The sequence below is a fragment of the Cygnus atratus genome, chromosome 2 (genome assembly GCF_013377495.2).
Source record: "Cygnus atratus isolate AKBS03 ecotype Queensland, Australia chromosome 2, CAtr_DNAZoo_HiC_assembly, whole genome shotgun sequence".
NCBI lineage: Eukaryota > Metazoa > Chordata > Aves > Anseriformes > Anatidae > Cygnus > Cygnus atratus.
The window spans coordinates 120516896-120588984 of NC_066363.1; the positions used below are offsets into that span (position 1 = coordinate 120516896).

The following is a 72089-nucleotide window of genomic DNA, read 5'->3' on the forward strand; positions in this document are numbered from 1 at the left end:
AGAAACGGCACTCCATTCTTGGGACAGTAATTAAAGGTTAGGGAGTTTCTTTTTTAAAAAAAGACCTATTCAAATTATGAACATAATACCTGGTGCTATAGTATACTAGATAATAAAAGAAATAACAGTCTGGGCTGAAATTTAAAATGAGCCTTAGGAAAAAAATTCTGAGTCTTAAACCTAACTGTGTATCAGTAACTAATTAAAAAGGGTGCTCTCTCTGTGTGCCCCCAGACTCTCTCCTTGGCAGTCATTGGCACCTCATGGCACATTGTCCTTGCTTATATCTTACAGGCACTTCTTTGAGTTGTGGATCCTGGGGCATCTACTGATATCGTGACTACATTTATACTATTAAGTGTACAGACACAAGCTGCTGTATAATGGCACTGATTTATCCTAGATGAATGTATGGTCCATAAAGTCACCAGCATTTGACACATGAATGGAGAGCATAGGAAATGGATGTGGTTCCACTTGTGACTTAGGCAGATATATTTCTTTATGTAAAACATTACCCAATAGAGAGCAGGGAACTCTTGCAGTGTAAAAAGACTGGGAAATAGCCTACATTTGCCACTGAAGAATTTGTCCTGCATTAAGAAAAGCCTTCATAGCATATTGGTGAAGCACAGATGTGGTTTAACTCTGGCAGGCAGCTCAGTGCCACACAGCTGCTCACTCACTTCTCCCCAGGTGTGATGGGGGAGAGAATCAGAGGTAAAAGTCTGAGAACTCATGGGCTGAGATAAAGACAGTTTACAAGGTAAAACGAAAGCCATACACAAGCAAAGCCAAACCAGGAATCTGTTCTCTGCTTCCCATCAGCAGGCAGGTGTTCAGCCACTTCCAGGAGGTCAGGGATCATCAGGTGGAGTGTTTTCTTGGGAAGACAAACACCATCACTCCAAATATTCCCCCCTTCTTTACCCCAGATTTTATTGCCAAGCATGATGCCCCATGGTATGGGACATCCCTTTGGCCAGCCTGGGCCAGCTGCCCTGGCTGTGTCCCCTCCCAGCTCCTGGTGCACCCCCAGCCTCCTCGCTGGCAGGGCAGCACCAGGAGCTGGAAAGGACTTGGCTCTGTGTAGGCACTGCTCTGCAACAGGTAAAACATCGGTCTGTTATCAACATTATTTTCATCACAAATCCAAAACACAGCATCATACAAGTGTCTATGAAGAAAATTAACTCAATCCCAGCCAAAACTGTTTTCTGGTTGATGTAGGGGAAGCAAAAGTTGCTATTTCTCATTTAACTACTGATATGAAAAGCCCAAATGAAGCTATTGAACATGGTAAAACATCTGGCTTATTTGAAAAAGGCTATCCATGGTTGTCCTTCCCTGCAATGCTCTGATCAGTAAGAATGCTTAGTCCTAGGACCAAATCATAGTCTGGTCATGAGGACATCAAACCAAAACATTGGTTCACACTGTTTGTGAGCATTGTTTGTTGCAACATTTTACCTCTAGTTTTCCAAGGTTCTTGGTACTATTACATTTAATAAAAGGGGATTCCAAGCTGAATAGAATGACATGTCATATTCAAGTGGAAGAAAAAAAATATGTATATATAAACTTATCCTCTAATGAGGCATTATGTTTTCTTGTGTACAGGCTTCCTGTCCTTTTTGCATGCTTATCTCCTAAGAGTATCTGTGGAAGTAGGCTCACATGTGGAAGTTGGAAGGCTGAAGTGGTTCACCTTCATGTTTTCTACTTCTTTTACTCCTGGGGAGGCTGATTACACCTCCCAGCTGGTTCTGTAAGGGGCTGTCTGAAGGAAATTTACTCAGGTTGTGATTTGTTTTGCTTCGCTGACCTTAACATTGGAAAACACAGGACCTTCTGCTGAGGCATGCCAGAGGCAGGGTGGCACCTCTCACAGAGAGTGGGTGGGCAGGTGGAATAAGCTGCCACATTGCCAGGCATGCTTTATTCTGTGCTGTATTCAAGAAGCTAAACTAACCTCACTCAGTACTGCTTCCTTAGTTGCACAAACTGAGTTGCACATTGACTTCAGAAAAACTTTTGCAGGCAAGGTCTATAGGGCAGTTCATCTGAGACAGGCTGAATCTGCACACTGGAGCTTTGGATGTTTGAGAAATATGAATATTAGTACTGACAGAGACCAAAGGACAATTGAGAGCTGAAACAGCGTGCTGTCTGACAGACAGCAATTAGCTGAAAATGGAACTTCTCTGCTTCACTTCTCTTCATTTATTCTCTCAATACAGATCATACATTTTTCATGAGAAGCAAATGTGTATGCAGATAAGTGTCTGCAGAGAGCAACTGGGATGCAAGAACTCATTTTGAACTCTGCTATGAGAGTACCCTTTTGAAACTACTGACTATAATACAATATTGTAATGGTTTAGAAGTAATAGAATGGAATCAATACTGTGTTCTGCTTCTCTTAAGATACACCATCCTCTTGACTCAAACGAAAACACAGACCAAGAACAGTCAAAGACATTTCTCTTTTACTCTCATCCCTAGACTGATACTTTTAAAATTAAAACAGCTTAACATCTTACCATATTTTGTATTACATTTTGTTTCATATTTCTGCAACAGAACAATGAAGAGGAGTAAAATCTGCAAGTGGCTTTGAATGTCAAGGTTGAGCTCAAAAGCTTTATTCACTGCCATCCCTCAGGTCATCTCCTGCTCATTTCTAGAAATTGTACCCCCATGTTAGCCCAGAAATAAGTGCAATTTGCAGTGTAATACGGAGTATTTGTATCACTTGGATTCATTTAAGAGCTGCAAACATGGAAGACAAAAACTGTCAACCTCCATACACAAAACACAGGTAAATCTACTCTGAACTGAAACAATATAATAAGTCTACTTAAACTTTAAAATAATGTTCGTAAACACTGCTTTGTATCTTGACAGCTCTTTTTAAAAAAGGAAGGCATAAAGCTTGTATCTAAAATTCTCCCACAATTTTGAGAAAAATTGACGGTTCCTGCCAGGTATCCCACTGCACAGACAGGAATTAAAGTGGTCATTTTTCCAGTTTTCAGTGCACAAAGTCCACTCCTAAGAAGAGCAGGTTTATTGTTAAATTCATTGGTGGAGAGAGGAGGAAAGCAGGGAAAGGAAAACCATTATCTTGGTGTTGGTACTGGTCAGGGTGACCTTCAGCATAATTTGGGGAAACCTAGTGCAACGTCTGAATCTTCCCTTATGCTTGACCACCAACAGTCTTGCAAGTATTTCCTTCCAACAGGACTTATATTGGAGATCAAAATGGGCCTCAAATCCATCCAATTTAACCAGTTTCAGTGGAACTCCATCTCAGCATTATCTCACTACAGAACCACTGTATCAGTAACAGGCCTGATAGAAAACGGTTTGAGTTGTCGTCCCCAAGCCTCCCAGATTTTTCCAATTACTATGCTTTTTCACATTATAAAGGTGCTTTAAATGCAGGACAGCATGTGAACCACTTTCCCAGGCTGTTTTAGTCAGAGGGCTTGCTACTGCTAATGCATCTCCACAAAGACTTAATAAAATCAGTGACAAGAAATGGAAACACATAATGTCATTAATAGAGACTAACAAGCCTGTTATTCTTAACTAATCATATTTTAGGATTGTTTGTGCAAGGATACATACACAGAGGGCCAAATAAGACAAGCCATTAAAACATGACAGGATTATTAATTGTTAGAGCAGGCTGAAATCTCTTTAATTTTCCAAATGACTTTTAGAGCATAGGAGAAGCGAAATGGAAGAGAACAAAAGCAGTTTACAGGAACTGTGTAACATGTGAATGAGTGTGGAAACTTTCCAAGAGTTTGAGAAGTTAGTCCTAGCAAAATCACTATTCACTAGGTATCATTATTATTATTGCTCTTGGACAAAATTTTGCCTCCGCTTTATTCTTTGTTCATAAAAGGAGCTACTGTTGCGTTGGTGTTTATTTGCTCCTGCTCATGATTTTCCCTACTGGAGGCTTTTATATGAAACATAATCTTCAGTATTCCAAGAAAATTCATCCATTCTGGTCTCTAAATGATATTCATTCACTTAGTGCAAAATAAGATGAGAGAAGGAGCACAATTTTATATTCTAGTTTTGCTTCTTTATAATTGCAGACATTCGAAATCTTCTGTATTCAATAATCGCAGATAGCCATGTTTTGTTTTGCTGTTCCCAAATAATGAGGACAATGTTTCTTCTTCTAATAAACTTATGGAAGATGTGTGTCCATTTGAACAACCCCAGCCTCCAAGGGCCCTATAGACTACACCGGAGCAGTTACTTTGGAAGTAACTTCCAGGAAGCTTAGTGCAGCAAAAGATATGACATCCAAAGTAGTAGGATGCAAAGTAGCTCTAGCCATGCCCAACATGGGTGTTGTGAATCCACTGGAGGACATCCTGACATACCAGAAATGTGTCAGGTGACTGGTGGTCTGGAGAGACCTTTCTGTGCCATGCTGCAAGATGATGGTAGCAAAAAAGTGCCCTAGTAGTAGGGTCACTGTGTGAGTGATCTTTCCTTGGGTAAGGTCACCATTTTTGATCTGGAAATTTGGTCTGGATAGAATCAGAACTTTAACCATTTGTTTGGTTACATCCTGCACATCCTGCAGTTTCACAGTTTCCCTGCAGTTTTGCAGGGAGCAGAGTGCCTGACTAAGCTGATGGATCTAAAGAAGTCCCAGGACAATGTCCCAGTCCCTCTAGGTCCAGCACATTTTGGGTATGTCAGGTGTGTATATTTAAATAAGTTGTTTTGCACATGCATGGTTAGTCAAATACATCTACATGACCTGACCTCACTGCATACATGTCACAAAGCATATACTCTGCATATCTGCCACAAGGCATATACTCATGTATTTCTGTCAGATGGACCCTGGACAGAAATAGGAGAGTCCTACATTTAAGTTTCTAATTTGTGCATCTTTATCTTCAGCATTATATATATATATATATGTATACATATGCATATATGTATATATGTATGTATATGCATACAGTTATGTGCACATATATGCAAATATTTACATCTATTCATACATATGGGCCTTTTCGATACCAATTCTTACATTTTGCTAGAACTTGAGATGCTTTGCACATGACCATTATTCTTTAGCAAGTGCCAATGCCCCCAGGCACTTCGATCCTCTAAAAATCTCAAAGATTTCACCCAGGAAAAGCAAGGCCGGCTCCTGAAGAAGAATTGTAATAAAGCTAAATGTAAAATGGGAAAAGTACTATTGGCCGAATCTTAACCTTCACTTCTAAGCAATTCTTTGGACTATGCATCTGTGCAAGCTAGCTGGGAATAATTGGATTCAAAATAGACTCAATTCTATAGAATAGTCTGTGCAAAGGAATAAATGAGCAGGAAGACTAGACAGTTGCTGTAATATTTAAATTATAAAAAACACAGACCTAAGACATTACTAGAGAAATAGAATGTGTACTTTTTTTTTTTTTTTTCTTCACTGTTTTGAGTTTTACAACCTTTTACACTTCTGAGCTGTTCTTTCATCCGGGACTGACTAAACTGATGATTAGTTCCTTCTCGCCCAAAAGCTATGTATTCAGCACCCATTCAGAGTGAAGAAAATTTTAATCAACCAGGACTTTCCAAAATCAACCAGAGAGCATAAAAGATAATTTGTAAGTGGTACTGAGACTGAATCAGATCTCTGAATGCTCATTTTGACATTGCAATTTGCACTTTTTAAAAATTGTATTGTATAGTGACCATTTTTTATTTTTTTTTCTTAATCAGTGTTTTTTAAAGACAATACAATGGCTTTCTTTCTCCTTGTGAAGTTTTCACTTTGCCAGAACAATTTAAAATAAGCTGCACACATTTCACAGTAAGGACATTTGCAAATTAAGGATGAAATTCTGCCCTTCCCCTTTTTTCACCATGTTTTCTTTCAAAATTTCTATAGAAAATAGGAGAGATGATTCAATGACTAAGGTTAAATAATCCAATAAATCTCCTTCTAGCTATTAAATATATATTATATATTATGCATTTTGCATCAGGCATGTTTTATCTTCAGACTGAGTTTTTTCTGCTTTCTGTTTTAACATATTCCTGCTACATAGAATTAGGCCACGAGCATTTAATGCATGAAACGTAATCCATATAACACGTATTTAAAGTACTGTAGACTTAAACAGAAACTTTCTTTAAAGCTCAAAATCCAAAAAAAAAAAAAAAAACAACAACAAAAATAGAAGAAATGAAAGGATTCAGAATGCTCTCTCAACATTTGCTGTGAGTAGCAATAATTAATCAAGATGAAGAATGATTGCAGTGGATCAGTTAGGGAACAAAAGCAGGTTTGTTCTAGGGGATTTGTATTTTTTTTCTTCAAATGGCTCCTTAATCAGAGTCACGTGGCTACATGATTATTTTTAGCAGAAGAGGGTGGTGCTCTCAGTGACACTTGAAGGTGGTGCTCTTACTGACACTTGAAGGTAAAGCTTACATTATTAATATCACTCAACCACACTTTTTCCCCCAGTGTGTATTCCCCCCACTACCATGTCCTGTCCCATCCCTCCCCACACCCCCCGAGTTGAAAACCATTAGTAAAAGCATAATTACCAGAGTTCAGGACTCTGGTTCAATCTTCCACCCCTGGGATTACAGAGGTTGAAGGCATGACAGAACCACAAACTGTTCCCATGGTAACTTTTTTGGCATTGAGGCTTCAGGCAAATGACAATACTGGTGAATGTTTAAAGAGCAGGACTTGAAATATCTGTTTGAAATAGTTCTTAATTCCTAGTGTTGCTTGAAGGAGAAAGAGAACAATAATAAAATATTGATATTAATAATAATAATGTTCTGACTCATACACGTTGTTAACTCAATTTTTAAGTGACTCGACATTGGTGTAATTGCATGTCAGGATTCATTTTGGACTGGCCACTGTAATTGCATCTGATTTGGTAAAGCTAGAGGGGTTCTTTTTCAGGGGTAGTTTTGTTTTGTCTTGTTTTCCTTTTGTTACTTATTTTACAGTCACTGAGTTGATGCTTTATATCTGGGGACTGAAGTTTCCATAGGATATTTTGCCAGCCTTCATCAGCCTGATACAGAGGAAGAGGGTGTTATTTTGCCCATAGGTGCACGTCCCAAAACGTGGTGCTAGATATCCTCACTTGTGTCCAACCTCCAGTCCAGTCCTGCTGGCTACAGTTTATGCAGCAGAGGCTCCCCAGCAAAGCTGGAATCTGATTCTGGGCACCAAGACTGGAGGAGTGAGCAGGACTTTCTCCAGCCTCTATTCTCCAGGTGACAGGGGAAGTCCTGTTAAAGAGTATCCTCAGCTAAACCACAGCAGTAGGTCTTTGAGGGAGAGGTAGGCAGAAGGGTTTCTTCCCTATTTTCTTAGAAGTCCTCCACAGTTGGACACGGGCCCTATGCCTTTAGAGGTCAGAAAGAAAAACTTCCCCCATCCTGCTGCTCTTGGGCAGTCCTGCTGGGCAGCCTGGGGTGAGCACCCAGCGCAGAGCCCTTTCTGCTGGTCACAGGCACAAGGGCAGTACGTGGGCAGCTTTTTCCTTGGCTTGTTCTTTACAAAGTTAATCCGTTTGAACTTTGCGCTACTTACTGCTTAGCCTTATTAAAGAAACTTCACTGGCATGTTACCTGTCCTCTGTGACTACTGCTAATTACTTTTTGGTTCATAAAGTACCTTACTCCAGAAGTATAAAAGAACACTTTTCCCCAATAATGCTAAGTGCTGTTCATAAAAAATAAAACAATAAAAGTAAAAACTGGCTTTCCCTCTCTTAATAAGACCCCAAATACAGAAAGATGAGCAAATTAAAACTAGCAATACTTCAGAAATGAAAATGTTCATTTAAAAAAAGAGCACAGAATGGAGAAAAGATAAGCTAAATTGCTGGGAACCGGGAGTTGCACAACTCCGTGCTCCTATAACAAAAGTTTCATCACAACTGAGCAAAAGGTGACAAAATCTGAAATCTAAACAGCACCAGTTCTCTCTGAAAATTTAGTGCAGCAGAGAAAATAATGATAATTCTGTACAGTTCTTCAAAAAAAGGAAAATACTTAGTATTTTATTGAACATACATTTTTCTTTCTCCCAACACTGGTCTCCACTGGTGGCAGAGAAGCGATCATGACCAGCTGAAATGCTATTTGTGAGACAGGCTGTCTGGCACAGTGGGCAGATACGAGTGTGTGTTGTCAGACACTGGGGCTGCTGATAGCACTGCTTAAGGAAGGGCTGTGGGGAGCTGACAGTCTGTTAAAACAGTGCTTTCAGGAGTGCCCTCAGTTACGTGTCCTAAACAGTTCTCTTATCCTAAACTGTTCTGTCCTTCTGAGTTTGAGAGCTTTACTCAGTAAATGTGGAAAAAAAGGTGATTCTTACAGATAAACAGCATGCTGGCCTCTCTGGGAAATAGTGCTATTACTAGACTGGTTTTGCTTAACATTAAACAAAATCTGTGCTAACAAAGGAGCAGAAACGTAATTACTGCTTAACCTCCTGAAATTGTTTCATAAATAAAAAGTGAGTGCTGAAATGCTGAAGGTTTGCAGTGCTGTGAGGTGCAACACAAGTAGGTACAGTGATGCAACACTGCTGGAACATACGAGCAGGCTTCCAAATACATTGGCATCTTGACCAGCATATACACAGATTTGTCTATCTAAAATCACTGCATTAACCCAGCCTATGGGTAGAGGTCACAAATAATAATGAATCAAACAGCTATACTAATTAGTAATACTTTTATGCAGTAAACAAATTCATAAAAAACATTTTCATTCTAGCACTAGAGCCATTTATTTATTTGCTTGTTTATTTATTTATTTATTTTCCTCATAATAGTGGTAAAGTCACCATTCTGATGTGTCTAACCTGAAGAGGCCTAACAACATTATTTATGGCAGGTACATGAGATGTCAAGGATTTTGTTTTCCAGCTCACAACCTGCAATTTCACATGGCATGGGATATCTGCATTGCTATGTTGTAAGGCACAGTTGTCACCCTTAACTAGGAACAAACCCACCTGAGATCTGGATGCTCTGTCACTGACTGTTAGAAATGGATGATGAGAAAGAGAAACAGTAACTCAATAACTGTGACACACAGAAATAAAAAGTTTTCCTCACCTTGAATTAGAATCATAAGAAATCCAAGCAGAGTCAAAACAAATATCATCTGTACTGAACATTTTCAGGAAATCCTTAATGCACACTGATTTATGCTATTCGTTGGGATCACAGTTATTTAAAACTCTTGTCTTTGTAGCAATTACACTTTAGGAAGTGCACAGGATTTCCAGTATTGTACAATGAGCTGATTTTATGTTCTGTTTTGACACAGATGTTCTACATACAGCTTGCCTAAGCAAAAGTAGTAAGAAAAAGTAAAACAATCTAAATAAAATAGTGAAGTTAAAGTGTTTGGAAACTTTTATAACAAAAGCTGTCCTTTTATAACAAAATATAACAAACAGACAAAACACCCACAAAAAAAAAAAAAAAAAACATGAAGCAAAAGCTTTATCACACTCTTACTTAATTCTTCTCTTAAAACAATCTTCACTATAATTGTTTTCTGGGTACAAATCAAAACTAAGTTTGTCTTTCTGAAGGTCTGTGGGACTTTGTAATCATTTTTCAAATTCTTGTACAATGTTCTGCATTAGAGCTTGGGAAGGAAGCAATCAAGGAGAGCCGAAGTGATGTGAGATTGGCTTCACTCCAGCTGAGTGGACAATTGCATCAGCAGAGCAATCTTGGCTAATTGAAGAAAAAGATGAGAGGTTGGTCAAGCAGCAAGAAAGAAGACATCGCAAACCCAAAATGTTAATCCCAAAAGCACTGCCCTATGCCTGACTCCACAGAAAGTGGGAAGATGGAAAAGACATGCAGGGAAGTTCATGGCACCTTGAAAATTATGACAGAAAGGGAGCAAAAGTAAAAAGGAGGCTACTGTTCCTGCTTATGCCATGAATCCCCCCACCTTCACACACACAGAAGTGGGCAGCTGTTGGTATAAAGCTGAATGAAAGCATGATGAAAGAGGAGATTGCCAGGATTGTGGATACCTGTAGCTCTGTTTTGCCCCAGGTGAGCACTTTCTGCACCTTGCAGGGCATCAATGCTACAGTGCAGCCTGCCAGAGAAATACACATCATCTGGGAAATGCCCTGGAAAAAGGTGTGAACGTGGACTAAAAGTACTCATTACAGCTGTTGAAAGAGAGACAGTTAATGCTAACAAAAAGGCTAACTTTTGCTGAATGATGCAGTGAGGAATCACTCTTAAACTACTGTGGGGATTACAGGAACAGATCCTGCTTCTTGTGTGTGGGATGGAAGTCCTCAGCCCTTCTCAGATCTCCTGCTCAGGTCTACCCCCTGACCCTGCCCCGCACCATGGCTAGGAGGAGAATCCAGCTCCAAAGCAGTACATGGGCAGGGGGCTCCAGGCCTGGAGTATAGTCCATCTGCTGGCTCATTATTGCAGATGATATGTTCTAAGTCTTCTCTTTCTTTAAAGATGAATTTCTTGCTCCTAAAGGCTCTCCTCAATTTGGTGTGAGCCAGGGAGAAGCAACAAATTATCGCCCTACCCAGACCAACAATCCTGATTTCTGCGTTAGCTTTCACCGGGAAGCAAATTATTAAACAAAAGTCTCAAGGGAGGCTTTTGCTGCCTATTGGCAAACCCCTAAGTAGTGTACGTGAATCACAGGACAGTGTGCATCAGAGGACATGTTAGCATCCATGCAAAAAAATCGCTTCCACTCCCTTCAGTGGGGACAGTTTTCCACTTGAGATTTTCTTTGCGCTGCAACACTGACTGTGTTATGTTTATCAGAGAGCACATTATGGTCCCCACAGAGGCAGCAGGGCTATTCTTAGCTTTCTGTGTTGGTACACTTGTAACGCTAAAAGAATAAAACTGTTAATCTGATGGCGTCAGTAAATCTGATGGCGTTAGTAGGACCTAGTTTCCAAATTAAGCTTCTTCGTAGCAGAGACTGCTTGAAATAACTTCTGCACTTTTTATTTCTACTATTCTCCCGTCTTGCTTTATATGTATTTCTATTCACTTCGCCTTTGCTTAAGGCAAAACAGCTCCTTGCAAACACTTTGCAGCCCTTCAGACTGTTAACATCTCAGGTGGTTCTCAGTATCTCTAGATACTAGAAAGCAAAAGAAAGAAGCCTGTGCATATTTTCTGCACAACACTGCTACATCCTCCTTTGCACATGACCTAAGCCACAATAACTTGCAGGCTCTCCTAATAACTGAAAGGTTTTTTTAATAAGATGTTCTGTATGGAGAGAGCTCGTGCTCGGTCATGCTCACCTCTGTAGATGTCTGTTCCAGAAGATACAAGTCTGATTATAGAAAACATCATGCAATGTGTAAGTCTGTTCATACAAAGACTTACATGAAGAAATGCTCCTTAAATATTAATGGTGCTTCTGTTCCACTGACATTAAACTTCTGCATTCTTCCTCATCAGCCATTTCAGTGAAAAAGCACCTGCTTAACAGATAATTTCTGTCTTCTGAAATAGCATTCTTAATTTCAAGTTGTAATCCTGATATCCCAGCAGAAGGCTAAGGAAACTCTCCCAAAGACGAGCAGTACATTACAAACCAAAAGCAGAACCGATCTAGGAGCAACCTGTTTCCAGGTAGGGTGTCCTCATTTATAGCGAATATTAAGGAAAGAGAAATACAGAAAGCTTAATGTTTAGAATAGAGGTAAGTAAGCTTTCTATTTTCTTTCTCTAAATTGAAAAATTTATGCAGGAAATTTTCCAGAATTTCAGCTTTTACTGACAATGTTTTAACTCCATCAGTGAGCCAGGGCTGTTGCTTTGCTGACATGGATTTACAGTGATACTCTACTTCCCCTCTGTGGCAAAGTTTGATAGCTCACTAGCCATGCAGCAATAAAGCAAGGAATGAAGAGGGAGGTTTGCATTTCTGCTCATTAAACAATATCAATGAGAAAAAGAAAATAAAATAGTAACTGTTATTATAAACATTTTCAATGGTATTCATCATTTCTTTACAGACATTGGTTTTTATTCCCAGCTTCCACCTGTTTCAGAACTCTTTCAGTCATCATATGTTGCACTCTCATAACATGTTTTTGAAAGGCTTCCTGTTAATGTACTTCCAGGATGCAGCCCAGTAGCTGTGTGGAAGAGGAAGAACCATGTGGAGGAGGGTTTGTGCTGTGGGTGAGGGCTTTCAGCATCCCCCACCGTGTACCCATGTGTGCACAACCAGAAGACAGAAAAAAAAAACAAAAAAAACACTGATAACTAAAAATACTTCAGTTAAACACAACTCCAAACATATGCACTGACAATCACTGTCTGCTTATTTTATGTTGTTGCGAGAAGAATTAAAATTTAAGTAACTGATGCATTTGTATAATCTCTACTTCTTTCAAATCTCAAAAATGATATTTTAATTTTGTTGCTCTTTTCTGGCTCTGAATTGTAAAAATACTTGCAATTCTTTTCAGGGGGCCGATTCTATGTAATGCATTAGATCAAATTTCTCTTATTAATCTGAAAGTATGTCCCCAGCAAATGCATATGACCATAGCCTGAAAATTAATTATTATTGTATCTAAGGAAACATAATATATTTGTACTTCTAATAATACAACTAAGTACGTAATTAAAAATGGAGAAACATCAGTTTTAAATATATAGACCAGTGACTAGCTGAAATTTTGTTACCTTCATTACAGTGATCTACAGAAAGATTTTGTCACTGTGCAGGCCTTCTCTTAATGTCTTACTCTTCTACATCTTCCGTTTTCACTTTTTTTTTTTAATCTTATTTGCACTAGACACGGTATTTACAAAAGAAGATGTGCTGTTCCAGCTGTTGTTGCTCACAGTTTTCATTTCTTGCTCTTGTAGGCACAGATGTAAAGCAGATGGAAAAGAACACGATGCAGTTACAGCATCTTGGCAGGTGGAACAATATCCTGAACACTGGCCTAGGAGTGGCCAGTCAGAAATGTGCTTTGCAATTGCAACACATGAGGCAGTTCAGTTATACCTTGTTAAAGAAATGCTTCTGAAATCACTACCTTGCATGAAAGGGGAGAAAAGGCACAATTTTTGACACTGCATGGTGGCAAATGGGATTGAGATAGTATGGTGGACATCTTTGTATGCTTTAATCAGAAATGAGCAAAGCTGGAAATTAGAAATAATCTTTTTTAGTGATGTCTGAACTGAAAGCCAGTCATTTGTTGTGTTTCCTGGTAGTTGTACAGAAAGAAAGTACCTTCTCAGACTGATGTGTATATAATGAGTTTGTTGAATCTCTCTCATTGCAACCCATTTTGTTTATGTTCTGACTTCTCTGTGAAAGTCAGAACCCAACATTTCATCAGTACCCAGGTTCATATCATATCTTAAAGCCGAAGATGAGAGACAGGCAGCCAAAGCTCCTTTCTCTGGTCCTGCCAGACTCATGCTGCCAGATCACAATCCAAAATGTCAAACAGTATAATGACATCTTCAGGGAACAGCCTGGGATTTTTCCAGAGCAGCGCTGTGTGCGGGCTGCAGAAACCTCCTTACCCAAGCATCTTCCTTAAGTCTTTTTATAAGGCTAGTCATGAAGCTATAAAGATGATCTACGGTTGTTTCCTAACTGTTAGTATATTGAACTCTTCTGGCAAGAAAGATGAAGCTGAAACGTTTTCCAAGATTGATATAACATAGGGGCCAGAAGAGCAATACCTTTCTTCTTCACTTCAATAGAAATAGAAAAAGAATATGATCTTTATAATTGGATTTCAGGAGCCATGAGCACAAAGCATCAGTGGGTCAGAGCCGAGCAGGCAGTGTGGTGGCAGGCAAGAGCAATTCAGCTGCTGCCTTCTTGCATCTTCCCTCCGAGTGATTGCCTAGCCCTGACCTGAACCATTTCACTATTTTTTGTCAGGTGAGTTGTTGTGTTGCCTTAGGGAGCCTAAACAGCTCTGCACAGGGTCAGGGGAGTGCCTGAGGCAGCAAGAAGGCAGTGAAAGGTTGGGGCTGGTGGGGCACTGAGCCCAATCCACTGCAGAGCAGCTCCTGGTGCCAAGGTTAGGGTAAGGGATGGAGGGAAGGTGATGTGAAGAGGAGAGGTCTGAAGCCATCCTTTCCTCTAAGTGGCTAGGAGAAGACATGAGGCCATTTGGGGGTATTTCTGAGGGCTGAAAAACCTGAAGGTTTTCTCCATCACATCTGCCTCACAGAAACAGAAAGAAAAAAAAAAATGCCCCAGTGGAAGTTAGCCTTGCAGCCTCTCCACTGCAGGGACAAATATCACTTTCCTTCTTAGGGCTGTGCCTGAACAACTGGAGGTATTCTGCTGGGGACATATGGTCCACATAGCACAGAAAGGTCTATTAGATTCCATCTTTTTCTGCTAAGAAACAGGTGAATCTAGAAATAGTGTCAGTTTTGCTGTTTTGCCGCTTTTCTCACTTTTTTTTTTTTCTGGCTTGTCTTAACTTTGTTAATCTGTGGAAGTAACAATTATCTAGAGACTATAAAGGGCCTATTTTTGTAAAAGGCTGAAATTTACGTATACTGCTCCTATTTATTTTCATTTTAACTACGAGGTACTGTTATAACAAGTGACAAGAAATTTGTGTTTAAAAGATAACAAAGAACTACAAGGTGAATAGTAATACGGTGAGAAATCCCTTTAAAAATCCTGGATTTCAGGTCTGCTATGAAGAATTCATTCAGACCTCCTTTGGGTGTGCATTAAGCTACAAGTGTCTAGATTTGGCCACTTGTCTAACCACATCTTGAAAACCACCAAACCTGGAGACTCCACAACCTCTACCAGCACATACTATCCTTAGAGCGAGTAAATTTTTGCAAATGCCCAGCTTAAAACTCCTCCCAAGCTGCAATTTATTCCCACTGCCCGCTGTTAAACCACCTGCCACTGCCAAAAGTGTGACCCTGGTATCTCTGTAGCTACACTCCAACCTGCTGCTGTATTAGGCCCCTTAGCCTCCTCTTCTTCATGCTAAATAAGCCTGACTTCCTCGAGTTTCATGGGTACACTATACACTCCAGGACCCTGACCTTCTTAGCTGCCTCCTCCTGGAGACTCTCCAGTTTCTCCACAGCTCTCTTGCAGGAAGGTGGGGGGAAACCATGGGCATGGTCTTTAGGTATGGTCTCACTGTCATCTGCTTGTCCTTGATCTGCTAGCCATAATCCATAATACACCTACATGCGTTTTACCTTTTTTTTTCTTTTTTTTTTTTCAATGAGATAGTGTCATTGGCTTTTGTTATGGTGTCCATGATAAACATGCTTTTCTGTGAAAAGGATCGTTAATTCAACTCAAAAAAAAAAAAAAGGAATATCATTTTTTGACATGTCTATTTAGCATTTATTCAAGGACCACGTGATACATTAGCACGCTCAAAAACAGTGATTTGCAACAGTAAAAATGTAAGTGAAGTTGAACTTCATTCCAAGGGTACAGCAACGAGCATATTAAGATCAACAGAGGTATAAATTCATGTTCAATTTTCAAGTTGCCATTATGCTGGACTCTGAAATTATTTTTCTTAATGTAATTCACAATTTTCTAAATCCAAATGCAGGCAGGGGAGGATCAACTACTCTCTGAACCCCTAAGCCAGGTCAGTCCCAGTCTCCAGGCATATATCCGCAAAGAGCTGCTAATTCCCTGCAATTTAGTCCCTTCTGTGCAAAGTGGAGGACACACAGTACTCCTGGATAAATGCACTCCTGCCTCTGCTTCTACTGTCTATGGCACAGGAAGAAAGACCTGAGGCTGTTCAAGTTCACCTAACCTCTCCCTGTTAATCCTCTCCCTGCTTTCTACTTTCTGCTTACTAGGATGCAGATTTCTTTCTGCTTCACGAGAAGAAAAAAGGAAGTGGCAATTTGGAAAAGTTTTGATTTTTAGATCAGATACAAGTCATTTAAGGCCTCGCAAAAAGAGAAATTGGAAGCAGATTTTTTTTTTCTTCGCATTTCCTTTCACTGTCACTTGAATTGTTTTATAGTCTTGCTTCCTTTCCTTTTTGTGTGCACAGTACTTGGAATCCTCAAGGGCTCTATGACAAAACAGAAAAGCAGCATTGTCTCTGAAGTTTCAGATGGCTAAGAGCTTTATTGATAAAATGCTCAGAAATGTACTTATTGCCCACACAAAGAAGTGAAACTCCTTAATTACTCTTGCTAAAAACACAGTCATACTTTGAGACAAAATCTGGATCATGATTTAGTTTTTCTTTAAATTCCCAGACTGAGTTTTCTTTTAAGGTACTTCTGAGGAAATCCACCCTGGAAGGGTCTTCAAAGGGCTCAAGTATTTACAGTTCTCATTAAACACTTCCACTGGAGCAATGACCTGAGCATCAGTCTAGATTTAAAGCCATCCCTGTTATAAAATTCTTTGGAGAGTCTTCAAGACATGAGAAAAGCCTTAGACAAAACTAATGTCACTTGCTTGAACAGCAAGGGTTTCCGCCAAGGGATGTGAAGAGGAAACATGCTCTGAGCCCATCTTGTGTCTTGCTTACACTGAGGATGACTTTATTTTCTACCTATTTAATTAATTAATTAATTCAATTTCTATATAATAAAGCTACAGCCTGTGTCTACTACTCATTTATTTATTTATTTATTTATTTTAGGAAAAAAATGGCTGTATTGAGGCAGTGGGAAACGGGTGTAGCCCATCATTCCAAGTGCTTCAGACTTGAGATGCTCCATCCACTATCCTGAGGGCACCATAATGAATGACATAGGAGAAGCTTGAGCCTCTCTGTCCATACTGTCTGGGCAGAAAATTTCCAACACCATGACACTGAGTCTGTATATTTCAGGTAATTTATTGGAAAGGTGCTTGTTTTAAAGGACTACCAGAATGAAACACTTAAAACAAGAAGCTTATGATCATGTTGATCTCAGATAGGTAGTTCTTTGTCCATTTTCATTCTGTACTTGTTGAAGGCAGAAGTGTTAGCAAAAGGAATAGAATATGATATTGTAATATTGTTCAGACCCTTACCTTTGAGAAGGTGAAAAAAAAAATCTCAATGGCTGGAAAAGAGAAGTCTACTATTGTCAAGATTTTTAATACCTAATATAGAGAAATTTAGTTTTTTTCCAAGAAGAGAAAAACATTTCTAGAGATGCTGCAAAGACTGCACTGCTGATCCTCAAAATCTTTAATTTATATTATTTTTCCCATTCTTTCCCTACAAAGGCAGCACAAACTAGGACAGTGCAGACAAATAAAGAGGAACTCCCTTAAAATAGATAACACTGTTAAAGATAACACTGAAATAAACTTTCAGTTTTGAAAGTTAACATTGAAATGTTAATTGTTTGTTATCATGTAAGCAAACCCTTTGTGCTTTGTCTATTATGTATTAACCAAATGACAGTGAAATGTTGGTGTGTACAGGAATGAACTTTGCATTTTGAAATAATTCCTGTGTTACTGAATGTTAGTTCAAGTGAAAAGAAAACTAGACCAAATGAAAATATAAGTGGCTTGGTTAAGCCATGCTAATTTTTCTGTTTTGGCTTAAAAATCAAAGTTTTATGAAATGCTAGTGACGGAATTTTCTTCTTGGTTATCAATCTGTCATCATCATAAATTTCATCACATTTTGATAAGGAATTTGCAATCTAAATATTTGACCTGAGTCTATATAATCTTAATTTTATTTCCAATAACATCCTCTTTCCTCCCTCTCCTCTTTCCAGTGTCCTGGACATGTGACTTGAGATGGACTCAAGCCACAGAAATTCAAACCACATTCCCACAAGGAATAGGAGCGAAAGAATATAGGAATTATTCATGCACTTTTTCTCCCTCAACTGCAATTTTCATAGGAACGCTGAATCTCAGATGTGGAGTTTCAGAAATGGGCAGTTACTGTTCTCATTTTCCTTTTTCATGTGATTCAGCAGATATGGCCTCAGGAAAATTGCCTCTCTCTTAACTACAGAAATCACGCCAAACTGAACGCAGCAACAGGCACGGTCATAACAGACTCCTCATTGGGAAGATTATTTTCCGTTTTTTTGTCCTAATGCAATTTTCATAGGTGGAAGTATAAGACGTGGAAACAGAAATCCAGAGAGTGTTACTCAGCGAGGACTTCTCTCTGATGATCCCAATCACTGCCTAGAACGAAAAAATTCTGTTGCACACACGCGCACATCCCAGCCCAGTCATAAGACAAACGCACAATAAAGCTGTGCGTAGTCCTGATTCAGGCAGTCAGTGTTGCAAAAGCTGCCTGTGACTAACATGAATCAAGAAAAACTCAGTGCTTGCTGTCAGTGATTCAAAGCATCACAATTTCTACTGAAGAGAGCTGGCCAAACAAAAAGTGACTCTTTTTTTAAACATTTTTTTTAAACATTGCACAAGCTTTCTTGTTTGAATTGTTTCATCTCCTACAATGGCTAAGCTAAGAAACTTAACTTTTATATTATTTTTAAGTATTAAATATAGAGCTATATATAAATAACAGAAGGAATTACTTGCACACACACGCACAGAAATGACAATTTCCACATTAGCATTATATTTAGGTGCAAATATAGACCCATAAATCTATTTCTCTCACTGTCTGTGATTTCTTTCTTTAAGATTAGGATTTATTTATTTATTTTATTTTTTATTATTTTTTCTCCTCTGGCTCTATATTGCTCTTAGATATTCTGGAATCTGCATCATACCTGTGGAAGGCAAGGACCTATTTATTTTAGCTTTCACCACAGGTGCAAAATCCCTTCAGCTGACAACTGAAGTTTAGGTTATAGCTCTTTCTTCTTGAGTCAAGTTTGACTGAATGAGTCTGCAGAGCTGGAGAGCAGCACAAAGTTATTTTATGTTTATGTGCAGGAGAGTGTAAGACACTGACTTTTTCTCAGTTCCACCAGCAGAATGGTGACAGTCACTAGAAGTCCATGTGGTACAAAGAAAAGGTAATGTGAAGGAAGCAATAATACTGCATTTTTTCTGTTGTTAGTATAGTACTGGTAAACAGTAGCAGAGAAAAGCACTGTAAGCTTCTTGTAAAAGGAAGGAAGAGAAAAGGACTTTGTTTCTCCATGTGCAAAATGAACAAAAAGGACAACAAATGCCAATGACAAAAATAAAAATATTCAAATAATTTCAGTAGCAAACAGCTGAGAAAATAGTGAGCAAATTGTTGTTGCTGGTACAGAAGCAAGAAAGCCTAGATAAGTGTGATGGAGGTGATTCAAGAGCATGCTGCTGAGAGGCATAACATTTCCAGATAAAGAAGTATACAATAGTTCTCATGTGCAAGGAAGGCCAAAACAGAAGCCTGCTGTTAGCTAGCTGGAAGGAAGTCCAAATGCTTTCAAAACATATAAGGCAATTTATATTAGTTGGAGAACCAAGTCTTGGTATTTTAATGATTGTAAGATGGGGTGTTGCAATTGCTTAAGCAACAGAACAGGCTTTTGTTTGTTAATATAAATAAGTAAAAATGTGCATGCGGTGAGGGAACATCTCACTTTTAAGAAACAAGCCAACAAAAAGTGTGTGGGGAGGTACAGAGTTAGAGAAGGTCAAGTCATGCTGATGATGGATGGGAATAAAGAGATTATTTGCATGAGACTGAAATGTAGGAGAAGTTGAGCTTATGGAAGCACAGGAGCTGCCCCTCTAACAGTATCAGACAATTACCATTAAGTTGAAGTGGCAAGCGGAGTGGCTGTGTACTTAAAATCACACAAAGCTTGGATGTACCCTTGTCACAATTGAACTTATTGTTATGATTTGCAGGAGCAAAACTGATAGGAAATAAGCAAGCACAGAGACATCCTCCCTCACGTGAAGTTCACACTGTGACTTTCAAGCTCTAGTTACAGACATCTGTGAATTTGGGGGATAAATTTATGGAGTTTGGAAGGAAGAAAGTATATTGCCAGTAGCTTAAACCCACTGTACAAAAAATTGCACTTTTACTACAATATCAAATAAGTCATCAAAATCAAATAAAAAATACAAGAAAAAGCATGCATGAGAAATAACAACAAGCTGTCAAACTGAACGGCAATAACTCATCGCCGCCCTCTGGATCTGACCCCAGTACTCTACGGGTGTCCTCTTAACTGAAAACATATGCCCCGACTGAGCAAAGCCAGTGAAAGACCTTCCCTGGTTTAAACAACAGGAACAAACAAGGGGTGTGTAAATTCAGAGTTCCCAGTATCTTTCTGGTACTTCAGGGCATTCATGAAAAGATTGAGCCCTCTACTGGCCGCTGCATTTCTTTCCCCAAGTCAAGTATTACAGATCCTATTTCTAGCAGTCTTCTAATGAGTGAAGAAATGCTTTGGCAAATTTACCAAACCAATTATGCTGCAAATGTCGGTGCTAAAAGTTATTATGGCACATCTTTTTTGGTCAAAATCTATTAAAATGAGATTTAATACGGGTTCCAAAAGTCATCATTACACCTGCATAAAATTATTGTTGTAAGAAAAGGACTTATAAGAAGAGTAAGCAAACTTGTGAAAATTCAGTCCTGTAGGAAATATCACATACAGGAGAGAGATAACCTTCCTTCTACCATTAAAAAAAAAAAAAATGTTGCTTCAAATACCTGTAACATGTACTAAGGTTTTAGAAAATTACGGAAAGCAGGTTAAAACATTGGTTTTTCCCTTAGTACAGAATTTACAAGTATTTAATCTCTTAATATAAAAAATAATAAAATGTATTTTATAAAATAAAATTTTATTTTATAAATTAAAAAATATTTATTTTATAAAATTATAATGTTATGATTATTATAAAATAAAAAATATTTATTTTAGTTGCACCATGTCCCCAGTCCCCATGCAGAAATATTTTACACTGAGCTATTTTTTCTCAGTATGTACAAGGACACCAAACCCCACTCATTGTTATCCTGTAAGACATTAAGTTTAATTATTGTAGGACTACAACTGAATTAATGTTTGGAGCTTGAGAGTGTGACTGAAAAGCCTTCAGACACTAAATGAGCATGCGGGATGTCTGTGTACCAACTAAGAGAAGACTACCTGGACGGTCTCACTGTCACACAAAGAAAGAACGGAGCAACTGGCTTTTAGGTACACGTCCAACATGACAGCGCTCAGGGCCTGGCAGAAGCACTGCTGGCAACCCAGCCCCGTACCACACCACAACGGTAACTCAGGGGGAGAAACCCCAGCCTGAGAGCCCCCTGCAAACACCAACTGTTAACACCGTGGCTCAGCTTTTGCAGCTTCCTTCCTTCTGTGCTTTTGCCCTTCATGCGGCTTAACACAACCCACAGCAAAGAGCAATTTTTATTTCCCCCCATCAGTCAATCTACTTGAAAAAATGGTATTTTGGGCACAGCAAATCTCCCAAACTAGGCATGGGAATCAGCTAGTCCAGCAATCAGTCACACAAAACAGCAACTAGAAACATGCCTTGTCTTCCTTAGACAAGCCTGCTGCTTGGGCTGTGCAGGCTGCTGCTGAGACTGCACGCGGGAGAATACACTGACAGATGAAAGTCTCCAACCCCCTCCACCCATGCCCACCTCCCAGTTTGCAGGATGGGAAGTTCTGGGTTGTTCTTTCCCCAAAATGCTTGAGAGCCCCACGGCAGACACTTTTCTCCAAACTACTGCCAGATACTCCACTAATCACTTGGTTAGATCACATACAATCAACAAGGACTTCTAAAACACCCACGTACAGCTCCTGTGCCACACTTAGTCTACATCCATACAAGTCAATTGCAGTCGAGAAATGATCCTGGCCTCCAGAGCTCAGCAGTCTGAACTATTACATGATCCTCAGCGTGTTTTTGGCCTAAGCAAACCAGCTCCATCCCTCAAAATTTCCCTTGCACGGTTCAGTAGTCTGTGTGATCCCAGGACACTTCTCAGCCAGCAGTCCACATGTAGCACCTCTGCCTTGGAGTCTGAAACCATTTAGTAGTATGTGTAATTGGTGTTAGTGCCAGGGCATAATTTTTGGAATGCTAAAACATAGCTTTTGTGAGCGCTAACAGGATCGTGCGGGTACAGGTGCTGCCTGGCAATTTTGTTTCTGAAAAAGATGAAAATCAGCAAAGAGAATCAGGATCAGTGTCGCTAGGATGATACCTGCCATCATTCTCCATCCATTCTTGTACATAGTGGTAGGGGTAGCAACCACCTTCTCTGACGCTGCACTCAACTACAGCCCAAAATGTCACACTGATGTGATTAGAACATCTTCCAACTTATTCCACAGTTTCATTTACAAAGAATGGTGCACGATCAGAAAAAGGGCTACTAATGGTAGCAGAGTCTGGCAGGAAAACAGAAAGTCACAGAAACAAAAGACAGGCAGAATGAATTAAGATGGTTCGGAAGACTTTGAGATGAAGTTGGAAGGAAATCTTCAGATCCAAGGAACACGGCGAATTTCCATGAACTTTTCCATCATATAAATCCTTCAACTTTCAGAATAAAACACATATGAAAACACAAGCCACGGAGATCTCTAATCATACTCACCATAACATGGCTGAACCTGTCAATAAGGATAATCCCTCAGGCAGAAAGCCATGCACACAGGATGGACATAGCACAGCTGAAGCTGTCTGACATATTACCAGGAAAAGAATCTGGTGCACAAAGAAACAAGAAACAACCAACAGAAAGAAAATATATAGGAAAACACCCTCACAGTCCAATATTTTCAGAGAGTTTTATTTATAGAATTGTCATTTTGATTTAAGCACACAATTGGAAAATGGTAACACAACTTGGTGGGATAACAGGAAAAATGCCAGTGTTGCTCATCCTTTGGGTGGGGAAACACAGCAACAACCGATGGCTGAAAACAGTGTTATTGGGTGGGGAAACACAGCAACAACCGATGGCTGAAAACAGTGTTATCTGAAAGGGGGCTCCATCAGCTGCAGACCATTAAAAAAAGAAGGAGAAAAAAAAAAAAAGAAAAAAAAGATAGCTGTGGTAAGGCCTTGGCCAAGGCTTAGGTCTTGGTCCCAAACGTTACCAGCTTCAGGATGAAATATGCTGGATAGTTTGTTGCTGTGGTCCTCTCCTTCAGGGAGTTTCCACCTCTGATCTCTCATCTTTCTTGTCTGCATGGACTAAGAAAGGTGCAAGGATCAAGAAGGCACAGACAAACGAGGAACAGCAGAGGGGAAAAGTGGCTGCCCCTTGACATCTGAAAACCACAAAGCAGAAGGCCTCATGCCCCTGGGTATGACCTGTGAAAGGCATTGGCGGCTTGTGGGGTGAGAAGACTGGCAGCAGCTGCTAGCACTTGGTTATTAAGCTATTATACTACGAGCATTTTGGCAACGTTGAATTCATAATTTTGTCAGTGGACCTCGGTCTGCACAACAGAGCCCTGAAATAAGGCTTGGTCTGACTGGCCTGAAAGGAAGCCATTCAGTCTTCCCCTGTGTTACAGGCACTTCCCCCCTCCATCCTGCCAGAGCCTACAATCACAGGCATTTATCTGTGGGTAAATTTCAACTGTATGATTATCTAACCTCTGAAAGGGAAATGAAACTAGCAATGCAATTTAAAGCCAGAAACGGAAAATAAGTCTTCTCTATTACAATTTCTCCAGCACAGCCACATCTAGGGAAACATAACCCAGATGGGGCCCAGCACAGGTCAGTCCCTCCTCACTGCACTGTTCTGGGGATGCAGGACGCTTGTTTTATATGGTTAAACCAGGTTACAACAGCATTGCACCACTGCTGTGCGATTCCAACAGATAAGAAGATGCCACAAAGATGTCAGGATTTGTTTATAAACAAAAACAGATATGAACTCCAGTGCTGACTCCTCTTCATATCTATCTCCAATAACTGGCCATTTCCAAAAAATATACAACTCTTCCCACACCTGAAGCCAACTAGTCTATTCTTAATGACTGTAAGGTAAAAGCAAATATATGAAACAACATCACTAGGTGATTTCTTAGCTCCAACTACATGGTTCATTCATCATCTATGCTCATATTTTCATTACTATTATGTGCTTTATAGTTCAGAACAAACAGTGCTTCCATAAATCTACCTGTAAAAGTCTGGCAAATAGGTTAAACTCAATACCAGTTGAGTACAATATTCAACCCTTTTATTTCTGTGTCCATGTATTTATAAAACATTCAATGAATGCAAGTCAGGACTTTTGGTACAGTACTAGGTATCATCTATGCTACCATCCACTCTTTTTAGCAGAATGAAGAAGAGAAAATACACACCGCTTTAGAATAATTTCAGTGACAGTTACCATAATCATAATATCCACCCAAAGAAAAAAAAAAAGCCACCATCTGAAAACCAATGCTAACACAATACATTCTCTTACTTCCCTTGATTGGACCTCAAATGTCAGCATGAAGTTTTTAAATTAAAATTTAAAACAAAAAGACACTTTTGTAGGACCCACCTATGCTGTGCAATTGTTTTAAGTAGCATCCCAAAAATGCCACATCAGCTTTATGTGGAAAATGCTAGCAGGTGCAGAACAATGCCCTCGCCAGGCAGCGAGACATTGTTACAGCCTGATCTCCTACCGCTCAGAGAATAAGCTTCTCTCGCATCCACAGCGGTGAAACCAAACAAGCATTCGAGCCAGAACGGCAAAATGTTTTAGAATGGAGCGTAGACATGGTCAAAGAAATAAGATGCATGGGTTGTCAATACTGTACACAGAAATATCAAAGTGCACTGGCACACGTGCACTAAGCAAGCACTTCTGAACACCTGCTGGTCTGTGCAAGAGTTGCATTTATATTAGAAATCGATACTGACCGGGGCCTGACCGTACTCCCTGCAGCAGCTCCTCTGTCAGCCAGGCTGGGAGCTGCAAGCAGCACCGCCTGGCTGGGGGGCAGCTGCCAGAGCTCAGGCTGTGCCAGAAGCACTTCCCCCTCTCACCTTTCCTTCGTTGTCACAAAAAGTGAGATTGGGCCAAAAAGGGGCCCAAAGCAGAAAGGTATCAAACACTATGATCCGATGCAGCAAAGCGATTTAGGATATAAACAGGTCGGAATAAGCATATGTCGTCCTAATGAAAAACTGGTATTTTAGCCAGCATATGGGAACAAGAAAAGGAAAGCTAGGGCTCTTCTTTGTACCTTCCTTTATCTTCCAAACGTCTTTGCCTTCATAATTTAGGCAAACATTTTTGTTTACTGCTGTGTACCTTCAATGAAAATCCCACTAAGCCCTTTTGGTGTACGTAACATTATCTCATTTTTCATTTCTCATGCAGAACCTAAGTCTGATCACAGCTTATGCAGGAAGTGATTGACCTGCAACCAAAATAAAAGCAGTCATATTTTCACAAGCTAAGTTTAAACATGCTTTCAACTTGAATTGAAACCAGCCACCTCCCAGAGACTTTGACTGTCTATTTAAATATTGTGCAGCCAAGCTCTGTGACACACAAGTTTTAATAGCCAGCTATGGCTATTTCTCATGCTTATATTTTAATCCATGTTCTTTAACTACTAAACAGCAGAGATGCTTTTTTATTAGGCTTCAAGCCACTTGTATCAGACTGAAGAGAAAATAATTATAAGAAAAAAAAAAAAGCTGCAGTCTTCTTGCAAAATATTAGTAAAGCCTTGATAAATATCTGGATTTTTGTTATTTGCTGAGGTTTGGAAGCTCAACAAATTTTTAGAAATAGGTCAGCCCCTTTTTTAAAGGCTACATTCACTTACTTGTCATACCATATAGCAGGGTCATTAAACTTAAAAATGGAAGTTAAGTTGTTTTGTATATTATCTACATGCGTAGAAGGTATTCTCAAATAGCAGCAATTGCATCAATGTTGGGGAAAAAAATGGAAAAAAAAAAGCTTACCCGTACCAAAGGCTAGTAGGACTAAGCTTCAGTCTACTTTGCCAGTAAGTTTACAAAATTAAAATCTGTATCAGTAATTATGCAACATCTGAGGAGGTCTTTTGGAAATGTGAACATGAGATAGAAGAGCATTAAAAGAGGTATTATGACATTCTCCACTATTAACATTTAACATAAGGAAGAAAACCTCTTTTAATGAGAACAGTATGATGAAAGAAGTTAAAATGAAAAAAATAATTTATTTTAAATAGCCTATGTTCCTACTGAATAAACTTCAAACAAACATTTGAAGAATCGAGAAGAGGTGGGAAGCTTATCTACTGATAATTAAAATAACAGGTATGTTTTAACTTTCTGAAATCCCTTCAGAGGGGCACAAAGAACAACAACACAGGTGGTTATGCTTCTGCAGACAGAAGTCTAACTATTTTACAGGTACAACGATTTGTCATTTGGTATCAAAGGGCCCATGTTCTGTTCTACGTAAAGTGGACTGACAAAGAGCATTTTTCAGTAAGGTTTTGTGGACTCTGGTGTACTTGAAGGGCCACTTGTTCTTCAAACTTGCTTAAACAGATTCAGTTTAAGAGAAATGGTCTATGTATGTGTAAATTTCCATGAATCAAGTAACCACAAGCTATTTGGGATAACTCAAGAGCTTTCTGCAGAAAAGAACGCCCCTTAACCTACGAAAGCAGAAAGTTAGTTCTGGGGTTTTAGAAAAAAATGCTAGTTTATATTTCATGTTGTAAATGGAAACAATCAATCAACTTACTATTTCCGTCAAACTCATTTCATGACTCTATCCGATGGGGAAAACCAAAACAAACAGGTACTGAAGAGGTTGCTTCTATAAGTACAAATGCCAAATGATGAACAAGTCCTGCATTAGAGGAAGATCTAGCATGCATCTTCAACACTGTACGGAGAAATCATCAAGGACAAGAATTAACTGTTAAAAACTATACAAGGAAACATTGCCTTCTTTTAAAAAGGTATACGGAAATAATTACACTGACTAATAAAACACCGATATTCACAACTCATCTGAATTAAACTGGTTTACATCTTCAGGAAAAAAAAAAAGTCAAAATAGTACAGAACATTTTTGTTTCCTCTTAAAAAGCAGAAAGAGTGCCACTCTGTCCAAGATAAACTGTTGCTGTATATAAGTATGTGTCAACTTTCTTGTGAATTCTGTTGAGGGGATACAGAACACAGGGCCATCTTTCCTCCTGATTTTTTTAGTTATCAAATGCCTATATAAATCAATCTTTGTTTCTACCTAATTCATTACAGAATTGCTAAAACTACAGTAAGATGTAAAAGATTTCAAGAAATTCCTCTGAGAACTACTGAGGTTATTTTATGAAACAATTTGGATCTTTCTTTAATTCACCTATGTTCACAAATATATATTGTATATGCACCTTGAATATAAGAACTGAATGAAAACAGTCAAAAAAAAGACATGGAAACTGAGGTGTGAGGCAGTCAGTGCCCTTCCTACTTCTGATTATTATTACTGTGTTGTTGTTTTTATTTGTTTTTGTTTTTTTAAATACCACCACTGAAGAAACCCAATGCAAATGCAGTCCCCAAACCCACACCAAACTGCTTTGCTGCACATCTTTCCCAGCAGGTTTTCACACTTGCTTCTTCAGTCAGACCATCTGGAGGCTTACAAAAGCATGACTTGTATTTCTCCATCAGTCAAGTTTGTGTGACGTTTCTTCCAGATCTGGAAGTTTTTCAATCAGTGCTCTATGGTTCACGTTGATACTGGCTATAAGTCCCCCCTCATTGCCATCTGAGCCAGTGTAACTGATTTCTTCACCACTCAGGGTAGTCATATGGCCACCCAATGCTCTCAACACCGCATTTCCAGCACAGATGTCCCACTTCTTAATATAGGTGACATGGATATACACATCAGCTTCTTCTTGATTCTTTTCAGCTACGTCAAGGAGGGCCAGCACTTTATAACCTACAAGAATTGGTTGGAATAAGAAAGTTAAACGAAGTTTCCCAATTCCGTCACAAAGGATAAATCTAGTAGTGTTAATAATATACACATGCAAGCTACAGGAAAGTGATGTCATGAACTGTATCATGCCAGTCCAGTATAATGGTGGAAGCACCAATAACCTGCCTGCCATCCGACCCGTAGAGAAAATCAAAACAAAACAAAACCACACCCCCAAGATTCTTTTCAGACAGCCATTACCAATGTGTTACAAAGTCTTGTTCTTTTAACGAGTCTCTAGATGAGTCTATAAACCTGAACATAGTTTTGCTGTTATGTTCACTTACTTATTTCCCAATCTCTACATTATGCTGAAGCCTACCATCTTTCTGCCTTTTTATTACAATAGAAGATGCATACACCGGTCTATTACAACAACTTAGCTCAGGGCCATTTTCTTCTATCATACATTATGCAGTACAAAGTCACTGCTCCAAACAGCATTCTTTATTTTATGGATTTTTTCTTCCGTTTTTCAACTGTTCAACCAATACTCTTGTTTTGTTAAGCTATATCTTTTTCTTCTCATACAGTCAAGACCAGGAAAAGATCTAATATAATCAGTTACATTTTCATCTCCTCTACCAAAAGAGAATTCATTTAGATTCATTATCAAGAACCTGTGCAAGATAATCTTCTCTAGCTTTTCACATTAAAGACAAAAAAAGATACATTTCTGTAAAATCTGAGTACTGCACGGCTTTTGCAAGACTTACAAACAGCTATTGCTTCACACTGGTGTCTCACATATTTGCATTCTGCCAGTGAAATGCAAGAGGATATTGCATAATCAAACAAAACATAACTAAAACCTCTTTGGACTGAATATGGGACAGGTAACAGTGGACTTCAGTGACAATATTTTTCTATTTTGACATACATGCAAGAAATAGTACCAATCTTCAATGGCTTTTTCTTAAAATATTGTTTAATTAATGTACTACTAGTTAATTAAGAACAAACCGTTTATCTTCCGTGATTCTGTTTTTGGTCACACATCCCTCCCCTCTTCCTTACACACAGGCATCAGTATCTTCATTGAATGCACATCAGTGTGTTCAATGGGACCAAAGTAACATTGCTCATCCAGGATTAGATTCACATATTAACTTGTGAATAGCCTAAAACTTGAATGAGGTTTGCATTTACATGTCTACATTCAGGAGAAACTGTGTCCCTATTGCCTAGTGCTTGCTTTTGGGAACATGAAGAACAGAAGGTAAGAGGAGAAAGAGGGAATGTCACAGTTGTACCACAGCTGTACCACCAAAGCACTAAAATGGATAGGATGTTTAAAGAACCAAACCTGCTCCACCAGCGGGGATTATCACAGTCTTATTTCCAAAAGTCTGTCGTGCAACCTGCTTCACTCTTCCTGCGTGGGAGCGGGATACAATAATCCTTGGAGTTTTCTCATTGTAGGAGGAACGAGCTTTTACATTTGACCCGCCATCCACCATTGCCCAGGCTAGAAGAGAAAAACAAATTCTGCTAAGCTTTACACTTAACAGAGATTGCCTTTTGTAGAGATAAAAGGATACCTACCTGAAAAAATGAAAGTGATCCCTCCCTCTGACTGCATTTCCCTCCATAACAGTGAAAGTTAGGGCTGACCCAAGGAACAGGCACATGTCCATGTGTGCACAGGAGCACAGGGGAAAAAGAAACAGCTCCTCCCCACACATGCACAAATCTAAGTGTGTATGACATTACTTCATGCCTGAAAATGCCTGCGACATAATTCCAAAATCAGAATAAGAATGAAAAATCCCAAGTAATATTTAAAACTCGCAATTGGAAAGCCACTAAAGTTAAGAAGATGACTCTGCATCAGACCAATCCAATATTTCTTCAAACAACACTTTCATAAAAAAAAAAAAAGCCCCACTGCCCTTCAAAGGAGAAAATGGAGGAGCATAAACGTTACCTTAAGTCTTTTTGCTCAGAAGGATAATAATGAAGAAGGAAGTGAAAATATCTGATAGTGTGTTCTGGAGCACTGGATTTAGAATACGCAGCCTCCCACTTGCTTCATCGTGAGGTTCAAAGCCAAGGTTGGAAGTTGGCATCCCCTAACCACTAATTTGACATTTACTTAGCAGGCTAACCAGCAATTTTATCTCAGTAGAGGGCCAGATTGTATGGCAACAGACTGAGCTATGTGTGTTAACAATAGTGACTGCCTTTTACTGCTTTATATTGGTGTGGTACTACTAGGAACAATCCTACTCACAACATATTGGTACTTCCAGCTTGGAAAATGAATACTCTTCACATGGAATGACAGAATTAATTGCATTTCATCTAATGCCATGTCTGAACATGTCACATTTTACTGCTGTTAAAGGAGTTAAGTTCTCAAAATTATGGTGCTGAAAAACGGCACTGAAATATAGTCTTAGCTTCTGTGCCAGAATTACTGCATAATTTTACAACTCTAGAGGTCAGTATTGCCTAAGGGAAAAACTAAAAGAAATTCTTGTTTTTAGTGTATAGTATAGAAGATGTGAACACTAAAACTACCTTGAAACATTCAGAAGTACACACACAGAGTGCCAAACTTTTAGCCATTCTCACTGATACATCATTAGTACTAAAAATTTAATTAGGCCAGGGTTGTGCGTTAAAAGCATGTCAGATATTCAGTAAGGCTATGTTAGTCTTGTCTGATACGTACAAACAGTTGCCATTTGCCATATCCCCATTGAATAAACACCAGTTCCTAGCTGTAATTTTATGGATCCAAGTTCCGGTGCTGCATGAACCAAGTAGACTACAGACTAACAGCACACATAAGAGCAATCAGTATGCATAGGCTTCACTTTCTTTGGTTTACTCTAAGTGCTCCTAATGAATGGAGCTTAATTGTTAAGCATATTTTCAGTTACTTTGTTTGTTTTAAAGGCATTATTTTTTACGTTAAACACAGGCAGCATTTTCCTTTGTGGTTTTACAGCACAGAACACATTGACGGCTCTAATTCTGAGGTCTGCAGCAGTGTTCTTTTGCACCCTGGTACTATTTTCCTCGTTTGTATCTACAGACATTCTCTCAAACATTACATTTTAATTAACACTATGATTGAAGAAGTCAGAAATACATGAAGGCATAAAGGTACCTGTATATGCTGAGAACGGCTTATGTATCACTCCTATTACTGGTTTACCATTTACAGCCACACAAACCATCGTTGTGACATACTGCCGAAGATCCTCTGTGGGCAAAATGAGAGAGGGAGCAGGTTCACAGAAAGATGTTAAGAACAAAAAAAGAAAGCAGACCTAACATTACAGAAACATTGCTCTTTGAAGACTAGCCTACTTTCTAACTCTTACAATTATGTAACTTTGTTGTATCTTCAAATAACCTTGCAGTTATCAAAAGATTTTGAAGGCTTTCAAGCTTTCCAGAAATTTTTCTTGTTCAGCAGATGTACCCATGCTCCTACCAGAGTTAATGCTAACAATTGTTTCTCCTACAAGATGTACATTCATGGAAATCTGTGTCCTTAAATTCTCCCTTCCATGCCCTTTACCCTATCCTCTATTGGTTCAAAGCTGAAAAATTCAAACACTGAAGAACATTCACCTGAAAAGGTGATGGTATCAATGAAATATTCACAAAAAAATCCCCATCTAGTTGTGTTTGTTCTGCAGTATTTATCAGCTAGAATTTTAGTTGCGTTGCCCTAAGCTGCTTATTCAACATCTTAAAACATATGAAGAAGAGGGAGACTCAATTATGTATTTTTTAAACTGTAACAGAAACCTTTTTATCTCAAGATAAGATTAAAATATTAATTTATCCTTCCCTTTACAGAAAGAAACAAGAAAAAAAGAGATATTTAGTGTTGCCACAGGAATAATTGAAATAAAGGAATGTAAAGAAATGTGCAATTCCAACAGAATCCATATACAACAGTTACCATTCATTTTAGCAATTATCGGAGTTGGCACACACAAAAGTAAATGCTACAGTCTGACAGCTATTGGTATTTCATTACACAATTTGTTCAATTATACCCACTAGCTGTAATATAGCACACTTGAACAAGAGATGCCACTTTAAATACTTACTATTTTGTCTCCAGTATAAAAGGCAGACATCAGAATTACACACATGATTTGTCAACAAGAATCAGCTACCTGTGTATTCTTGTGTAGCATCTAATGGATCGATCCAGACAGTAACACTTTCTGCTGGAACCTCTTTAGGTTGTATTTTTTGTTTTATCTCTTCAGGTATACTGCGATCCCAAGAGACTGTCTCCTGATCAGCTGTATCAACACGTTCTTCAGAGTTTATCTATGATAAGACAAAGGCAGGCACATTAGTTTATCATATGCAGCAGCTGTGGCACTGGGAAAATTACAGGTGTGTTCATGCATTTTCTTTCTCCCTTGACCTCAAGCTAAACCAGCATGAACCGTTTTAGGAACGAACATTTTTCAGGAAGTGAAAAGCTACCAACAGCATGCACCAAACAATGAAAAACAAAAATTCAAAATTTTGCTGTGAACTACACCACAGCTGGACACCATTTCTCTGTCTGCAACTCTTTCTACGGAACAATCTCATTGTAGGAATTGCATTTTTTAATCAGAATTTCAATGCAGTTGCTTCAAAGACTACAAACAGAACGTTCAATTCTGGACACTTGTACAGTGCAGAGCTATAGTTGGGATCAAATATCACACCTAGATCAGTAAATGCAGATTCAAATGCACAGACACTCTAGCAATAAATATTTTGCAGACTGTGGTATGACTTCAGGGAGTAAGAATTCTAGGTTGCATTCCTGCTTCCGAAATTGAGTTATGACTAGCAATTTAAGCAGCTCACCTGGATGTAACCTTTACACAACTGTCAGATGTATGTTATTTTTTAAACAAGTTAATAATGTTCCTTATGGGTCAACCTACCCTAAAGACAGATAAGAAACATTTAAAAACAGCAGTCAAATGTCATATTTAACCTCACTGTCACTTGTTGCCTAGCTTCATGATTTTTCTTACTGATCAGAATATTTCACAGAATCACAGAATGAAAGCACTCATGGGCAGGGACATCTTTCACCAGATCAGGCTGCTGAAAGCCCTGTCCAACCAAACTCTGAACACTGCCAGGGACAGGACATCCACAGCTTTAACTTGGAAACCGGTGCCAGTACCTAAACACTCTAATCGCAGAAGTTTTATTCCTTCTATCTCATCTAAATCTACCCTCTTTTAGTTTAAAACCATTACCCCTTGTCTTACTACTACATGCCCTAGTAAAAAGTCTTCCTTTGTCTTTCTTATAAGCACCTTTTATATGTTGAAAGGCAGCTGTAAGGTCTCCACAAAGCCTTCTCTTCTGCAGGCTGAGCATCCCCAATCAGCCTGTCTTCATAGGAGAGGTGCTCCAGCTCTCTGATCATCTTTGTGGCCCTCCTCTGGACCTGCTCTAACAGCCCCACAACCTTCTTGTGCTGGGGCCCCAGAGCTGAATGCAGCTCTCCAGGTGGGGTCTCGCAAGAGCAGAGCAGAGGGGCACAATCACCTCCCTCACCCTGCTGGCCATGCTTCTTTTGATGTAGCCCAGGATACAGCTGGCTTTTTAGGCTGCAAGCACACTGAACTTTTAGGACATTTTGGAAATTATAAACATAAGGTTTTTTTACTCTTGCTAACTTTAAAGGTGGGTTTAATCTAACACAACTCTAAAGGGATCCTATATTAACTAGTTCTGATGTCCAGTCAAGGCAAAATGACAGGCATGTATGGGATGCAAAGTGTCTACACACCTAAAACCACCTATTCCCCCTTACTTACTAGACTCTGTCTGCAGACTATTAGCTTAGATACAGATATTGACTGCTAGAGCAGATAAATATGCTATGACTAAACTTATTACAGATGTTGTAGGCAAGTGACATTGAAAAGTAAGGAAAATAAAGAAACAATCAGGTTATGTTTGAATGTAACAGACTTTGTACCAGCAGGATTTTTACTTAATTCACATCATGACAAGAAAAGACATCACACCTCAACTATAACAGATTATTAGCAAAGGGTTAAGGGCCACCTTGTCCAAGAGAAATAAAAAAAAAAAGAAGCAAGCAGAACTGCAGCAACTCCAGCCATACGCCACAGCTGTCTTTTCATGTAAAACCAGTATTTGAAGCACTGCATGCCAAACAGAGCCCTTGAAGTTGCCGTGACATTTACAAATTAAACACCCGTCATTGTACAATCAACCTGATGATTGTTTTCTCCCCTGGGGGTAATGGTCCTTCAAAATCAAGATGAGTGGTTCCACTGACTTGGCAAGCTCAACACAAGCTCCTGGCAGTTCAAGTTCCACCATAGCAATCAAGTACCACCATAAGAAGTCACATTAAAAAAAAATAAAAAATCCTCAACAGAATAAAGGTTGTCTCCAAGAAGTTAAGAGGGTTGGAATCAATCCTAAGAAGGAAAAAAAAAAATCTCTTGTTAAACCTGTTGTAACATTACAGTAGAATGAAAACGCTCAAAGTATCTGAAAGGCATTGTTTTCAAAGACTTCCTACCAGTTCAAATTTTGTAATTGTGGCCATGACGTTGCAGCATTTATACTGCTAGTTAGCGGTCTCTCTCAACAGCCATAAATAATCTACTGGAAAAAAAAAAAAAGGAGGAAAAAAAAGATAGCAATGTGGTTGCAGAGATCCCATGATACCAGCTCCATTTGCTGGTCTCTTCCTCTGTGGGCCACTAGTTCTCCCATTCATATTACCATTTACTCTGTAGCCTTAGCTGAGTATCAGTCACAGGTTAAGTAGAAATTCACAGCCATTCCACCACATGGTTACTAGATTTTTTTATATATTGTTAGGAACCTACATTACAGGCTTTGTACGACATGGTTGCCTTATAGAGGATCACCAGCCCTTAAAGCTGGGAACTTCTCTTCATTTATTTCTAATGAATTAGAATATAACAATAAAACAAATCTTTCTGTCAAGATGATGGCATACCTTACTGCTTGATTTTCAGTTCCTCCACGTCATTCTCATTTGTTGGAAGCCTCCAGAGGCCATGACCTTACGTTTCAATATTTTCTGAAGTGATACAGACATGTTGACTATATAGTCAAGTCTTCACTCAGAAATCAGAGCAGCTATGGTAAATAGACCACCACAGTGCCAAATGTTTCACACATCATCAGATAACAGATAACTCACACATCATCACACAGATAACTTCGCGACAGTGGTGGCTTTACCCAGCTGGGCAGCCAAGCTCCACCACAATCTCTCTCACTTCCCCTCCTCGAACGGAAAGGAGCAGAAAATACAATGGAAAGGGCTCCAGGGTTGAGATAACGACAGGGAGATCACTTAACAGTCATTGTCACGGCCAAAATAAATTCAGCATAGAGTGATTAATAAAATTTATTACCTATTACTAACAAGCCAGAGCAGTGAGAAAAATAAACAAACAAAAACCCTAAGGACACCTTCTGTCCACTCCCATCCATCTTCTTCTACCTCCTCCCCGCGAGCAGCGCAGGGGAATGGGGAATGGGGGCTGCTGTCAGTCCCTGTCGCTTCGTCTCCGCCGCTCCTTCACGGTCCCTCTCTGCCCCTGCTCCACGTGGGGTCCCTCCCACGGGATGCCGTCCTTCCCGAACTGAGCCTGCGGGGGCTGCCCACAGGCAGCAGCTCTTCAACAACTGCTCCCACATGGCTCCGTACCACAGGGTCCATCCATCCCCCAGGAGCAAACTGCTCCAGCACGGGTCCCCCACGGGCGGCAGCTCCCCCCAGACCCCCTGCTCCTGCGTGGGCTCCTCTCCACGGGCTGCAGCTCCGGCCCGGGGCCTGCTCCTGCGGGGGCTCTCCATGGGCTGCAGCCTCCTCCAGGCCACATCCACCTGCTCCACCAGGGGCTCCTCCACGGGCTGCAGCGTGGAGATCTGCTCCATGTGGGACCCATGGGCTGCAGGGGGACAGCCTGCTCCTCCAGGGGCCTCTCCGCAGGCGAACTGCTGCTGTGTGCCTGGAGCACCTCCTGCCCTCCTGCTGCACTGACCTTGGGGGTGCAGGGCTGCTTCTCACTCCTTGCTCTCCCAGCTGCCATGGCACAGAAGGTTTTTTCCCCTCCTTAACTCTGCTCTCACAGAGTCACAACCTCGCTTATTGGCTCAGGTCTAGCCAGCAGCGGGTCTCTTTGGAACCAGCTGAAACTGGCCCTTATCAAACATGGAGCAGCTTCTGGACTTTTCTCACAGAGGCCGCCCCTGCAACCCCCCACTACCAAAACCTTGCCATATAAACCCAATACCCCTACTCCTAAGAGTCAGATTTAAATACAACCCATCATGCAAGCATTTGAGGCAACAAGCAGAAGACAAAAATAAAGAGCTATCGGGAGTCAGTCACCTAATTGCTGCAAGCAGTAAGAGCCAGTCTTGGGAAGTTCTGCATGCTGCCCACTGACACAGAGCTTAACAGTTTCAATAATCTTCCCCAATTATGTTTGAAGAGAAAGCCCTCCTCCCAAAGAAGAGCCACATCAGACACAGAGATTTAAAACAACATATGTAAATCAGTTAACAGACTACTGCTGAAATGTCAACAAAAAAGTTACTTCATGAATTAGGTAATCTGGCTGATTTTTGCCAGTGCAGAACCTCCTAAAAATGGGTCAGAAATGTTTAGGCATCCTGTTACAAGTGAGGTGTGCTGGTCTCAGGAGCCAGAAGTTCAACAGCAATGCCTGGATCAGACCGAGGTGTGCCTTCCAAAATACAGAAGCATTCCGAAGCCTGAGGAAGCTAATCTACTGCTCAGAAGGCACTATCTTCCTGCATGCTGGAGAGGGAAACCTGAGTCTGCTTGCTCGGGAGGAAGGCAAACAGCTCCACAGCATGCTACAGAGCAGTGTGGATGAATTCAAGGCTCTGGGCAAGCAACCAGGAGTCCCATCTACATACAGACTAGGGCAGCTCACAGGGGTTCACTGTCCTGTGAAGAGCTGGTGGGGAGTAGCCCCACACAAGGGCTCTGTGGCCACTCACCACCCAGGAAACCTCAATACCAGCTGCGTGGCTGGGGAGAGGTGACCAGCCTCAGGCTGCATGGTCTGAAAGAGCAGGGCACGGAAGTAGTTCGGCCTCTGAACTCACCCGTCAAAGAGAAATTAAACTGAAAATTTACACCGAAGAAGTTAAATAGAAGTTTCTATTCAAATACATTGAAGATTTTTTAAGATACACAGCTTTTTTCTTTTTAAAAGTAAATACCTGAAAACGCAATGCTTCTCTTAGAAAGCATTTGGGATTTCATTTCAATTTATTACTCTTCCTCCTTCCCTGCATCCTTATCCCTCCAAATATGACATACTTGTTATCTACAAAAATAATCCAATCTCTTGATAAAGAGATGAGGTAGCATATATGTTTACTCCTGAAAATGTTAGTGTTCCCATCTGTTAATTGAATCCTCTCAAATCCAAATCTCGCTGCTTTTTTATTAGAGTAGAAAACAAAACCAGAACACAAGTACAATCCCACCTGTATTATAAAAGGGAAAGTAGCTAATTAAGCTACTCAAGGTAAACAAAACAGTTCAGGTAACAACAAAAGATAATATTCACTAATCAGAATATGAATACAAGGGTAGGTAGTACATTTCGAGGACAGAGATCAACTCAATGGGTAAGTCCATTGATTTGAATGGGACCGTGAAAATGAAAAGCCTAGACACCCAGGCAAAACAGCACATGGGAACATCAGTAAAAATACTAACAGACATTTTAATAACTGTGTAACAGACAGCCACTTCATCAGTCGTTATACAACATATGCATTGTACACACCCAGGCTTCAAACTTTGCTGTTTGTATTCAAGTGATAGGAGACAGAGGAACAGAGCAGAGATGAAAGTAAATCAGTAAACAAAAATATTTGCTAGCAATAACCCCTCAACAGTCATTCTGACGCCTTCTTCCTGGCTAACTCCAGATGTCTCCTGTGGACACCTGGAGGTACTCCCTCCAGGAACCAACCAGCAAGAGGACACCCACAACCACACACCTCACAAGGCTCACTGACCTGCTGCTGTGTGGCTGCATGCGATTGAATACGATTTGCTGTTACCTGTCCATGCTTCAGAGGAGCTGCCACCCAGGGGAAAGCAGTTCCACCAGCAGCCTTCGGGATTGCCCCTGCACACCAAGCAAACCCCTGTGCAGCCTCACGCCTCTTCTCTCTCAGCGCCGCTATCGCTTTGCTCCAAAGAATGACGGGTGCTCACACCCACTGCGCTGGTGGCCAGTCCATTTCACCCTCATCTGCTCAGCTTCTGACTTTTCCCTCAAAATATACTGGAGGGAAAACTGCCTCATCTTCTTGCAGCACCTGTATATATGCAAACTGCATGAACTGATCAGATGCCAAAACTTCTGAAAGTGGCCACCCACTCAACAAGGCGGGATACCCAAAGGTACCTTCTGCAGCAGCACGATAGGAGAGCACTCTCCAGGAGCGCAGGAAGCAGACAAAGTACCATATTCCTAGTAAGGGAGTAAAGTACCGATGTCTACTTAGACTGGTTAAGAAACAGGGCTCCAGAATCTGCTGTAGAAGATAGCAATCGCATTCACACCAAGACTTAGCTCATGGGCAGCAATGACCACTTGCAATCCTTCCCTTCAATCTTTTGAATTTGGAGGTGGTGAGTAGCAATTTCCACCATAAATGAAGACTGCTTCCTGAAAGCTTCTGTTACTACTTGACACTGAAAAGAAAGCAAACTTGGATATCAAAATACCACTTTCTTCTTCACCTTTCCAGGCTGCTAGCTAGTGTTCAGACAGGTTTGTTAGGTCATGAGTGAAATCAAAAGCTCACATACTTAAGATACTTTTAAGCTTCAAACAGTTAGAATATTAGCCTTGCCAGCACAGTCAAAAAATCCCGTTTTATTCAATAAAATTGACACTCTAAAATCAGGCTGCTTCCTATTGAAAGGGTTCCTTCTCTCCTTTAATTTACCACAATATACCAGAAAGGAAAAATAGCTTTTACATGTGAACTTCTTCATGCCTTTCAGAAAGATTACGCTTGAGTTTATAAGGGTACATTTCATCACAAAAGGAGACAGAGAACTTTGCTGAATGACATGGTTCTCCAAATAGATTGCCTGTTAAAGGGTAACAAAAAAAAATATAAATTTTTATAAAAATATATATTTTTATATACATATGTAATGTGCACAAATATGTAAAACAGTAAAAGGCATAAGGTGCCAGCCACATGTTGGCTCTCATTTGAAAGGAAGACAGCAAATACTTCTATAATAATGCCATGACACAGAAAAAGGAGGCAGGCATTTTTAAAGACACAGAAGTCCAGACAGGAAAAAGTTTCGAACTTTCCTCTACTGTCAACTACACCTTCAATTATTTTAACAAAAAAAGTGGTTTGACTCAGGACTAAGATGACAAGGTGCACAAGAAAGAATATGGACTAGCCTAAGTATCAAAAAGCTCGGTTAATGCTTACGGGAACTCATTACATGGCTGTGGTCATTAAGCCAGCAGGAAGCAGAGTGCAACTAACAGATAAAGACGTATCGGATGACAAATCTGCTTCTTCCGACTTATGATGAATAGAAGTTGGTAAAGTTGGTAAAAATAACAGAAAGGCAACAGAGGAAACTGCATGGATCACAGAAGCCACACCATTTCCAACAGTAATTTTTTGGAACAACTAAAACGTAAAACCAGAAGTAATAAAGCCACTCGCTCATTAGTTCCCAGACTGTTTCGATAGATGGCAAGATTTGCAGTTACAGTTCTGTACGGATGCAAGCTGGAAAAAAAAAAAAAAGGAACATCTGGCTTGTGACAAGGGTCACACTGCCACTTCTCAGCTTCAGATACCAGCCAGGTAAGAGAGGAGGAGAAGCACGCCGACACAACGGGGCTGCGAAGCTCTCCCTGCCTGCGAGTGGCTGCAGAAGCACAGAATTCGGGTCTCCTGACACTACTGGTAGCTACATCTCGAAAGATAATCGCAGAAACCATTGCCATAAAGTTACGGCCTTTCATTTCAGTTCAGGTACAGAGCCTGCAAAATTCAACTACCATCAATTAAAAGCCATGTTAGAAGGCATATGCCCAGACAACACCTATTGATGGATTTCAGATTAACATTCACAGTTCTTGCTTTACTTATGAACCTGTTGGCAGTTGCTAAGATCACGAGGGTCAAAAGAATGTTAATTTTGTTAAAAGCCCCAAGAACTAAGTATGCCTTTCTTCCAACATGAAGAGACAAATGACTGTGTTTATTTTGCAGAGCACTGAAATCCTTCTGAAGTTTAAGCAGCATGCATTTTGTTTTTGAAACCTAGTTCTTTAACATATTTATCTCCTCCCACTGAATCGGTATCAGACGCGGCTTGCAATCTTAGATGAAATTCCAGTTTGGTAACTACGATAGTTGACGCTGCGGCCAAAAATCTGCAAACAGCAGGTTTAAACCTGGAAAATATTTCTGGTAGCTGGAAAAAAAAAGAAAAAAAAAAGAATGCTTAGAGACATTCATCTTGAAGAAATTGAATTAATTTAGGGGAACATCTCATTAAAAGTAAAAAAAAGTAAAAGTAAAAATGACATATTCTTAAATTTCCATTTCAAACACTGATGTCCAATTTCAGCATTATCACGCAAAAACTTGAAATGAGTTATTTATCATCTGTCTTAACTGGGAAAGAGATAGAAGAACCAACCAGGTTCCAGGCAGTGCCAAGACTGCTTGAAGATGCTTGAAGAGAAAGGCTGGGACAGAGAAAACTTGATTTCCATCCCAGTCATAATAAACCAGAAAGAAAGGAAGAATATTTCTCTGCTTAGTATTTACACTAGAAAACAAGACATATAGCTGGCACAACTATAGAACATACATCAATGTGCTTGTCAAAAATGAGCACAAACTGTTGGAAAAGCAAGAGAATGTGGTAAATTCATTTGAGTCAATAAAACTGAATCTATGAAAATCGGGGTAGTATAGTGCAGAAGCAAAACTGCACAACTGTTTGTGCCACTTTAAAACCGGCTCTTCCACAGTCTGAGCACAGAGGGACTTTGACCAAAGGTCGTGTTTAAGGAGTATGCACCTCCCTCGCCACTCACTCCTGCAGATGTACTGACACAGGTATTGCTGCAGCATGAAGTGAACCAGGGTATTCCTAAATCTTTTTTTGTTTTACATTTCCTACCTTAGATGCGTTCAGATACCAACCCCAGGACAAGGAACATTGTCAAAAAGGAAGACCCCGACGAGTAGCACTCAGAGAAGCTCTTTTAGCAGGCAACGCAACTCAAGTTCCTGCACCATGAGACCAATTCTTCAAACCCAGAGCTCTTCTGGGCAGAACTTAATCATGTTTCTGGCCAGTCTCTAACCGGATTTGGAAACACAGCCTTCCCACCCCACTCTCTCCACCCGGCAGCAGGGCTGCCTTGAGCATCACCTCAATCCCCTCACCGGATTCCTGCTCCAGCCCTTCTCATTGCACCACCACTATGCTAGAGCAAGGAGTAGACTGGCCTGCATGGAGAAACAAACAAGAAAGCAGTGAAGTAACCCAAAACAGATAAATACTTTAAAAAAATAAAAAGCAGCAGCAGAAAAGGTAATTTTAGCTGGATCAGACCCCCAACTTGTTCTCAGCACAACGAATAGCAGAGGACAACACTGTAGTGCAGGAGCAGGAAACACCTCAAGCCTGTAACTGTAACTGCGGTGGATGACTTTATCAAAAGAAACCACTGCATATATTTCAAGTGTATTTTAAAATCAACTGCACAAACCTGTTTCATAGGAGATGCGTGCAAATAAGCCACTGCTGGATCTTGACTGTCCTGAGACAACACTGGGTAATACCTGAGTTAGAAAGAACTGATTTGCCCTTTCCTCACACCTGTTTCTGATGGGTATAATGACAGTCCTCAGTACTATTCAATTTACTATGCAGTCATAAAACCAAATTGATCTGCCACTCTTCTATATCATCTAACCTTGCTGTAGAAAGCCTTGCTTATAAACTGATGCAAACACATCCATTTATACCAAACATAACAGGTAACATAAGCTGCAGAGTTTCTGTTCCTCCATAGAGATAACAGCTCTGCAAAATGTTTTGCTTTTGTCTTTTTCGATATTTTTTCCTCTTCTTCCCCTCAAAATTTTGAACGCTTTTTTATAAACCACAACTGTAAGGATTGTGAGAATCCTCCCAGATTTATTTCAGCTTCTAGAAGAAAAAGAAGCCGAACCCTTCCTATCTCCTCTTAATAATCAAGCCTTTGGAGAGGAACTGCTTCTGACAGACTGCATGTGTTTTTTGCTATGCCAAGCAGCACAATGCAAGATATCTGAGACTACTCATTGAATTCAGTTTATTTCAGTCAAATGACTTCTCCCCCTAGTTATTTTTAAACATTGGAAAGCCAGAATTTGGCACCAGCTTAAATGCTGAGATACCCGTTAGGCTCAAGGCTTCCATGATGCGAGTAAATAAAAATTTTGCTTAAGTTTACCCTCAGAATTCTTTGCATTCTTTCAGTTTATCAGTCCTTTTGTGAGCAGTAGCTTCTCTAGCAAGAAGAGAAGAGAGCTTTTATTTGACTTCAGCAGTGTTTTTTTTATGCTGGAGTGTCGTTCTGTACTTGGAGATAAGGCTGCAGTTATGAAGTATGACATCTACCGCACGATGCAGTCTTTTATTGCTTCAACATGAAAGGTGTCTTGGGAAATCCCATACAATCCTTATATTCATACCAACTCAAACTGTAGGTCTGCTGTGTGAAATAGCAGCAGTTTTAGGCAGGTCACGCTAAAGGTTCGTATGATGGATTTACACATTGAGATGACCTTGTCTTCACACCTGAAAGTGTATACTACAACATGTATAGAGTAAAACACAAAGGGCTTTTTTGGTTGTTTGGACAAATACCTTTGAACACATCTTCAGCATGCTACAGGCTACAAGACAGTGTGGGTTATCAGCACATGCAGTTTGGTGGACATTTCTTACTTGCCTCATGAGATAAGGTGCTATTACTCAGATCATGTGCTGCTAAACATCCCAGAGCTGACCTGTCAGATTTAGCAACTTTAAATCAGCTGAAAGGTTTCTCAGACTGACTCTTCCTCGTTCTCCTCTACGTTCACGCTCCTTCAGTCTAATGGGGCAGGGCACGGGGGTGGAAAGAAAGGCATATGCCTGAATTTTATCAGGTTCTACAGATGCATGCACACACTCGCATTTCTGATTTCATATTGTGTTTCTGAACACATCCGTGCTTTAAAAATAGATAACGCTTCCTAAAGACTAGTAGCACAAGCCAGCTCCTTGGAAAATCAAAAGGAGTCCAAAGTTTTTAAAAAGATAGTCAAACATAATGCCCCTGAGAGGAACAGACCCACATCAGACCCTCACCCGTGCAGGGCTTGTACAGGCAACCACAGACACGGAGCAGGCAGTTCAGTTCAGTATTGCCAAACAAATCCCCAACCTTCTCAAGTAACACAGAGAACCCTTATACCTAAAGGAATGAAGCCCCTCCTTCTGCAGAAGGGTGAAAACGTGTAATTTCAAGCAGCCATACAGCTATACCATAATGCCAAGCTCCACGAGGGCACTGAATAGCAAAATAGAAACAGGAACAATACTTTTTCATTTTTTAATGTAGAGCTTCTGAAGGTGGCTTGCCACTGACAGAAAAGCCAGCAATCTTTGAAATATAACCTTCATAATCTTTTCTTAGAAAAAGACTAAGTACTTATAAAGTTTATTTCCAATACCGATCAATCTGGTGTTTCTTTTAGATTACATACTCAATGCGGTCTCTACGATACTTTAAAAAACACAACCACACCCTAATGAACTTCCAAAAAGTCACTGAAAACTGATTAAATAGTGACTATGCTTAAGTAAACTTAACTATTTCCCTTTTTCTCTCAACCTGTCCAGGAAAGGCATGCAATCAGCACCCTTCGAACTCGAAGTTTGCCATCAATTTCAAATGTCAATAAAAAGTTAAGGGATTTAACATTAAAAGACTGAAGAAAAGCTCCCATTTACTAAAAGAAAAGTAGAAACAAAGCAGGAAAAAAAATAAAAAAGCCCCTAAGTCTGCTTCTGGTTTGGGTGCAATTTGAAATATTAGACCCAAGTTTTGGAGGTGAACGAGGGCAGAGAGGGCCATACCTCTCTGCAGGAAAAGCGAATCCGTTTTGCCCACGTGGGCAGCGATCTGTGTCGTGGCACAGCTGCTGGCTGACCTGCTCACCCAAAGAGCCAAAAAGAGCCAAAAGAGCTGCAGGTATCGCAGCACTACGCTCCTCAACTTCTCTATACGCTCTCCCCACTTCTGGCTCTATAACATAGTGGGAAGGATGCCTGGTGGGAAGAGTAATTAGGAAGATAAGTTAACAGCACATGCTCACCTGGGCGTCCCAAATGCGTGCTGAGGTAGCACTACCAGATGACACTTATACTGGAGCAGAAAGAGGAGTGGTTTTTTGCCCCCCAAGACTTGGGCACCATCTGAGCCCCCCGAGCTGCCCCACCACCCCTCTGCAACCCACCACCCGCAGCGAGGCGAGCGCTGAGGTGGCACTGCCACAAAACCAGCAGGAAGGAAGGAAGGGGGGGAAAAAAAAAGGTGGGGGGGGGGGGCGGTATCACAGTAACATTCCCCATCCCCAGCCAGGCACCCGAAACACGACCGTGCCCGTGCCGGGGCAGGGGCGGGCGGCGGGTCGCCCACCTGCACGCCGGGGAAGGCGGCCTGCAGCAGGTGGTACATCCTGCGGTTGGACAGGAGGTCTCCGCTCGTCAGCTTCTCCTCGGCTCCCTCCCGCGTCTTCCCCTTCGCCTTCTCGTTGAGGACGTTGCCCTCGCGGACCCGCTTCACCTCCTCGCCGCCCCGCACGGCGGCCAGCACGGACACGGCCAGCAGCTCCCGCAGGTCCACGGCGGCCGCGGAGCCGCGGGGGGGCTCGGCCCCGCCGGCCGCCGGCTCGCTCAGCATGAAGAAGGCGAAGCGGCCGGCCAGGAAGCCGGAGTAGAGGTGGTAGAGGACGCCGAGCCCCAGCAGGCAAAACACGGCCATGCCGAGCGGCGACAGGCGGATCCCCATGGGCGCCATGGCCGGGCTGAGGGCGGGCGGGCGGCGGGCGCTCAGCGCGGCCCCATGGCTCCGCTCCCTGCGCTCGGCGGGGCCGGCCGGCTCCGCACCGCGGCGGGCAGGCGGCGCCCGTCTGTATCCGGGTCAGGCGGAGGCGGGGCGCCGCCGAGCGCACTGAGCATGGCCCGAAGGGACGGGGAGGATAGGGGGGGACCGGGCAGAGCCGGGACGGGACCTGTAGGTGGGCCCCGGTGGGCGCTCCCCGCCCGGAGCCGTGATCCTGCTGGCAGGCAGGGGGCCTGCGGCGAGCCTGTGAGGGGAGCGCACTATGGCTTTTCTCTGCAACCCCGTGTGCTTTTTGTATTTATTTACTTAAGTGTTAAGCTTCTGTGCTCAAGAATGTGAAAGCTCAGACCCCAATAAAGGTTGTCTTTGGAAAGTGAAGTTGTCATATCGTCGCCGTCTCTGCGCTTCCATTTTACTGGCATCTCTGTCACACGGTGTCTGTCATACAGCCTCCCCGAGGTGCAGGGGCTAGCAATGAAGGAAAGGAGCAATACAGCATTGCGTTTGAAACAGGGTTCCATGGAGCTGGGTTTTACTCAGCTATGCTGGGATTTAACTTTCTATGTCACTAGAACATCCTCATTTTCCACCTTTCCATGCGCTTTAAGATTTTCTTTCATGCATTCTCTCTCTTTTTTTCTTTTTTTTTTTTGGCAGAGGAGGGGCTTTAAGCATATACCGCTCATTTTCCTTTCATTGATTCCATGCTTCAGCATTTTGTGTAGTAATAACGAACGACAGTAAACGATGCAGAAACACTGGGGGTGTTTGATAAAGAGTAAGCTTGCGTCTGCAATGAGCAGAGAACGTGAGGCTAACGAAGCAGGCATGCTTGTAATTTGTCGCCTTTTTAAAAATGCTGGGCAAAGCCGCCAGCAGCTCTGCTGTACGATGCGGTCAGTAACAGTTCGCATGGTCAGTGAACGGGAATTTTCAACTGTGGACGGAGGAAACAGGAGAAGGAGACAACCTGTCACTGTTTTAAATTGAAACTTTCAGAGCTGTTTTCGTACTTAATGGAAAGAAAGTAAAATACACAGCCTTTTAACCCGCTGAATTGGCAAAGGCCTTCCAGAGGCATAGAAAAGTAAAGGATTTATTATTTGCTGCAAAGATTTCTATGCCTGCAATAAATATAGCTTGTAAATATTGGCGGTAATGTAAACTGTGAAGTGGACAATGCACAGAGGGCTCTTTATTTTCATGGCAGTATATGTACTGCTGGCCTCTGCTGGCCTTCCGAATTCACCATGTCTATTGCTGAGCACAGCCGTGTAACCAACAATCTGCTGGCATCCTTCTTCTCCATAACAATCTTACTCTGCAATTACAGACATAATTTTTCAAAGGTGTTAATCTGGCACATCCCATGTTACCTTCTGAAGATCCCTGGCTTGGGTTCCTCATGTTTCTCCAGGGTGCTGTTCAGACCAGCTGGGCTCCAGAACACAGCAGAGATCTCTGCAAAATGCTCCTGGCCTGGCAGCATAAACAGAGTTTAAGCAAGCTTGTCTTAACATTTGCAACCTGTAAAATGGGTTTCTAGAGACCATGATGAAGGCAGGAACTGTTGATAAACTTGAAAAGTGATGTTTTGGTTTATTTGTAGCAAAATGAGATTTATCCTTTTATACAAAGGATAAAGAAAAAAAATATGGAAATGTTCCTTTTGAAACTACAAAAAGATTATTTGGGACACTAATTCTGGGCCAAATAATTTGACACATTTAAAAAAAAATGTTTTTGCCTAAATCAAACCAAGTTTTTAAACAAACACATTTGTGTTTTTGATAGGAAAATTACATCCACTGGAAGGAAGTGTTCCATCACCAAGTGCAAAAAAGATGCTCTAACTGGAGAGGAGCTGAGGATGCAAGTCTGAAGATATATACACTTGTGGGAACTGTGTGAGCTGCAATCTTAGGAGTCAGCTTCATGTGGAGGCAGCCTTGACCTTAATGACCCAAACAACACACTGATGAACTAAAAGCAATGGGCCCCTTTAGCCTCCCACAGACACAGTCGCTGTAGAAGGGCTCAGCAGAGCTTCTCGAACGGGTTGCAGCGTGCTGGGAGTGAAATGCGCTGCTTTCTGTTTAATTCATCTAGCAGAGGCTGTGTGTGACACAGAGGCAATGAGGATATAATGCAGCCTGACTCCCAGAACTTTTGGAGGGCGATGTTTGTGCTGTTCACCACCACAGTGACGAGGCGAGTGGTGGTGAATTTGGTCATGCTTGGAGCGAGGGAGGTTGACAAATGAAAGGGCCATGTGCTGGTAGAGAAAAGGCATTGACAGAAGTGTCCTGAACACCCTCTGGGGAGCCCTGAGGAGCACAATGAAGAGGGCTGTGTAGATACTGTGAACCCCTGACCATTGCCAGGGGGAGAAGGAGAGTGTCATGACCATAATACAAAGCTCCGTGTTTATGTGACAGCTGTGTGGAGAGCACTGCAGAGCACAGGGAGTTTTGTGTCTCCAAATTATAGTCAGTGCTAAGAATGTATACACCTAGAGAGCTCCTATCCTTGTCCGGACTGGCAACTTTTTGTCAACAGCACTGTAAGCTGTACTATATTGCCACAGCTGCTTTGCCAGCATCAGCGCTGACTCATGTGGAAAAGCAGGTGATGCCCGCATCTTCCACAGCTCCAGCCATGCGAGCAGGTTAACAGGGTCTGTTGACAGCCACAGAAGTGCTGTGTTGCTGGTCATTTCTCCGTGACTCCTGCCTAACCCCAATGGTTTACAAAGTCACTCATGGGCAACCCCGCTGAGTGTTCGTTTTTTGTGCCTGCAGCTGCAGCGTGCCAGTGGAGTATCTGTTCAGCCATCTGAAGAAAAGATGGGTTGTCCCTCAGGGTCAGAGCTGAGATTGATCTGCAGCGCATGAAAAAGATCTGCTGTGCCTGTGCTTCTGAGAGGCCGTGAAAGAGCAGATGGCTGTTGGATGGGACCGAAGGACCCGAGGGGAACCTGCTATGCAAGTGCGAGCACAGCTGCAGCCACTTCACTTGCCTCTGAGAGCTGGAAGGTAGTCCATGGGGGAAGCCCATAGTCACTATTTAGTGTCAAGTCTTGTGTAGTGTGGGGAAATTTTCTCTTGCACAGAACATTTGATTGGCACAGAGCATGTATGGGGAGCTCTGACTAGTCATTGTTGGGTTTATATAATTGGCTTCTTCCTTCTTTTCCTCTCCTTTCTTTTGCCCTCATATTTCCTGTTCTTGCCAAGTAATTTTGCTTGTAACGTTATCTCACCCAATCTTGTTTGCAGTAGCAGCCCCAGGTATAGTTAGCTCTTTCTTATATCCTGGCTGTCTCTGAGGGATGAGAACCTCAGGAGGGTTGTGCAGAGATGTACTAAACTCAAGGATATTTTTTAAGGTCTTTATTTAAAGTAGCATGTAAAATAAAAGCAGAATGCTTCAAGGTTTTCGAAGTGCCAAGGTGGAGAAAACAGGGCAAAGAGGATAGATTTATGTTTCCGTTTTACAGGGTATCCCAAATAGAGATGGGCCAATACTTCTGCTGTGCCTTTTACTACCCACTCTTCCTCAACCAAACCACCAAGTGCTTCGAGGTTTGCATAGGAGAGACATGGAAAACTCCAGCCATAGGGCCTGCATATGTAGAGTAGAAGACAACAGTGAAATAGTAAGAGAAATACAGAAGGACTCCATGGTTGTTGCAGGGACTTGAATAGACGTCCTTTATTATCTGTGCACTCTCACACACCACCTTTATGTTCGTTAGTAAGAAATGAAATTAATGTGACTGCCCATGGCCACCACAGAACAATCCAGCACTGTTAAGATCATGAAAGCCCATTTCGTCATTTCCTATCGGCAGAACAGCAGTCTCTTCCCTGTCCTCACAGTGCCATGAATTAGCTATCTGAAGTAACAAGCATCCTTGGAGCTATTTAGGGACAGATCTCCACAGCCTTGGTAATAAAGCAATACTTTTTTATATGTTTTTATCTGTTCCTGGTCTTATAGGCTACTATTCAAGCCTGCTGCATGAAGTGGGGAATGGTGCCCACAGAGGTGCAGACTGCTGCTGTTTCTGTAGGCTCTGGGCTTAATGGATCCTGGTGTAGGTTATCCATCGGGCACACTGTTTACTGCTGACGGGAGGGATCTGTACATGGTGGGTGTGTAGGTGAGAAGAGTGCAATGGAAACAGAACATCCATTTGCAGACAAAACCAATATTACCAGATATGGCACCAATGTTGGAGTCAGCTCAGGACAATGAGTGTCTGCATGCATGGCCAGGACCACCGTTTGTGTCCTGAAGCTGTTGCAGCTAATGGTTTTCCAGGACAAATAGAGTGACTGCCTTGGCAGAAGGAGTTTCCCACAGAGGCTCTGCAAGGAATTCCACTGTATCAGGAAACATCCTAAGGATGTTTAATACTAACCAAGCTACAGTACAGTTTTGTAGCTCATAATGTTAGGTGAAATCAGATGTGCAACTGTAGTCCCTGAGAAAGATAGGCTGTGTGACATCTTGCTCAATTTTATCCAGCATGTTCTTCTGGGATGGATAGACTATTCCTTTATCTCTGTGGACACAGGAACTCAGTTTTTCATCGTTCTCAACAAAATGTCAGCTAATAGGACCCATGCCAAAGTGTTTATGGTGCAGGACTATGGGACAGTTGTTAAATGCATGGGACCAGCTGCAGGATGAGTCTGGAGTGTGATAAAAACAACATGGCTAGGCACTGCTGGAGGTGAAGCATACTGGTTGTTGTGTTAGATCATTGCATCGGTTAAATGGCTAAGGCCTGGCTGCATACCCAGAAATCAAGAAGAGAAAATTACTATGTTAGGAAAGGTCTCATGGAGTGAATTTCTTATCTGGTCTTGATCTGGGATCCAACTTGAGGTGCTGTGGGAACTGACAAATTCCTAGGTTACTGTAGCCCAACCTTTCTCAAAGATTTTCTCCCCATAGCGGTGTGGTCCACGGCTATGGATGCTTCCTTTTCCTTAGTGGAGAAGAAATGCATCCAAATCCAAATAAAGAAAAGGATCATAATCTGTGCTGCATGTGGGAATTACATCTCAGTTCCTCACCAGGAGAGGATCCAGCTCCTGGAGCTTGCAGCAGGTCACACTGCCAGAACTAGAGCTGTTATGGACATTCATGGTCCCCTGGCCTGTCCCCTTGCATTGCTCCAGGTCCAGTTAGCGCTGATACTGAGATGCTCAGCCAGCAGCACTGTAGTAAAGCTCCTCACTGTCTGACGGGCAGGAGAGATTGCTCTGCCCTCCTGCCTGCTCACTCCTGTGCATCTCTGTGTGCTGAGCTGTGCCCAGGGTGTGCTGCCTACGGCAATGCTGGCTCTGCGCTATGGCTTGCTTCTGGCTTGGTGGTAATGCTGAGAGTATTAAATACAATACCTGTGGTTCAGGAGAGGGCCTGAGGAAAAGTAAAAGAGCTCAGTCCAAGAGAAGGTGTCCAAGGTGAAAGACAGATGCAAAGTTGTATTGGGTTTATGTGGCAAGGTTTGGGTAGTGGGGGGCTGCAGAGGTGGCCTCTGTGAGGAGTTCAGCAGCTGCCCCGTGTTAGATAAGGGCCAGTTCCAACCTGCTTCAAAGGGACCCACCGCTGACCAGAGCTGAGCCAATAAGCGAGGTTGTTTGCACCTCTGTGAGAGCAGAGTTAAGGAAGGGAAAAAAAAAATCTGCTGTGCAACAGCAGCTGGGAGAGAGAGGGCTGCGAACCAGCCCTGCAGCCCCCCAGGTCAGTGCAGCAGGAGGGCAGGAGGTGCTCCAGGCACACAGCAGCAGTTCCCCTGCGGCCTGTGGAGAGGCCCCTGGTGGAGCAGGCTGTCCCCCTGCAGCCCATGGGTCCCACATGGAGCAGATCTCCACGCTGCAGCCCCCCCGTGGAGGAGCCCCCGGTGGAGCAGGTGGATGTGGCCTGGAGGAGGCTGCGGCCCATGGAGAGCCCCCACAGGAGCAGGCCCCGGGCCGGAGCTGCAGCCCGTGGAGAGGAGCCCACACAGGAGCAGGGGGTCTGGGGGGGAGCTGCCGCCCGTGGGGGACCCATGCTGGAGCAGTTTGCTCCTGGGGGATGGATGGACCCCGTGGTACGGAGCCATGTGGGAGCAGTTGTTGAAGAGCTGCTGCCTGTGGGCAGCCGCCGCAGGCTCAGTTCGGGAAGGACGGCATCCCGTGGGAGGGACCCTGCGTGGAGCAGGGGCAGAGAGTGACCGTGAAGGAGCGACGGAGATGAAGCATCAGGGACTGACCGCAGCCCCCATTCCCCATTCCCCTGCGCTGCTCGCGGGGAGGAGGTAGAAGAGGGGTGGTTCAGTGGAAGGTTTTTTGTTTGTTTGTTTGTGTCTTTCTTTCTTTCTCACTGCTCTAGCTTGTTAGTAATAGGTAATAAATTCTATTAATCACTCTGTGCTGAGTCTGTTTTGCCCGTGGTGATAATTTTTGAGCGATCTCCCTGTCGTTATCTCAACCCTGGAGCCCTTTCCATTGTATTTTCTGCCCCTTTCTGTTTGAGGATGAGGAGTGAGAAAGCAGTTGTGGTGATCAGTTGCCCAACTAAGTAAAATCGCCACAAAAATAGCATGCAAAGTGTGACACAAAGAGAGCTGACAGTGGTGGTAAGGCTCCAGGAAGGGAGAAGATGCTCCAAGCCTGCATTTACAGGAGAGAGCAGCCACAGCTGGGTGTCGTGACCTCAGGAGCCAAGGAGTGGGAAGGGAATGGGAAGGGGCCTGCAAGGACCTGTGGGTGGTCTGGGGAATTCTGATACAGACAGCTACTGCTTCGTCTGATACAAAGCTGCTTTGCCAAAATGTTTGGAACAGTTTTTAATGGTCTTTGTGCTTATAAATCAGGTCATCAGTTTGCCTCATCTGACTGCAAAGGTTTAATGTGAGGCTGTAAGACCTTATGTTGTCTTTAGGGTATGGTCAAACTTAGTTTAGGATAATGAGAAGGGGTGGAATTTTACTATTTTGTTGAGTCACAGATTTGTTAATAGGCCAGCGATGTACAAAGCTGAGAAGGTAGTCTGAAAAAAATTGATGTTTATATCTCCAAGGAAATGAAAAAGTCTTTAAGGAGTCAAGTTTAGAAATATCTTTAGAATAAGTATGAAATTAAGAAGTTTAGAAGGGGAAAGGCTGAATTTGTGTGGAATCTCTAGAGGATTAGGAGAGAAAGCTTATCTGTAAAAGCTTATGTGATACATAGAAAGAGGCTCTGTAGATACCCCATGCATATGGTGTGCAGAAGACTGCAGTCACAGGAAATATGAGGAGGGGCCTCTTTTTATATTTGATCATGGTGCAAAAAGCTCGAGCATTTGTGATTGTCAATTTTAGGTGACGTACAGAGAAATCCTTTTGTTTGGATTCTAAATAGTGTGGAAGTTAGTTGCAATTTCACTGGTAACTGAACTCCAAAGCTGTAGAGAACCTAAACCACAGGGCACTGGCATTTCATCCTAGGAAACAGCCAGGACTCTGGCACAGGCAAAATTCATTGAAGCTGTACAGAGCAGTCTGAGAGAGACCATTACAGAAATCAGAGAATACAGAGAAGTACTCCTTCTTCTGGTGACAGTAAGGAAACTGTTGTAATGATGATAAAACAATGGGGAAGACACTGAACTGCAGGAATATTAAGGGAGTTTGTGGCAGCTGTCAAACAGAAGCGAGACTTTGATCAAATAAATTTCTTGGTTCAAGGTGGTGTAAAATTTAGGGGTCCAAGAAAAAGAGATGATGTTAAATGACCTGATAGTCAGTTCTGGTCTTTAATGCAAAATCTTCAAGTCTATAAAGTGACTATAAATGTTATCAAATTAGAATAACATTTACATATGAATTGGAATTATCCATTAGAATGAAACATCCATTTAGTTTACAAAGGAAAAAGATGACTGTGTAAGTGCAAGGCGATGAAATACCAAATTTCACAGCTTTATGGAGAGACTCCCTTAAAACTCTATTGTATTTCTATATTATGAGAGAGGTTTAATAGCCAGTGGATTCTAGCAGACTCTCCCAGAACTGGTTGTGGTGGTAAAATCCCCTCAGCCAGTCAGAGCTTCATTTTAACACCACACTGCTTGACAGAGGCACCTTTCAGAGCTGTGAAGTTTCTTCACATACTTCTATCCACCCAAAACAAGAATGCATATTCACTGCTTCCAGCACTGCAGAAAGTTTCAGAAATGACACTGAACACTATCAATTGCTTAGTAGCTGAGTGGCAATCACAGCTGAAGTGTTTATTCCCTTCAGTTCCTGCCCACGACTGCTCATTTCTGGCCCCACAGTCATCATCTTCTCTCAGTTGTGCCAACATAGTTATTCACGGAGGTACACTGCAAACTGGGACAGTGAACTGACCCGGGGTTAAAGCAGTTTTATGTCCCCGTGTGGCACTGGCCATTTGAGATTTTTAGCTTGGTGCAAGTCTAAGACCACCCACTCTCCCTGCAACATGCTGTCCCCAAGTATATTTCCACCACCTCCGCACAGGCTCATGTAAGTGAAGCCACATGGGGAACTGGGCCAGAGAACTCATCCATCTGCAAGCTAGCCTGACAAAAAGAAAAAAAAATATTTGGCATGGCACAGAGATTAAGTGTTACACTGCTCTTTTGGATGGCAAAATGGATTTGCTGTGTCCTGAGACACTGCATATCATGCCATGGACTTGGTATGAGGCTCCCAAGTATGGACTCCAAAGTCCTGTGTTGTGAAACTGCCTCCTGTGCTTCCTATTGCAGCTTCAAAATAGCTTCACAAGAGAGTGCTAATAACCTTAACAAAAGTGCCTGTGCTCCTCTTTGAGCATCTAAGGACGGTGACCTCAAAGGGACCTCAAATCTAGGGCTACAGTTAATCTATTTGAAGAAGACACGTCTTGAAGTCTAGGATAGTTCAGAACTCCTGGCCTCAGCCTTCAAAATCAACATCTGGTTTCAAGATACTCATGCTTTATGCTTGATGAGAAACACCTGAGTGGCTAGTGCCTCCTCACTGTGGATACCCTTCTGCAGAGATGGGGAGAGGATTCTGCCCTAAAGCCTCACAGCATACTTTGCCTATGAACTTTTTATGAAGGGTTAATAGATCAGAATTTAGGGAAAGTTCTGCTTTGAAAGTTCAGGAGCTTGAACAAGCTCCATTATCCCTTAAGCTTCTCTCTAGTTTGTGGCAATGAGCAATTATTTGGGTCTTCTACTTTATTCTTTTAAACTTGTTTAACAACACCTGCATGAGGGAAGTTTACTATGGTATATTGAGGTGATGGGTTTATTTCGATGATGAATGTTGATGAAGGTTGAAATAAAATGATTATCTTTATCTTTGATCATGAAGAACACTGTTGAAAAGTTTATGATTTTATGGTAGTTGTTTCAAAATTATTCTCAGCCTATAACTTATAATACTCAATAATTTAATACTTTTTAATACTTAATGCTTATAAACTTTTATAACTGGCATTCTTAAACTGGCCAGCAGTCTAGTTTTGAGGTTTAGAGGAAACTGAAATGGGAGACCTTACTAGATTATTTTGAGGGAATCCAGATGTTACTAATAAATACTCGGTTTTACTGATCTCAATAACCATTAATCATCCCATCTGTGATATCAGTGATCTATTTATGAACATTAGAGAACAATATCAAGCAGAAAGCGTTAAGTAGAAAATGCTTATTTTTACATATATTCTTAATCAAAAGCTAGAGACAAGTGTCTATCCTGTATACATCAACTTACATCAATTCTTAAGTAATTTACAGTCCAGAGTTTCCACCGGTAGAAAGTCTGGTGACATTGCATGAGACTATAGACAGAGATAATATTATAATGTTTTACATCCCATCTACTACTTGTAAATCTTTTTTTTTTTATTATTATTCTGTAGACTCATCTTAAGTGAGTAATAGACTTTATAGTCATAGCTTTAAAAGAAAGGTCATTAAGAATAAGAATGTTAAATTAGCCTGCATAAAATTGCTTCCCTTGGCTGCTGTAGGCCAGTTTGTTCTCACCTTGAATTTCTGTGTGTCTAAGGCCAATAGACAACCAGCTGGCACTGAAGTTCCCTGGAAACTACAAGCTGTATTTTCTTGGGTTTCTTTGAAAATCTCGTAGCTGCTACCTTTATTCTGCTACCACTGCTGCTATTCTGCCAACTGGAAAGTAGCATCAGGGTGGCTGGAAACACAATTCTGTGTGAGAAGATCATGTTTTTAAGCAGAGATTGATTTCCCATTGGAAAAGTGGATGAACCAATATTACTTAATTTAATTCTTGTGCTCTGTGAGAAATTAATTAAACAAGTCCTTGTTAGATTATTTTTGGGGAGGTGATATTTCTACAGGTACTAGTTGGCCAGCTATTTGAGCAAATTTCACTTTCCTGTAAGCAATGATGATTTAAATATAACTATTACATTAAACTGATGTGCAGTTTGTGTACAGCAGTTTCTATTATATTGATATTCTCTATGAGCAAGCCAGCCCCCATTATACAAAAGTTTTATTCTGAGGAGCAGTAGGCAGCTTTTCAAACCAAGTCTTTAAAGAGAAAGGAGTCAGCATGATGACTTTGCTGACTCTAGTTTACTCTTCCTTAATATGACTGCTGAGATAGGCTGGAGGTCTAGATCACATAAGCACTTAAAGTGCTGGCTAATGCCAGGAAAAACACAAAGGGAGGCTCGTTGGCAGCCAGAAGCTGGTGCCTGTGCACCACATAATTATCAAAGGTGAATTACCTATGTTTCATTCTTATCTTGCTAAGGACAATGTGTCTTACCTCTGCTGGTCTACTGGTCTCTTTGCTCATTATGAAGACTTCATAGCATGCTGTTTTTACTTGCTCACTTCCCAGTAACACATGAAAGACAGCTTTTATAAGACTTATACAATGGCTGAGTGGTTTCTCTCTGCCTGCAGGAGAAAAGGTCTCTGTTCTGGTTTCACATAGTTTGGAGTACTCCTCCATTAGAGGTAGCGCCCAGATCTTCTCTTATAGTAATGAGGATTTCCAGTGCAAATGGGCCGTGGGACTTGGAGCAGTTACAAACTGGAAGAGCTGCTGTAGATCTAGCGGTCCAGCAGCTCAGTATCCAGAGCTGGGCCTGGGTTTGGATTTGTCTGTCTTTTTATGGATGTCTAAGGGGGATGTCTTTGACCCTGTTTGCAGTGACGTATCAGAACTACTTGTCCACACTCCCCACACAAGGCTCTGTTATGCAGCTTGACATTACTCATTGGTTTTGATGTGAATTGAAGATGGTCAGCATGACAGAGATCTAGTTAATGGTTAAAGAAGAGGTTCCCGTTAAAGTTTCCATTCTCGTCTTCTGTAAATTCCATGATGGTTTTCCTACTCATTGTAAGGTTTGGGGAGGGTATACAAATGAAGAAGTGAGATTAAATGATCACCAGCTTAATCACATTCTAAGTCTCTTCTTGAAACCCATGGTAATTAGTTGCTTTTGGCATTACCCTTCAGCCACACCTGTATCATTTTCCTTATCTTCTAAATCCTTAATCAAGTCCTCACTGGTTTACCTTGTTATTAATGGTAATATTAATAATGGTAGTTTTGGTCCTAACTGTATGAAATATTTATGCTTGACTATTTCCTAGTAAGATCCTGATTGAAGTACTTAATTTCCAATACATGTTTTTAAATTGTAAATTCTTATGACTTTAATTAGGAAAATGAGAAAATTACAGGTGAGATTTAGACTACCCGGGAAGACATAACTGAAACGGTAATTGTTGTTTTGTCCTTTTAATACTTTTTTTAGTTGTAAGACCAGACAGATAAAAAGGAGTAGTAGGGGAGTGGAGAGAGTAAAATAACATCACCAGCTGTTCTCAAATATTTATTTGTGGGAAACTTTTTATCTCTGTAGATACCACTGGGAATTCTGGAAAACATTTTGCTGAAACATTCCTAAGTAACAGACTTTAAAAATGTGATCCTTTTGCATGTGATAATATTGTTATTGTTATGTATGGCTAATTGTGGGCATCTGATAGGGCATCTGTCCTTTTATTTTACTGGTAATATGTAGACAGTGTCTCTCTCTCCACTTCTTAAAGAACACTGTGCACTACTGTGGTATCTGCACATCAACAAAATGTCTGTAAATAAAGGGTTTCGTGTTTGCCTGTCTTTTGTCTGAAAAAGCCTTTTGCTTCAAAAAATCCTTTTGCTTCAAAAAGAGTCAAACTTTTGGCTGCCTGCCTTTAATGTATCTTGAATGTGAGTAAGTTGCTCCATGAAGATTTTTCTGGAAATAATGGGCTGAGGATATAAGCAGCAGAAATTCAGGTTCTCATTCCCCACAGCTGCAAAAAATTTGCTATCAGACATGAGGCAACATTCTCAGGTCCATGAAAAAGCATATTCATGTATTCAAACAAAATATTCTGGTAAACAGAGTAGCACTACATGCAGGCATTGCATCAGTCATTAACATTTTTTAAAAGTAGTTTTACAAAATTTGATATTTTTTCCCAAACAACTGTATTTTGTTGGAATATTGCAGTCTGGCATTTTGTCTTTCTATGTGGTTATGGTTCTGGAATAGAAATATGGGATTTTATTATGAGTATTCTTGTGAGCACTAAGAGTAAGAATATTTCTTAGATATACTAAACTTTGAAGGCTCAAACATTTTTTCCTGGTCAGGCAAAGGAAATGCTGTTGACTGTTAAATATTTTTTAACATTAAAGAGCTTCAAAAGTATTAAAAAAGATTTTTTTTCTCAAAAAAATATTATTTTTTTCTTAACCTTAATAAAAATATCATTTACAAAAAGAAATGTTAATTTTTTGTAAACAGAAAAGAATGCTGTTATCTCATTTATTTTTCTCCAATCACAATTTGACTTCTGGTTCTAAGAAATAACTCTCTCCAAACAAAATTTGGCAAATTTCCTGCCAATTACAATGTTTCTCTGAAATAAACTGAAAAAAATCCAAGGCACTTACAGAGCCAAGGCCTCAGGCACATTGAATCTAACAAAATAAGGATTTCCCCATCAAATTGCACTTTTTTTTTTATCTCCTTTTTACTGGTAAGTAAATGTTTCCTGATGAACAAGTTAGCTCTCTGAACATCAAAATCTATATACAGCCACCCCGATAAAACACTTCGCATCTCATGCTAATCCTTTCTTCAGTGTGTGGTCTCATGATCAAGAAGACAGTTAAGTCTTCAGAGTTCCGCAGCAATTTTAAAACATTGCCGGTAAGGCCTCTTGTAATTTTTCTTCAATCGCAGTGTGTAAATGTTGAGTTTTGCAGAAAATTAACAGCCAAGGAGCCATCAAATGCGTATCAGTTTCAGAACAAGAGAGAGTGATGCTGACCAGGTTCCTGTACAAGTCTGCTGTGGTCAGTTAGCACATACTCTGCAGGTCTCTGACCAGTGAGATTCTTGCATTAACATCACAGACGTGTAGTGTTGTTGAAACTTGCACAAAAATATTGGGGTGTGAATACAACTGAATGCATGGCTCCAGACTATAGATCTGGAAAATCTGAACAACAGGAGACTGGCAGCGCTGTTCAGATATTAAGCATACCTTATGCACCGTATTCTTGTTTGAACAAGAACCTATCAGCCTGGAATCAATACTTTCCGTCCTTCCTTCCTTCCTTCCTTCCTTCCTTCCTTCCGTCTAGTGTTCATGAGAGGAGCAACCTTCACAGGTGCTTTTCAGGTTTCTTCCTTGGGGCTGCTCCTGTGAGTAAGGGCTGCAGAACTGGGCTTTCAGTGCATATCCTGCAGTGTAATGTTGAACTTTTAGATATTGAAGAGAAAGTAGGGAGAAGCCTGTTTTTTTAGCAGGACCCTAAAGACAATATTATATAGCTATAGCACTCAACACTTTCTTTCTTTGTTTGTTTTTTTTTTTTCTTTTTTCTTTTTTCCTTTTTTTTTAATGCTAAACATTTAGATTGATATCTAGAAATGTGCAGTCATGTTATACTTCCATTTTACATTACAGCAGTGCCTTCCAACACAATAAGAGATATCCTTAAACAGAAGAGCCAGCAGTGTCATAGGAAATGGAGCCTTATACTTGGCTTCTAACCTTTGTTTAAGCGAAAAATACATGGATATATATCTGAATACTGTCTTCCAAACAATTCAAATAGTATTGTGCCAAATGTATTTGCAGTCATATTGCTGTACAGGTATAATTTCCAAAAGAGCTTATTTCTATTCCACTGTACCCTGAGTAATATATGATCTCCTGAACTTTTAATTTTTTGAAGGTGCATTTTAAATTATTGGCCTATATTTCATCAAGTTGCAGGTTACCTTGTTTATTATTGTTACCTGATTTTAAGTCATTAAAACCCCTAGGTTACAAACTTACCAGCCTACCAAACAGCTATGTGTTAACTGGCACTGTATTTCTAGTGCACCGGTTGCTTTCCCTATCACAGCAACATTATTCAAATCCTTTGTGGGCTGGTTGCTCCAGAAGCGGATGCTTTGTAGAGTACAGCACTAAATAAATTGATCTTCTGTACCTCAAAATGCGGTGAAATAGAGGATTAAACTGGAATGTCACCATTGTATTAATTTCCCAGGGAGGAAAGAGTGAACTTCACTGATCAGGCTGTCTGCTGTTGCTAAGATACTGGCATATGAACAAAACTTCATGGTCAAAAAAAAACACTAACACATATGAAAGAATCAGCCCTAGGCACTCGATCTCTTCCCACAGCAGAAAGCTATCATCCATCAACGCAGTCACCAGAGGGCTACATGCAATCCTAACAAGCACTTTAACATGCTGATGATGGAGCTGAGCAGAGGTGGATTTGTCCAGAAAGAAAATTAAAAGGAAATATTATAAGCCGTATCCATGTTTAAATTTGTCACACTACCCTGCCTAAGCTCAAACTGGTTTAGCCGGAGCTTTGGGATCTCTCTCTCTCTCTCTCTCTCTCTGTAAGTCTATATGTATTACACAGAGAATAGTTGATGCTTTTGTTCATTGTGCTGTGAGACTTGCTCCACAGGGCAGGCAAGAGATGCTGGATCTAGTCAAAGTCCCTTTATCATGTATCATTCAAAATTCTTCAGGATTCATAATAATTTAAATCTCAGTCCATCAACAAACAGCACTGTTCATCAAAAAGATTCAGTAATCTGTGAGGTGAGAAAATTTACTAGTCTCACTCTTTGCAGTACAAGCAAAGGTAGTAATGGATTTTGTTCAAGCACACACCCGATTAAATCTGACAGTGCACATAAAGCATTTGGTGTGGTAAACAGTCAATACTAATGGAATCTGTTAGTGGCATCTGAAACATCCACCGCTGAGAGGGATTAAAAACAGTGAAAAGATGGGAACATTAACAATCCAGGACTGTGGTGCATGCTACAACCCTTCACAAGCAGCAGAAGGATTAGCAAAAATAAATGAATCACAGGCTGTAAATTAATGGGACTTTTGTAAAGACAGATGTTAAACTGACCAAAGAGGTAAACTGGATGTTTCTGTTAGCGTAGTACAATAAATGTTCTTCTTTCCTAATGCAACATAACTAACCCTCTGTTCTTAATGGTGTGTATAAGAGCTCTATTTGATGGGAAATTGAATTGCTAAAGAAATCCAATAACGGAAATAAAAATAAGTTGAGTAACTGGCGATCAGGCCAGAAAACAAACCTAAAGAAAAGGGGAAAATGCTAACTATTTCTTAAACTAATTATAGGATCAGTATTATTAAAACTTTTTCAAATAGTGTTGTGCAGTGAAGACAGTATGCTTTGCTGGACAAAATGTAATGTTACATCCAAGAATGGGCTGAGCTTTAAATATTGATACAATACTTTTGGAAACTGCCTGTCAGAGAAGGTAGAACAACAGACAAGCTCATGCACTGGAGTCATTCCATGTTGGCCATTGCTGGGACACCCTGGCCATTTGCACTTGGGGGCAGACTCAGGCATGAACTTGTCCCTTAAAGTCTAATCCTTTCCAGTTCTCTACTTTGCAAGCCTCAAGCATATTATGGCATAGCTTCTTACTTCAGGAATCTCTCTCATTAACTGCTCTGAATCAAAGAAAATCTCTCTATGTATATATATATAGAAAGATATATAATGTATTGAAGTATAACATGGCAGCACAACCTTTCAGGTATTACAAATCCAGAATGTCATGTGTCTATTAACCAATGCACTGAAAAATCATAGAGCTGTAAACTCCCAATATAGACATCATGAGCTTAGAAATTATGTTATATGCTTTACTGGGCAAGTACAAGTGCACGTGGATGTTTCTGGGTCTTTGAGAAAACTTCCTTGTGCGCTCAAGCCTTGGTTCTCACCGTGTTCCTGTCTGTCAGGTGTGTTTCACGGCTTTGAAATAAGTCACTGAAGCTTTGTGGTCACAGTTGAGCGCTTTGTATTTCCCATGTGATCAATCGTGCTTCATTTCCTGAGCTTCTAAAGGAGGACATCATTAATTTGTGAGGGCAATGTTCTGAATGCCTCCAGAATATTCACGTAGTGAAGACTGAGTGGCAATATCTTACCAGTCAGAGATGTGGTAAGCAATATCCACAAAGGAGCATTATTTTTCCTGTATAGTTATTGCTGATAATTTTAACTAGTGCTGAAGTATCACTGAAACACAGATGTCTCTCTACATATCTGTGGGCACCTGGCAAATTTAGCATCATTCTTGAATGTTACTTAGGTAACATTGCCATCTGGACATCTTGGAGTGACTGAGAGACTTAGTCACACCTGACAAAAGGGTTATTCATTCACTCCAGAGAAAACAAGTCTCACTCATGGAGGCTCCGCTCAGCATCTTTGCTGAGGCCCAGTAGGGCTGGTAGATCTCATTGTAAATGCAAGATGCAGAACCAAAAGCACTCAGTTGTGGTTTGTTTGTTTATTATTATTATTATTATTATTATTATGATTTAACCTTTTAATTTTTATGATTCTAATGAAATTATGTGATTGCAGGGTTAAAGGTAAAAGCCTTAAACCAGTCTCCCAGAAGCCTCCTTTGAACTCATTTGTCCTGTTGGCTTCTCTTGGGCTGGTTATTTAACAGTTTACCCAATAAAAGAGAAAATGAATCACATGAAAGTCACCTGTTTAGATCTATATTTTAGTAGTGCTTAAATCATGTTCTGCATGCTGTTCAGCTCAGTGGAGTTGCTATGTTTTTCCTGTTTTCAGAATAAATGAAAGGAGGTGTGAATAACAGTTGTATCATGCACAATTTAATGATATTTAAAATTATACAGAGCCTATTTCTTTTCCAAGTTTTCCTTATAAAAATCTGGAGTTATTTCTTTGAAGCTAATGAAATTAAAGTAGTGGAAAACAAAATGCAAGTAAAATCAGAATCTAATACATCAAGCTTAAGAAATACTGGAATAATTAATCACAATAAAGTTTAATCAAGTATTAACTTTCTTTCAAAGCTATTAAAATGGTATTTAAATTAACATTAGCTAAAAATTTTTAAAAAGCCTATTCTGGATGAGCAATTGCATTGCTTGCAAGCTGCTTCACAGGGAGACATTATATATTCATTCGTTTGAAAGTGACTTGTCTCCACACTCTATTTCCATCTTCCTCTTCAGATTGCATTAGTTAACATTCTCTGTAAAATTAAAACGTGTTGTTAAAGTAAGGGCTAGCAGTGCTTGCTGGAATATATTTTATTCCCTGTTACATTGACTTGAACCTAGGGTAATGATAACAATGAAATTCAGATTTATACCACCTTCAGTCTGAACAGAATCTGGCTTTGGAAGCTGTGGTTATAATGTCATATAACTTCCTCATTCATATTAAGTGATGCTGATGTTTCTCAGGCAGAGAAGACCAACTCAGGCAAGACTGTCAGAGCTGTTATGTTATGGAAGGCCATTAGTGTTTAATATGCTTTTGAGACTTAGCACAGTTTATTGATATGTTGTCTACTTGGAGCCCCCCAAACTGCTGGCATTCTCAGCGTGTGGTTCAGCCAAGCCTCTAATCTTTGCAGTTTCAAAGCAGCTGGGAAGTGGAGCACCGGGAGGAGGGCCCCCGTGCCAAGAAGGAGTTGTTCAGTGCAGGGCTTTTGCCAGCACTGCCACTAAGTAGTAGCAGATGAAAATTGCAGTGAGAGAGCCAGGGGATGAGAAAAGCAAAAGCAGAAGAGCACAGTGGTATCAGGGTAGATAATACTAGTGGGATGGGAAGAGCTGGACTCCAAGTTGCCGTTGGGTCAAGCTGCTTGAAACAATGAGTCTGACTGCAGCAGTAAGGAGTTGTTTTCTTTGCTCCCTTTCACACATCCCCTAGGTTTTCTAGCACTAATTCCAAGGATCATTGCTTCTTTGTAGGAATGCAAAACTATTTCAGAGACAAATGACACTAGTTTGCTTTATCCTGACGCCAAGTGTTTTGTGGATAGCGAGAGACAGTGAGGAGTGAGAGCTTCATGTTACAGAGGAAGTTAAGCACGTGCATTTTATAAAGGGCAAAGATCTTGCACTCAGTTATCTAGGAAGCATGACAGTGTATTTTGTAACACAGTAAGACAAGGTAACATGCTTGCATTCACCACCCTGCAGTCTGATTTCAAGGTACCTCATGATGCCAACTTATATTTTGGAGAGCCATATTAAATCCATATACATTTTTCAAATTGAGACAATTGTGGGATTCATCTCACCTAACTTTGTAATTCCAATTAATTATGCTCTATCTCTTGTCAGTGGAAGCAGAGTGAAACCTCTGTATTGCATTTGTTTGTTCATAAGATCAAGTGAATGCTTCTCCTAAGCAACTCGTTTTTTCTCTATTGAATATGCATGCAACCCAGAGGACAAGCTAGTTCTTAAACAGCTAATGTAAGTTGAAATGAATTCTACTCACATTATACCATGTCCCTAAGGAAAACTTCACCCACTTACCACCTCAGTATCTTTCCTTCACGTATTTATGCTAAAATTGTTCAAACTGTTTGGGAGGGATCCTGCGATCCCTCGTGCCATCTCTTAGCACCGTGCCATCTCTTCTCTGAAGGCATCAGCCAAATGGTTCCATGTCTCCACACAGGTAGGATTTTAGCACACAACATGTAAACCAGAACAAAAACCCCTCCCATCTGCTTGGTGAAGCACACTAAGCCAAATAGATGTAAGAATGAAGTAGCCCTTCCCCAGCAGATTTTTGCAGGCTGGGTGCATTCCCCTCAGTTTTGCTTTCTCTTTTCTACACCTCCACCCCCCAGAGAAAGAGCAAAAGACACCTTCAAACAAGGAACTGAACTAAACTCAGACCAATTCCTTCAACCTGCCTGGAGACAACACGGCCCCTTTCTCCCCTCGGACCTGTAGAAGCCACTGCTGAAGCCAGAGCCCTGGCTGTACCCCTGAGAATATTTTCCTATCAATTACACTGACTTTAATACCATCTAGTCATGTTGCTGACTTGGGACTAGTAGCCTGGCGGGTTAGTTAGCCATAGAAAAAAATCGCAATTATAACTGGCTTCAGCATAACATCTTTGTTCCTAGGTTCAGCAGATAAACCAAGGCTATGAAGATTTGCATCAGGAAGTCTGTCTAGATAAAAAACAGAACAAACAGTAGTAAGGTTATTTATTTGGCATTTAGGTACTTGGTGTCTGATTGCAGACTGCAGGTAAATCTTTTGTATTCTGTAGCCATTGAAATGTTAGTTTGTCTTCTTTCCTTACTTCTCAGATCAATGTTTTGCTCGTTCAAAGTCAGGAACAACCTGCATAGGTAGCATTCATGCAGAGGGAATTAAAGAAACTGAGACTAAGATTGCTATAAATTAACAATGCCCTCATTATCCCGTGTACATAGAATTTCTGTCTTATTGTATGTGAAACTCTTATCTCCTTGCAGAGGAGTTTATAGTGTGAGAACAGCAACCTAATGGTTAGCAATTAAAAATCTAACTGCCTATAAATAGAATTCTGAAAATCATAAACAAGTATTTGATGATTTAATTGGTAGAAGAATTCCTTTTCTGGATAAGCATATAATTCTGTCTGTATTAACTTTTACCTATGTCATAAATAACCTCTCATATCATTAAATAACTATTAAATTATAACATTTAATGCTATGATTTCAGGAGCAGAAACTTCCTAGTATCATGGAGCTGATGAAATGTCAATGCTAACTACATCATAAATAACAAAGTTCTTGCAGATAGCTCCCAGGTTCTCCAGGATATCATGATACCATGCACACGTCTGGCTTGAGTTACTTTTCTCCTCTGTATTTGGGATTTTCTGAGGCAGTTTTGTGTCATGCAGTTCATTAAATGCAGGCAGGTTAGCCTTTAGGTAGACCCTGCACTTCCCTTGTGAACCAGTTTCTGATCTCAATCGTTGCATTATCACTGCAACTGAATCCATGCAAACAGTCCTTGACAGAGTCCTGCTGGGTTTGACAGGGGAATACCAGGAGGCCCCGTTGTGTACATCAGGTCAAGCACAAATTGGAGTGAACGGCAGGCCCAATAATGTTAACAGCATATCAACTTGCAAATTAGAGATGGAGAAAAATATATTCTTTGGGAATAAAAATTAATGGGAAAACCCCATACCCTCAACCCACGCAATGTGTTGCTGGATGCAAAAATCTTTATCTGCTTCCTCCTGAAAAAAAAATAAAAAAATAAAAAAATATCAGCAGGTTTAGACATATGTATGTATATCAGCCTAGAAGCTTCTGAAAAACAAAAATCCCCCAAAGCTTGGCTGAAACCTGCCAAAAACTTTTTTAACCACAAGAAAAGAAAATAAACAAAACCCAGTTTTAAGTGAAGCAGATACTTCAAATGAAAGAGCTAATTGAATCCCAAATCTGATAAACAGATTGATGGAAACTGTTCATATCAGTCTTCTGGTGAGAATAGGCACAGGCAACCCACCAGGGTAGTAGTGTCTCCTTGATCTGTACTGGCCCAGGCTGAGCACTAACACATGGCAGAGAACAGAAATACGGCCTGAGGGCTCCTCACAGGGTGAGTTTGAAAGCAATAAAACGTGGAGCCAGACATACTCCACATTTGCAGATGATGGGAAAATGAGGAAAGTGTGGAGTCTTATTTCCAGTGTACGCCATGCAGCAGATTGGCTTCCTCCCTGGGTAATAGGGATAACACAAGCCTCAGCTCTTTATGAGAAAACTTCAGAGGCCACCGAGAAGCATTTTGCTTCTCAATTTTGGGCAGCTACTTAATCACTGTTTAATCATGTGAAATGGCTGCCAAATTTCTTCTAAGGGACTAAATTAGAGATTATTTAGGGAGGGTTTTTTTTTCCCTGGATATAGCTTTTATGAAAGCAACATGCATGACTAATTGTAATGAGTGCAAAGTAATAAAAACTGGAGATTGAAATTTAACTCTATGAAAAAGCTGAAGGAAGTCTTGTATTTTGGTATTATTTTTGACACTGTAAATCCTGGGTAAGCAAATATAAAATGAGCTTATGTCAGACTGAGTATAAGCATTTACTGCAGTGATGTTGATTACAATGTGTTCATTTGCACTGAGCTTTCCCATTTGCACTGCATTTTTGCAGAAGTCCCTTGCACGTGTTTGTTAGCTGGGCAATGCTCAAAGCTGACTGAGGGCTTGGGAGCAGTCTGAGATGGAGCTCTTCTCTGCTTGATGGTTTGTCATGAGCACCTGCCTTCTGGTTTGTCTACCCCCAAAATATCAAGGCAAAGTCACACAAGATCTTAGCTTTTGATTCTTAGCTAATGTCAGGGGAGCAACACATGTGAAAGTTAACTAGATTGAACAGGTCAACATTTCTGGTCTTGAGACAAAATGGAAATCTCTGCCATAAAGGGAAATTAGAACTGTTTAGGAGACACAGAGATGAACAGCAATCTTACTGCCATTTCTGCTGCCGTCTAGAGAAGGACGTCTCAGTATCTCTCATGATGACATCCAGGCAGCACTGAGGAAAAAGAAATCTCCAGTTTGTATGCAGAGGAGATGGAAACTGATGTGGTCCTTGGAAGAGAAAACAGTTGTGGAGAGGGAGGCTGGGAGCGGTTGGCACTAGCAAAAGGGAGAGGCAGTGCACGGACATCAGTGCCATGTCAGCACTGAATGCTGTGGCAACATGGGGTTCAGCCCCAGATGCCCAATAAGTGTCTACTCAGTGTCTTAAGAGGTTTTCAGTCCTGGTTTCACTCAATGATACCTGTATTAATTATCGTAAAGCTAGCTTGGCTATGCTAGCAGAAGCTGCATCTGCAGAAGCAAATGCAATATAGATTGACCTGGAATGGGTGCGAGGGAGTCTGAGACCTGATAAGGCTGAGCCTGGCTGAGAAAATTGAGAACAAGATGAGAAGACTAAAGGTGGGGCCTGGGACAGATGAGATAAGAAATCTAGTGCAGAGGAGAACAGACAGGAATGGGCAGAGCAGAGATGTGATGCAGAAAATATGGGATGCACACTGAGCAACGCAGGAAGCACAAAACACTAAATATCTCCTGTCAGTGATCATGGCTCATCCTAGGCACAAAGTGTACTCGTGTCTCAAGAAAAGGAGTGACCACATAGTTAGACATGTCATTAAAAGTGCACCGAAAGAAGCTTCATTAAAGCTGCACAGGGAATCTTAATTAGAGCCTTTCTTACCTTTGGGGTGGAGTTGCCAGCCACTCTGTCTGTTATCACAGATTTGTCTGTGTGTAGATAAGTGCCTGTAGATTGTAAAGTAACAATACTCTATATGTTTTTGGATGTAAATGGAAAGTTCTGTATTAGAGAGGAATTCTACATCTTCCATAGCATATCATAGGTAACTATAGGCTATACAACAACTTTTTTGTTTGTTTAATTTTTCCTGAAGAAATCCTGTATTGGTACTCGGTAGAAATAGAAAGTCAGACAAAGTGGCTCATTGAATGGGAATGGTATAGGGAAATTTACTAGGCTATTAAAAACCTTATTGCTCTAAACGTTTAATCTTTTTTTCTCCAATCCTTGGGGGTGGGGCTGGGGTGGGAAAGGGCTTTGTCTTGGACTATTTAACTTCATAACTCCTAAAACAGGTGTTGTAGTAGTCAAGGTAGAATATGCCTTTCTTGTATACCCTTTTGTTTTTTGAACACGGTGAATTAAAATTGCTGATCAATAGCTCACTGAGTTCAATAGATCAATTTGATTTATGTCCTTTGGCTCAAGGGACAAAAGCAAACTAATTTCACTGATGTTAGCACAAGTAATGCAGATAATCTACTATTTGCTGTCTACTAATCTATGCAATCTACTGTCTAATCATCTATGTGAGAGCAAAACCTGATCCGATGCTACACATAACATCAGCATCATGAAGAGATGTGACATTCAAATGAAAAATGAGACTGCTTGAATGCCTTTTAATAGCTTGTAGAAATAAAAAGGGGAAGCACTGCATATGTAACACAAAATATGGATTTTCCCCCTAAATTTCTAAAACATCTGACAAGCAATGTCATATAAAAGTTCTGGCCTTTATCTCCCAAGTATTGTCGGTGTGAAAATTCAACCAACTCTCTTGACATATGGAGTTGAACAAAGCGTTACGTTACAACTCATTGCACTGCATAAACTTTTTCTATGTTTTCAATTCGTCTGACTTACTATTTTTGAAATTCTGATATATGTAATTTTTAAGTAAGGGTTAGCTATGCATCATGAGAGAGCAGGTTTTGGCTTATTAATACCTTATTTATATGAAGGTTAATCACTGGTGATTTACAACACCTCTAAAAAAAGAATCTGCTTTCCTATTAAATGCTATAGTTGCTCTTGCTCACTGTATTTTCTTTTTGACTTATTTAAAAATACTCATCAGGGAGCTTTTATTATCTAAACTGAATTTGGTGATTTGTAATTACATATCACTTATAAAATTAGTTAAAATTTTCTCTCTTCCTATGGTGTAGTTTGGGGTGTCCTGGGGGTTTTACAGAAAATTTGCTGAGTATTTTTCAAACACACCATGCAGTTTGCATAAGCCTACTATAATTTTACATTCGTCAGCATCTGTATGGGCTGATGTATTTTCTGTCAATCATAAAATTGTGTAGGTTTATTTTAAAAGAGTTACAGCACTTATTCATACTCTGGCTCTCTCATGTGACAGAAATATTTAATCAGTGAACATAGCAGGTAGTATGTTTTCCAGGCAAATTTTACTGTAATTGCTTTCCGGGATAGTTTCAGGGCAAAGTAAATGGTGCAACATTGACTTATTGTGCTTCATAAATTCTGAGCTAAAGAGAGAACATAGTTGGCTTGAGCAGGCAGGACTGCTTTGCTCTTTCTGCCAACAGTGTAAACATCCCAGGAAGAGTGGGAAGTGTGCAGGACATGTCTGCAGCACCCTGTGCTGCACTATTTGCATCTGCTTTGCTTAGTGTTCCTCTCCTCTGCGAAGAGGACTTTATATTTCTTCTACCTTTTGTTTTCTTCTACCTTCTACCTGGACATTATATGAGGAAGTAAAAAATTGGCATTAAAAAGCTGGGGTTAAGAAAATAAATATAAATATAGAGTTCTGCAGACATTCCGTACCTGGACTGGACTCTATTGCCAAGGTTCATCCTCTTTCTACCAGTTCCAAAACAAGACATAGCCTTCCTTTTTTTAACAGTTGCTGTGGCTAGAGTAAATATACACTTTGATCCTCATCATAGTGTCACAGGAAGAGATAACGAAAGGTTGGGAGTGACTGTGGATGGCAAGGGTACAGTCATGAAGAATCCCGGGAAAGCCACACACACTCATGACTGAAACACAGTGGCTTAGGGACCTCCTTGCTGATCAGCAAAATGACCTTCCTGCTGGTTTGAAACCCACACCACATCTTCCCTACTGAATTGCTGACTGAAAAGTGAACACTTATAATTGTTTAACACTGGAAGACAGGATTGTACACAGGACAGGGCACCTAAAACAGTTTCAATGCCCAACTCCCCATTGCCACAAGACCCCATCATATGATCACGATTATGAATTTAGTTTGCTACATCTTCAAACTCTCTTGGCCTTCATTATGCTCTGCCAGCACTTCAGGCCAATCTCCCTGGGCAATGATGGTCCTAGCAAGACCGGCCTTCAGAAATCCAGGCCATGGAGACCTGGGAGAAAGTCTGGAGCAAAGAAAATGGACCTTCAGTGAAAGAGGATGAAGTTAGATCATTTGGAACAGGATCACATTAGACAATATTTAAGCAAAGTGGACTCCAAAAGACCTCCTCCTGCAGGTTTGAATTGGGGGGTGTGGGTCGTGGTCGCAGGAACGCCTTTAGTTAGAGCACTTCCTAGGGCATTTGAGATTACTCCACAGAAACAATTCATATCAAAAGGGGAGAGACAGGACAGCATCTTTGTGAAGGCGGTCCCTCTGCTGTGGACCAGGCTTGAAGGCTTCCCTTGAGTGGTCTGGGGTGAAATCAGGAGGTGGGAAACAACATCTCCTTCTTGAGGCACCGAAGCATTGAACGCTGGCTTAGAGCACCTTGAAAGCTATGCAACACTGCTGCTGGCTTCCATGTGCCTTAGGAAAGACTTGGTGATGTATCTTGCCAATATCTAATTTATGAATGTTATGTTCATGTTCCCTCGGGGTGGCTGACAAGTTGCTGAGAGCCAATCTCATCCTCCTCAAGCAATTGCGTTCATTGCTCCACAACACCAGCCAAAACTCCTCAGCCAGCACGATGAGCTCCAGCAACCTCACCATCTGTGTTGCACCAAATCTACTGAGCCCAGCTGAGGACAATCTGCTCCTACAAGAAGCACCGATGGAGGTCCCTGACAAGGTAAGCTGAATTTACCAAGTGGCTATAGCCTTGAGGGCCCATCAGACCTTTGCTTTTCAGAGGTACCTTGCTGAATAAATCTCCCTTGAACAAATGTTTGTGGAGGAGCTTCCTGGAAGAGCAGCCCCACTGCTACAACTTTCCATAGTTGTAGCAAGGTTCATGAATAGGAAAGGATGTTGGATATATTTTCAGTCATGTGGCTTGAAAGCAATGGTTTTATGCGTGCAGCTGGACGTGCTAGTGGAGTGTTTTTTATTGTTGAGAACTGCAGACAAATACTGGGGAGGAGATGGCAACTTTTTCAGACCTTCTGCTGAGGAGTCACCAGTACTCGACAACCCCACAGGTATGAAGATGGACTGAGGACTTTGACAGGCTGGGGCTTCTGGTTGTATTCTTAGTGTGTTACTGGCTGGACACTTTGTGCAAACAGAGCTTATGAGCATTCAAGACAAGACAAACACGTTTTCCTACTGAGAGAAATGGTCAAGAAGAAAACCGGTGTAGGGCTTCAGGTAGGTTTTGTTTTAGCAGTTTTTTACTTCCAAGAAGTCATCTCTCTGCACACACTTTTGCTTTCTAGTTTGTTTGGAAGAGCAAAGCATCTGTGAGGGGGAAACAGATATGGATTGACAGACAGACATATTTCTGGAGGCACCATCCCCTCTGCTCAGCCTGTCCCCAGAAGCAGGGGGAGATGCAGTGGTGGAAGCAGAAACACGAGAGAGATGTCAGATCCACAAACAGTGTAACAACATATCTTGTGTATAAGGGTAGTTTCTGGTGTAAAGCTGAGGCTGAAATATATGGGGTCTTCTCCTCTCCAGAATGGTAAAAGGTGTCTGTTCCAGTGTCTACTGTGGGGATATCAAGAAGGTAAGTGCTTGCTTCTCCATAAGCAGTAGTTTTTGTTTTCTCAGACAAAAATTCCTATGATGAGAAATATGTCTCTGCACTGTGGACACTGGATACAGAAGAAGCAGAGTTCAAGTAGCTTC

The 72089-nt window shown here is 40.9% G+C and overlaps 1 protein-coding gene across 1 annotated transcript; it reads right to left on the bottom strand.

The window, feature by feature from the left end:
* Nucleotides 1–27463: 27463 nt before the first annotated feature.
* On the bottom strand, nucleotides 27464–45332 carry BPNT2 (3'(2'), 5'-bisphosphate nucleotidase 2). The gene is made up of 5 exons (XM_035553155.2): nucleotides 44785–45332; nucleotides 32119–32278; nucleotides 31092–31187; nucleotides 29280–29441; nucleotides 27464–27934 (listed from the first exon to the last, which is right to left on the bottom strand). Exons 1-5 carry the CDS (start codon nucleotides 45163–45165, stop codon nucleotides 27657–27659), a joined length of 1077 nt encoding a protein of 358 aa, XP_035409048.1. The 5' UTR covers nucleotides 45166–45332; the 3' UTR covers nucleotides 27464–27656.
* Between the last annotated feature and the right edge of the window lie 26757 nt (nucleotides 45333–72089).

Coding starts and splice junctions, on each gene's coding strand:
- BPNT2 (XM_035553155.2), bottom strand. CDS start 45,165: ATGGCGCCCATGGGGATCCGCCTGTCGCCGCTCGGCATGGCCGTGTTT. Junction 32,279..44,784: donor CCGCCTTCCCCGGCGTGCAG/GTGGGCGACCCG, acceptor GTCTTATCATAG/ATAAACTCTGAAGAACGTGT. Junction 29,442..31,091: donor GCCGTTCTCAGCATATACAG/GTACCTTTATGC, acceptor TTTCTCTTCTAG/CCTGGGCAATGGTGGATGGC.